We start from the raw sequence: 72,089 nt of genomic DNA, 5'->3' as shown, positions 1-72,089 counted from the left end.
ATCACTTTCTTATTGACTATAAACCGGATTTGTATTATATCATTCTGGAAGTTTCCAAAGTCGAACAGATTGCTTAGAATATTGTGACCGATGCAATATATATGCCGCTTGAAGTTTACACAAAACGAAATGTGGTTAGCACTGGCTAATGTCACTGTTGTTAATTTATAGTAGAACATCGCTGACAGGTATCTCTTAGTATATGTTTTTAAAAGGGTGGTGTCACTAAATCACAGCGAAATCTATTAAACCAGAAATATATATGAGACGGTTTAAGACAGTGACTTCCGGTATCGCTTATGCAGTTGGAACCTGCGCATAGCGGATGTACACAGACTCCACACCCGACAAGGAAAACAATAGTGCTAGAGTACGCTCCACTAAAAATTATTGCCTGTATGAAGTTTGTTGTTTCATATTTTATGAACCCGAAATTGCAACATGCATATAACATTTTCTGCTAATGTACTCTAACTGTGAATTTACCTTTCAATGTTTTATATACAAAATGCTCATCTGGAGGTCTGATATTATTTTATCCATATTCAACATTTAATAATTAATCCAGCTTCATTGTCTCCCTTTGATCTACGTCTGCGGGATTTAAATTGATATGCCAAGTAACAAAAACAAGAATACATTATATTACTCGCCAAAATAATATGAGAGTCTGAATTGATTTTAACCTAGTACATTTTACAAATAACAAATATTATAATCGTGCCATATCCCCTCCCGTTCAGTGTACAAATTAGACATACTGTTATCGTGCCAAATCCCCTCCCGTTCAGTGTACAAATTAGACATACTGGTATCGCGCCATATCCCCTCCAGTACAGTGTACAAATTAGACATACTGTTATCGTGCCATATCCCCTCCCGTTCAGTGTACAAATTAGACATACTGGTATCGCGCCAAATTCCTTCCCATACAGTGTACAAATTAGACATACTGTTATCGTGCCATATCCCCATCCGTACAGTGTACAAATTAGACATACTGGTCTCGTGCCATATCCCCTCCCGTACAGTGTACAAATTAGGCATACTGTTACCGTGCCATATCCCCTCCCGTACAGTGTACAAATTAGACATACTGGTATCGCGCCATATCCCCTCCCGTACAGTGTACAAATTAGACATACTGTTATCGTGCCATATCCCCACCCGTACAGTGTACAAATTAGACATACTGGTCTCGTGCCATATCCCCTCCCGTACAGTGTACAAATTAGGCATACTGTTACCGTGCCATATCCCCTCCCGTACAGTGTACAAATTAGACATACTGTTATCGCGCCATATCCCCTCCCGTACAGTGTACAAATTAGGCATACTTTTCTCGTGCCATATCCCCTCCCGTACAGTGTACAAATTAGACATACTGTTATCGTGCAATATCCCCTCCCGTTCAGTGTACAAATTAGACATACTGTTATCGTGCCATATCCCCTCCAGTACAGTGTACAAATTAGACATACTGTTCTCGTGCCATCTTCCCATCCGTACAGTGTACAAATTAGACATACTGTTATCGTGCCATATCCCCTCCCGTTCAGTGTACAAATTAGACATACTGTTATCGTGCCATATCCCCTCCAGTACAGTGTACAAATTAGGCATACTTTTCTCGTGCCATATCCCCTCCCGTACAGTGTACAAATTAGACATACTTTTCTCGTGCCATATTCCCTCCCGTACAGTGTACAAATTAGGCATACTTTTCTCGTGCCATATCCCCTCCCGTACAGTGTACAAATTAGGCATACTTTTCTCGTGCCATATCCCCTCCCGTACAGTGTACAAATTAGACATACTTTTCTCGTGCCATATCCCCTCCCGTACAGTGTACAAATTAGACATACTGTTATCGTGCCATATCCCCTCCCGTTCAGTGTACAAATTAGACATACTGTTATCGTGCCATATCCCCTCCAGTACAGTGTACAAATTAGGCATACTTTTCTCGTGCCATATCCCCTCCCGTACAGTGTACAAATTAGGCATACTGTTACCGTGCCATATCCCCTCCCGTACAGTGTACAAATTAGACATACTGTTATCGCGCCATATCCCCTCCCGTACAGTGTACAAATTAGGCATACTTTTCTCGTGCCATATCCCCTCCCGTACAGTGTACAAATTAGACATACTGTTATCGTGCCATATCCCCTCCCGTACAGTGTACAAATTAGACATACTGTTATCGTGCCATATCCCCTCTCGTTCAGTGTACAAATTAGACATACTGTTATCGTGCCATATCCCCTCCCGTACAGTGTACATATTAGACATACTGTTATCGCGCCATATCACCTCCCGTACAGTGTACAAATTAGACATACTGTTATCGTGCCATATCCCCTCCCGTTCAGTGTACAAATTAGACATACTGTTATCGTGCCATATCCCCTCCCGTACAGTGTACATATTAGACATACTTTTATCGTGCCATATCCCCTCCCGTACAGTGTACATATTAGACATACTGTTATCGCGCCATATCCCCTCCACCTTCATTGTTCACATGCAAGTTTACTATCTTGATACAAAAACTTAGATATATAGTCTATATTCTGTGAAATACGATACTGTAGATCTGCGTTTTAAAATAACTTTTATGTTGAGCAATATTCCAAGAACAAAGTCTACTAGAAACGCAACATTTTTTTACTATCCAGAATATTAACAACAAAAAAAAAAACATACAGTTAAAAGACGTCGATTAGATGGCGTATGTGGGAGTGTGGGATTTTACCGATTAAATCATGAAACAAAAACGAAAGTGAAAGTACGATTCAAAAGCATTTCAAAATAACTTAATCAAATAATTATTTACAGTAGAGCATATCTTGTTTACATTCCTAACTAAAGTGAATACGTTAATAAATCATTGGACACTAATTAATAGGAAGGCGTGCACGTGGTGAATAACAATCTGGCTAGAAACCAAACAACAGAAACTCAAAGAATATTTATGCCACGTCACATTAATTGTTTACATAATTAAAATCATTTTAGTAAAATCAGGTACATCATGTACATGTGTATTATTAGCATTGAAATCAATACTAAAGGCATACCTACTCTTAAAAGACCGAACCGACAGAAATCAGGACGTGTTTGTAGTTCTCTGTAGCGAGGAAGACTATGTCAAGTGGCGTGCTAGTTAACACTCCTGTTCTGGGAAACGAAAGTGAAAGTGAAGACTAATCATTTACAAAAAGTATCTTCCCTGCCGAAATATTGCTAACGAACGAAAGCAACAGTGGTAGTCATGTTTAAAAAATTATGAATCATAATTTTATGCATTCGTTGTTTTCCATGTTTAAAGCAAGTGTTTAAGCAATTTAACTAGCAAGGAAACCTCAAGCAACACCTACATTGCAAGTAAAATGTGGTAAAAGGCGATTACTTAAGGATGTACTCCTCTGAGAAGGCAAACATTTATTGTATTAAACTTTTCTTCTCATATAAATTTTTGGATATAGGAGTTCATACCATAAAAGAAAAAGGTAGAAAAAAACATATGTCCGCGTGCTCGTTTTTGAGCTATTGTCACTCAAAAGCTATTATCACTCAAAAGTTATGGGAATTTTGCCGTTTTCACCATATAGACGAGAGATTAAAACGATAATTTCCTAATGAGGTGTTTGAATTTATTTTCCAGTAGTCTTCTTTAAAATATATCAGTTTTGATTATGAGACTAACATTTGTTCTCATAATTTTGAGCTACAAAATGCACCATTTTCAGCCATTTTTGCTAAACTTTAACCCTTTATAGAAAAATTTCTGACTTATGTTAGTATTTTGCATATCAACGGGGAAAGTGTTGCTCTTACGAAATCAGGCAGAAAAAAGGGGGAGGGGGAGTCCGTGTGCTTAATATTTTGCCCTATTTGAATATTTGTTATCTTTCAGTATTTAGAGAAAAAAAAAATAAAATAAAATTGCCATTAAATGAAAAATAAAGTGACAAAAGCGTATCACTTCACACATTAATGATCAATATTTTAATTACCATGAACCCAGTAAAGATTTATAGCAAAAATTAGCTCGATATAGCTAAATACTGCAGCAGTGATGATTTAAGTAAAAACAATTTCAGTAAAAAATGGTAAAACTGTGGCTCTACTCAAAGCGAAAAAAGACACAATTTTAAAATGGCCGCCAAATAGGCTATTTCTTAAAATCCCTGTATAAAAAATCTACCAAAAATAGAAATGTAATTTTTGACAAAATTTGCAACTGGCAACTTGCTACAGATATTGATAGATTTTATTTGAAAATCTCATAACTTCTTTGATCTATGTCGAAACGAGACACGGGATTGAAACCTCAGAAGAATACATCTTTAAATCTGTGATCTCCGTTCTTGAGGTTACATGTACCTATATCAAAATATGTTAGATTTTGTCTCAAACACTATTCAGATTTCTTTCTCAGGAAGACTTTCCGGTCACTGCAAACGAGTTCTTTTCAAAATAACACTCTCTCGCAGTGGGCAATTGATGGTACATGATATTGTTTGCAAGAGCCACGAGATAAAGGTTCAATATTTAGTCAACGTTTATGATCATGCAGTATGGCAGCAGTCACAATTCTAACATCTGCCTTCAGTGGAGGGGTTGCTTGAGATTAATAATCTTACATGGGTCCGTCAAGTGGACAGGGATTTCTCAATCCGAGTGAAAGATGATCACAGGAACGTCGTTATGCGTCAAAATTGATGACGTCATCGACAATGCATACCTTCGGTAAAAGTTCTGTAAAATTTGTTCTGGGCAAAGTCTGCATGTGTCACCGCGCCGATAATACAATAAGATGTTATTATTCACATATATCAACACTAACCTATTCACAACCCCATCACAATAAGTTCAATCCCATGTCATTTTGAAAGTTTGCAGATTTCGCGGCCACTTTGTTTTGTTCCCGAATCCATGAGCTGACGTCCTTAAAACATGATTGGGTCTGAAAGTACTAAACTGAGCTTTTTGGATTAAAATATTCATATAACTGTGACATTTATACTCATTCCTATAAAACACACAATGACATCAGACATACCACGAATGTTTTCATTTTTAAACCCATTCATTTTCCGTTCATGTCAGAGTCCGGCCCAATCAGTTCTATAGGATGTTCTATTTTTAGTGCTCTCCCTTGTTTAAAACTTTAAAATGTTTATCAAAAATATCTTTTTAATTCACGAAAAAATGTATACGATATGTAACAAGCATAGATATTTTATAAGTAACAAATAGCTGAAGAGTTTACAGTTAAATAATTGGATTTGATAAAAATAATTAAATTTCGTTTTTGCAGTCTATCAGCATATCGGATCCACTCGGAGAAATTTCCGGTAATCTCCGGAAATATAATATTTTCGAAGATTCACGGAAATTACTCCGAGATGTCGCGCTGTGAAGAGTTTGACGTACCGTGACGCTATATATAACGTTTCGGGGCACGAGTAAAGATAGGAAATGGAGTAGGAAGAGCAAAGTATATAGAGAAAGCATAGAGTGAGGAGTCGTCTGCTATACCTATATATCTATTAATTTGGAAGACGACTCCTAGATCCTAAAGGGTCCTACCATGGCATCGTCTAGCAGTAACTAGCCCTACCCATCAAGGGCAGGGGGAAAGGAAGGAACCTAGCCTATCAATTTGGAATATAGATTCTATAATTTTGAAGCCCTTCTAATTTATCTATGTAAAAATATCTAAACTATATCCTGTACCTATACCTATCCTCTGGGCCGGCGTTATCACACCTACTCTTCATCGAAAGACCGCAGAGAGGTTTTTATCGTGCAAGGCTGGGCATCCTCACACGGGACACCGTCTTTAAGGATGTACTCCTCTGAGAAGTCAAAATTTTCTTGTATTAAACTTTTTTTCTCATATAGATTTTTGGAAATAGGAGTTCATGTTATAAACGAAAATGGAAGAAAAAACATATGTCCGTGTGCTCGTTTTTGAGATATTGTCACTCAAAGATACCTAGTTGACAAAATATTGGATTTTATGGGAATTTTGCGGTTTTGACCATATACACATGAGATAAAAGTCATAATTTCCTATCGAGGTGTTTGATATGTATGGATGTTTGTAGAATTTATTTTCCAGTAGTCTTCTTTAAAAACATACCAGTTTTGATTAATAAGACTAATATTTTTTCTCAGAATAACAACATATGCTACCCCTACCCCTTAATTTTGAGCTAAAAAATGCACCATTTTCAGCCATTTTTGCCAAATTTAACCCTTTATAGAAAAAGTTCTGGTATTTAAACTTTTGTTCATATTTTGCATATCAGCAGGGAAAGGGTTGTTCTTTCTAAATCAGGCAGAAAAATAAGGGGTCCGTGTGCTTACTTTTTTGCCCCATTTGAATATTTGTTATTTTTCAGTATTTTGGAGTAAAAAATAAAAGTGCCCAAAGTACCATTAAATGTCAAAATAAAGTGACAAAAGTGTATCATTTCACACATTAATGCTCAATATTTTAATTACCACGAACCCAGTAACGATTTACAGCAAAAATTAGTTCGATACAGCTAAAGATACTGGCGCAGTGATGATTTAAGTAAAAACAATTTCAGTAAAAAATGGTAAAACTGTGGCGCTATTCAAAGCGAAAAAAGACACAATTTCAAAATGGCCGCCAAATGGACCATTTCTTAAAATCCCCGTATAAAAAAATCTACTAAAAATAGAAATGTAATTTTTTGACAGAATTTGCAACTGGCAACTTGCTAAAGATATTGATAGATTTTATCTTAAAATCTCATAACTTCTTTGATCTATGTCGAAACGAGACTTCAACGGGACTGAAACCTCAGAAGAATACAACCTTAAGTCCTTTCACAACGGAGATGACGTCGTTGTGATATATTTCGATTAAAAGGACGAACTCCAAAGATGCAGAATATTTTTCCAAATATGAATTTATTAAATGTAACTTCCTAGAAGTCGGTAGGCGTTTCCCGGAGTATCCGAAAATCGACCCGTGTCGTCCGAGCTCTAGACCCTAACTAACTCATCACAAAGCATAACACATATGATTATATAACAATATCAAAAACACGGAAGATAAACAGATCTAGATGGCATTTAGAATTCAAGTGTCAGTGGTCTTACAGGTGAATTAATTGTCCAATGTCCTGGGGGATACGTGTCACACCTGGTTGGACCGGTCTCCTTAATACTTCTCGGTTAACACCACACAATAAATAGATATAATTACTACTCAGAATTAAGTCAACAACAATAAATCAAAGAGTTAAGAATAGCAATATAGAAAGTAAATGAATTGATCATAGAATTTCAGTACAATATTATTTACACAATATTAAAATGATTTAGCAAAATTTGGTAATCAAAAGTCTCGAATGATATAATAAACCAAATGTACACAAATGTTCTAATAAGCACTTTTTCCTTATGAAATTTCCCTCCGGCTTCGAAAAATGTCGCGTCCCGCGACTCTTTTAACGATAATATCTGCCAGGTCTGTTATTTCTACTGTGTCCTCTTACTCGGCCGGAATTCCAATTATTACAACAAACACTCGTGGGTGGTTGCGTTGATTGTAGCGTTTCCAGTTGTCTCTTTAGATCATATATTTGCGTTTTTAACGTATTGTTTGATGCTATATAAATTTTGTTTTGAAGGTTAATGTCGTCCAGTTGGTGTGATTTATGCTTTAAATCCATAATTTCATACTTTTGTTTTTGAATTAGGTCCGAAAAGGTTTTCTTATCTTCCTCGCTGTTTCGAACGATGTCCAGCGCTGAGTCCAGCTGTTTGTTTGACTCGGATATTTCTTCCCGTAGTCTCGAATTCTCCATTCGTAATATGGCGAGTTCTTCACTAAATGAGATGCACTCACACTGTTGGGAACATTTCTGCTGTAATCCATCCTTAGAAAGTTTTTCGCACTCTTCTGATAGTTTAGTAACTTGCTGCCGAAGTTTTGCTATTATTTTCTGATCTGCTATTCCATTCCAGTTACATATGTTAGATATTTCATTGTCCGAAATAGTTGAAAATGGTAGCATACCTTGAAGACTTTTCCTCTCTTTGAAAGCTGATATTCTTTCCTTGTCTCTCCTCTTTTTGGCGCGGGATTTACACTTGTTCCTTCTCTGTTTCTCGTGTCGATGCAACATCCCAGACAGTTGCGGATACGTAGCGTCTCTGTTATTTTGAATTCCGGCGTCCCTGCCGTTCTGAATTCCCGTTTGATTCCTCGAATCGATTGTCCTTAGACCATTATGACGCCTACTTGTTTTGAAACGAAACTCACTTGAGAAACAGTTCCTAGAAAAGTGTCCAATTTTTCCACACTTGAAGCACTGGGATAATAAAGCAGGACATACACTAAGATGACCATAACTAAAGGTGAGGCCACAACGGGTACAATTTCTGTTACTCGATAAGGTCCAGCTGCTTCGTCCAGTTCCGGTAGGATTCCAGAATTGCTGAGGAGTGCATCTTTGATAGAAAGTCGTCATCATGGGAATCTCTCGCTTGGCTCTTCATGTACTTGGAAAGCGTACCCAGCTAAAAAGTGGGTACAACCCGGATAGCTCCACCAATCTTTCACAACGGAGATGACGTCGTTGTGATATATTTCGATTAAAAGGACGAACTCCAAAGATGCAGAATATTTTTTCCAAATATGAATTTATTAAATGTAACTTCCTAGAAGTCGGTAGGCGTTTCCCGGAGTATCCGAAAATCGACCCGTGTCGTCCGAGCTCTAGACCCTAACTAACTCATCACAAAGCATAACACATATGATTATATAACAATATCAAAAACACGGAAGATAAACAGATCTAGATGGCATTTAGAATTCAAGTGTCAGTGGTCTTACAGGTGAATTAATTGTCCAATGTCCTGGGGGATACGTGTCACACCTGGTTGGACCGGTCTCCTTAATACTTCTCGGTTAACACCACACAATAAATAGATATAATTACTACTCAGAATTAAGTCAACAACAATAAATCAAAGAGTTAAGAATAGCAATATAGAAAGTAAATGAATTGATCATAGAATTTCAGTACAATATTATTTACACAATATTAAAATGATTTAGCAAAATTTGGTAATCAAAAGTCTCGAATGATATAATAAACCAAATGTACACAAATGTTCTAATAAGCACTTTTTCCTTATGAAAGTCCCATCCGACGGACTAAGTGTTAGTAGTTAGTGGTTGTCGTGCGCATGCTCGTGAATTTTTTATGGTGTCCCTACATTAAAACACAAACCAAGACTGACTTCTTACGAAAACTATTCATCTTGCCAATGTCTCTTCTTTCTGTATAACCATACCTTTCTTTCGACACATAATACTGTACATTCCGCCTTTTTTAACGTATGATTGTGCATATTGTGACATTAGTTTTGTGAGGGAGTAGAGAATTTAAGTAGGACGACTATGGGAAGTTATTATAGAAAGAGGAAGTTGAGCCGAAAGAGCATATATGGATAATTTGGAGAATAAATAGATTAAAAAAAAGAGGCATAAATAATAGATAAATAAATAAATAGATAAATATTTCTACGATAGTGGACAACAGGGTGGGAGATGAAAATAGGAGGACAGGAATGGGGATTGTATATGGGGCTGGAGGGGGGGGGTGGGTGGTTGTCGATGGATAATACTTGGATGTGTGGTGTGTGAACTCCCGATGCCATTTGTTGTGATATTTGTATTATCCCTATATATGTTTTGTGACATGATGTCAATATTGATATACGTTTGTGGAGAAAAGAAATAGAGAAGGTAATGGGGAGGAATTTAGTGCTATGTTCATTATGCGATTGATATGGATCATTCAATGGCTAAATTGTCCCTGACGAGGGAAGAAGCCATACAATCAACATAATTTTCTACCGTATGTGTATGCTTGATGTGATCTATTTGATTATTAGATGTCGCGATTGGGTTGGTGTATATACACGTGCCTAACCCACATAATGCGTAGTTATCCTATAACACTACAGCTTATACGCACTTGATAAAATACAGGTAAACGTTACATAATAGATACATTAAAGTTGTATGGTCTATCACTTTCGCTTTTTTTGTCCTAGTGAAAACTGGTTAAGTGTTATACATATTTTTCTCCGTCTGTTTGAGTTTTAAATTTTCTAATTTTACCACTTTTGATAAAGTTGCAGCACTAGAGGTATTCTTATTTATAAAAGTACAAAATCTTTTTTACGTGTACACGTGAAAAATAGGCTCGAAAGATGCCGAACTCTTCCGAACATCCTCACGACAATCTCGAAGTAACGCGAGAGTTGTGAAACCAAGAGAAAATGTCAACATTTTTTTATAAACAAAACATGTGGTCGACCTCAGCAGACTGGATCTACAAAGAAAATAATGCTCCGCATTACAATATTTGATACACACAATATTTTACGGCAATGTGTAATGTTGATGTTTCAAATACTCATTCTATGGACATTTACCAGCATGATTTGCTCATATTAGCCAGAAGGAAAACGTAAACAAACACATGTGCGCTTACGCTAGTTACCTGGCTCACCACGTGCAGGTCGTGTCGAACTTCAGTCACGTGATCCGACAAAACCCGAAGTCACTGAACATGGCGGTGATTGAAGGCGCTTTATTCAAAACCAGGAATATATGATCCATTAATTTGGCTCTCTTATAGGCCAACATATGCTTTTGGGAAGCTAAATCATCAAGTTACATGTCAATGTTCAAATATCAAATGTTTAAGTGACATGTCGTTGCAGTGAAATTAGTAGCAATACAACTTTAATTACACTACATTACCCACGCCTAAAATATCATGGTCGACCCGACCAAGGTTACAACAACAACAAAAAAAAAAACATCCACATACGAAAAATCCTGGGAAAACATTCACACATTTTTATCCAAGTTCGGGTACCCTCTCTCATTAATCCGCTCCGCACACAAAAATGGAAAATCACAAACATACATAAAAAACTGACAGTTACAGTTAATATATAAACTTATAAATGTATAAAGCATTATAACAAAACAAATCATAAACCCCCTTTTATGTATACCCCCTCTCCTAATGGTGGACGTCCCGTGCAAGCAAATAGAAAATCACAAATGTTCAGTTCATAATAAAGTTCCCGCGTCCCGCGATTGGAACGTCCGCGATTGGCGCGTCCCGCGTGTTGAGTGTCCAGCGTATGTTGTTTCCTTCAGAAGACATCCCGCGCACTAAATAATTCCCGCCAGACGTACTTCTCCCACTCCACAACATGGGAGGATCTGGTTACCACTGTCTCCCCGTCTGGACCTGTGGTGGTTCTTGTGGTTGACCCCTCCCTCCTGTGACGCTTAACATAAAGGCAATACTGGTCTCCAACCTCCGCCACATCTGAAAATGTTGCCGTCCTCTTCTTGCCATTGTTCTCCTTGTCTACTTCTGGTGTATATTCCGTCGATGGTGCTTTTGTTGGAGTGCTTTAATGGTGACATAACCTTCGTTTGCAAAATTATGGATTGCAGAGACACATCGGGATCCGTGCCAATTGACAATTCAGACCTCTGCTCCACGACTGGGTTGACCCCACCTCCGCCGCCGTTGCCTTGCTAGTGCTGGAGGTCGTCGCTTACGACCGTTTTCGTTTCGTTGGTGTCAGTTCCTTTAGCTTCCCTGGGTGGTTGCGGTCGACGGGACGGTGTACATCTGCCTTCCTTGTCAACGTTTGAGGACAATACCTACATGGAAAACGAGGATCATCGGCTCTCTCTGGTTGCGTGCGTCTTTCGTCCGGCCTGGACTGAATGTTCCCTTTAGCACGTTCGCATCCAACAATATGCTCCTGAAGAGCTCTCATCTGCTCGAAGAACGCCCCACACGCCATGCACCGAAATGAATTTGATAGCCGGCTGGTCTATGATCGTGAATAAGGCATTACTGTGGAGTAAAAGAAAAAAAAAATCATTAGACTCCTCATGATAATGCTGTGCGCTTAATATGATTCAAAATCATCATATCAGCGCAGCAACATTCGCATTCGTGTCGGTCTCTGAGTACCACCGTGTGCCCATTGTCTACCCACATTCCACTAATTCCCTAAATCAGAAAACTCTATAACCTCTACATTGTCATCTTCTTTGTCATCTTCTACAAAGTCCTCAGCCTGAGTATCAAGTCCTTCATACCGTACTTTCCGCAATTTTATCCTATCCCGATGCAACACTTGCTTCCCCCCTGCAACAGGCTGCACTTCGTAGGTCACATCCGATATCACGCTCGTGATAACATAAGGTCCATGCGAAAACGTAGCCATCTTGGGGCTTGTACCAGCCTTAACTGTCGGAAAATATACACAGACAATATCTTCAGGTTTCAACTTCTGACTACTTGACCGGAAATCGTGGTACCGCTTCTGGCGTAACATAGCAGATTTCGTAAAAATCCGAACATATTTTGTATGCCTTTTCCAGAGCCGTTTGCGTGTCCTGGACCCACTGACTTGCATTCCATTCTCTCCCATCTGGTGTACTTCCCATCATTATATCTATGGGCATGGCCAGTTCTCTACCCGACATGAGGATGTTTGGCGTGGAATTTGTGGACTCGTGGCCAGAAGACCTGTATGCCATCAACAAATATGACAGATGCCTATCCCAGTCATTCTGGTTTTCGTTAACGAATGATCTGAGCATTTCGTTAAGTGTTCTATTAAATCGCTAAACCATACCATCACTCTGCGGATGGTAAGCAGTGGTTCTAGATTTATGGATAGCAAGCACTCTGCACATTTCAGTAAATAAAACGCTTTCAAACTGCCTTCCTTGGTTGGAGTGAATGGACGTTGGTGTACCAAATCTAGTAACGACCTCTTCTATCAATATGGTTGCGATTGTAAGTGTTTCTTGATTTGGCATCGAGAACGCCTCCGTCCCCTTGGTAAAGTAGTCGGCAACCACTAAAACGTACTGGTTACCGTCTTCACTCTTTGGTCAATAGTGATCCTTTCCATTGGCATGCCGCTCTGGATAACTTGCATTGGCGCAGAACGCTTTCCATACATGTTTTTGCCTCGGTCACATTTTTCACATGCAATGATCCATTGGCGCACATCCTTATGTAATCCAGTCCAATAATATTTTTGACGAATTTTCTTCAATGACTTTCGGACTCCCAGGTGACTTCCCGTTCTGCTGTCGTGTGTTTGTTGCAGTATTGTTTTTCGCATTTCCCTTGGTACCACTATTTGCCATGACGTCTTATCTTGATGGTATCCCTCCATTCTCTTACAATGACACAATCCTTGATCCGACACCGATCCAATTGCGTCCAGAGTGATTTGATTTCGCTTCCAACAGAAGAAATCCCACTGTTTTCTGTTCTTTTCCCTTGTTTTAGCCATTCAAGAAGCTGCTGAATACTATCATCTTTTTTGTGCATCCATTATAGAAGTTTGATGATGTATTTCCTCAGTGTTTGAAACTCAAACATGGCTCCAGTCTTCTTTGTGCTTATAGCATTGATATAGTTGTCGCACGGCGCACGACTCATCCCATCAGCATTCCCGTGTTGTTTTCCCTGACAGTATTGAATTTCAAAATCATACGTTGCCAATGTTTCAATCCAGCGAGCAGTTTGACCCTCTGGTTCCCTCTTTTGCATGAGCCAACGCAAAGCGCTGTGATGAGTTCGTACTAGGACACGTTTCCCTGTGAGATAGTGCCTGAACTATTTGATGAAGTGCACCACTGCTTCCGATTTTGACAGTACCTTGCCTTGTTACCATAAACTATAGCGCGTTCTTTTCGACCCTTAACCTGTGACAAAACAACACCAATGCCTACGTTACACGCATATGTGTCTAAAAATGAATGGCAAGTCGAAATTCGGATGTGCCAATATCGGAGCCGATATTAATTTTGCCTTTAGCTGATCAAATGCCGTCTGGCAACTTTCCGTCCATAGAAATGACTGCTCCCTTGTCATCAACTTTTGGAGTGGCTGTGCAACCTGAGAAAAATCTCCTTGGCAAATAGTGTGCATTTTCGGGGTTTAGTTTAAAACAGCTACCGCTAAACGACCGAATACGCCGTCCAAGCTGTTGAGACAATCACCAAACGTACGGCCATGCACTATTATATCATCTAAATATATGAGACACATCTCCCATTGCAGGCCTGCCAGAACTGTTTCCATTGAACGCTCGAACGTTGCCGGCGCATTAAACAAACCGAACGGTAGCACTGTAAATTAGAAGAGGCCTTTTCTTGTCGCAAACGATTTTTTGGGTTTGTCTGCTGGATCCATGATAATCTGCCAGTAACCAGATGAGAGATGAAGTATAGAAAACCATTTGTACCACCTAACTTGTCTAAAGAGTCATCGAGTCTGGGTAGCGTGTATGCATCCTTAACCGTGGCGTTGTTTAAATGTCGGTAGTCTTCGCAAAATCGCAGACTCCCATCCTTCTTGCGTAAAAGAACGATTCCAGACGCCCATGGATAGGATGATGGCTCAATGATCCCTCTCTCTAACATTTCCTCGACCTGTTTGTCTGCTTCCTCTAGGGAATGGTGGGGGAGTCGCCGCGGTGGCTGTTTAATCGGTCGTTTGTTCCCTGTATCAATCTGATGTTTCACAATGCTTGTCTGACCAAGATCCTGATCGTTTTTCGAAAACTAATCCCCATATTTTGCCAGTAGACGTTTCACAGCTTTAACTTCAGCCGTGCTCAATTTGCTAGCAGTTTGATTTGTACAGTAAATGCTTAGGAACTTCATTTGATTTAGAAGTCACGATTGCCTTTTCTACCACCCCAACTACAGGTTCAAATCTTCCGACTGTCGTGTCTTTGTATTACACATGAGGCTCATCTAATGCATTCAGTAATCGGACAGGTATCGTCCCTGTCGCATAAGCTAAAGTTCGCCCAATGATAGTGTTTCTGGCTTTTCCATCGCCTTGAGGTTCTATCAAACCAAACGCCTCCTCTAGAGTAGCGGTAACAGCTTAAACGCACTTGATACAAATACAGGTAAACGTTACATAATAGATACATTAAATATACTACAATGGGAACACCAGAAGATGCTCGGTGATCAGATTATACCATTCATAAAAGTTATGTATGTGACCCAGCAAATGTGACAGTAGGATGTAATCTACGAACAGTGCTAAACATCAATCTCAAGCCGTCAAATCGTTAAAAAATCCAAAGGACCTCTTTCACGAACAATGGAAATTTGCCCACGAACCAATTTTATTGAAATTATATGTTATATGTAGCAACATAAATGCAAACCCTTGAAATACGTTTAAGAAATTCAAAAGGTCCCAGGGGCCTGTGCTATGGCCAAATTAATGTTGCCCAGTAGAGGTGTATGACAGGGTTCCCTTTTTTATCCAAAATAGTATCAAAATAATGTTTTATGTCATAAAACTGTATTATTTTCTGAAGAGTATAAATAATTACATAATATGATCACAAATATGTAGGCAAAATGTGACAAATAAAATTTTGGCTACATTTTAAAGACAGAAAATATCGAAATTTTGGGTGTTATTTTCGTCCATGTCAATTATTAACAATGGTGATTCACCCACTTCCAGTTTGAGTGCACCAAAAATATTTTCTAAAAAGTTGGCTCATTACCTGAAGTTAATATTGTGAAAATTTCAGAAAAATTGTGGACCGGTAAATTTGTCGTTTAAAGGTATAGTGAGGCAAGGTCTATTTTTAGCAGTATTACACCGTGGTCGCACCACGGCCCTTTTCAATCATAAAATTCAGAAAAACAAAGAAACTAGTTTCTTAATCTTATGTAATACTAATTAGTCACATTAAATGCAAAGTAATATATGATTTATAACCTATATATTGTAGAATAATCAAAATATTGAATCACTATAACAAAGTATTTCGGAATTTTTAGGGCATTATTGTTCACTTTTCAAGCTAGATGATGATTGCAACTGCATTCTCAGAAATATTCTTTTTATTTACAGCTGAAAGGCATATAAAGTAAAATAATAACAAAATCTAGAAATAAAATGGGTGGGAGTAGATTATTATGTAAGAGAAAGTTTTTACCAATTTTCACATATCCAATATATTAGTACATATAAGTATAATGTTGTTGTTTTTCAAAATATTGTGCTTTCAAAGTGCTGGCAATGGCATCAAATCACACCATTACAAGTTGTTTTTTTTAAACATAGACAAATTGATATATGATTTTTTTGGTTCAAAATTGTATTAATTTTACTATTTTAAGTATCGATCTCTTAGCAGTTTAATATTTAGATTGTTCAGAACATTTTGTGATCAATCAATTGAAGTTTGATTTTGAGTTTTGAATTTTCTTCAGTATTTTCATGAATTCCATAAAGGTTAACTAAGATTTTTTTTTTCAGTTAAAAAAATAACAGCATCTTTTATGGTTAATGAAGCATGCAAAAGTTTTTGAGGTCCACAGTTTTCTTTTTCATAATTAGCTTTGTGTATCGTAAACACATCACACTATCAATCAAAATGGCATAAGGTTTATCATTTCAGGTAATAAATTTTGATTTTATAAGAAATTTGGTTATTACAACATGAATTAAACATGTCATGATCAGGGGGATCCAAATAAATTAATTTATACGCGACACAAAGCTAAGTAACATACAGTATATGTAATAAACTGCATTTAAATGATTTCCAGTTTGAGCAGACACTCTCATTTCCTGTTTGACTGTTTCTCCATTATCTCTGTATGATTAATACCATATCTGCCAACTAACATTTTTAGAGATGTTTTTGTCCATAAGGATTACTTCAGAATTACTTATAAAACTCATATAATTCTAAACTCAAAATCAGTTTATATAGTATGGAATAAAACGGTTTCATCGCCACACACTCTTTACCACGGGGATATACACCATGTACATGTACTGTGATCGAAGCCTTTCTTTTGTCTCTAATACTCAGTAAAGCTGTTTAATTTTCTAATTATATAATTATACTAATATGGAATTCAAATATGATTATTGACAATAATGATAAATCAAGTTTTGATGAACTTACAGATAACGTCTATTTTCATGATTAAAACTGCTACATTGAGTTAGTTATTTTGCAAGATTAAAGAAGTATTTGCCATTCATGTATCTAAATCTGAAATGATACATAAATGGGTTACCCGACCAAATTAAACTTAAAATCTAAAACAATATAATATGTAAAAGTGATGAGATTTACATTTGTTAGCATGAATCAACATAAATGTTAATCAGAAGTGTTAGCCCTGCAAATAATTGAACTACTGTAGGTTTGTAACATGACCCGTGTAACCTGGTAACTCTTCCCTCTCAAACAACACAGCTACAGAATCCCATTTTAATCACTCTCTTCACTGTAAATATGCTCTATAATTACAAAATAAATCATTAGAACAGGACATATTAGTGAAGCTACTTCAAATGCAAAACAGCTTATTGTGGTCATAAAACACCCAAATGTTTTGTAATTTTGGTTATGTAAAACTTAATTTTTCTACAAAGTTCTACTAAATAAATAAATTTGAAATCATATCAAGCGTTACAGATGAGTATTGGATTATACATTAATGTTGACACCGTTAGATTCGTGATTAATGATCCAAAATAAGCATATCCATAGCATTATGTAACGTTACTAAAAATATAACTTGCTATATTATAACCTTTAAACGACAAATTTACCGGTCCACAATTTTTCTGAAATTTTCACAATATTAACTTCAAGTAATGAGCCAACTTTTTAGAAAATATTTTTGGTGCACTCAAACTGGAAGTGGGTGAATCACCATTGTTAATAATTGACTTGGCCGAAAATAACACCCAAAATTTCGATATTTTCTGTCTTTAAAATGTAGCCAAAATTTTATTTGTCACATTTTGCCTACATATTTGTGATCATAATATGTAATTATTTATACTCTTCAGAAAATAATACAGTTTTATGACATAAAACATTATTTTGATACCATTTTGGATAAAAAAGGGAACCCTGTCATACACCTCTACTGGGCAACATTAATTTGGCCATAGCACAGGCCCCTGGGACCTTTTGAATTTTTTAAACGTATTTCAAGGGTTTGCATTTATGTTGCTACATAAAACATTTAATTTCAATAAAATTGGTTCGTGGGCAAATTTCCATTGTTCGTGAAAGAGGTCCTTTGTAGCAAAATTATTAACGTTTTAAATGCTAAAATAGACCATGTGCTGAACTAGGTCACTGTGACCTACTTTCTCTTCAGTTTTCTTAACTTAACTTCACAAACCCATGATTTGCATGGAAAAACTGGAAAAAATATATTTATATTCTAATATTTAATTAACAATTGTAATATGAATTGTCACCCTTTGGCCTCTGAATTTGCCATTAGCCCAGAAAAAAATCGGATGTTCTGAATAGCATACAATATGCAGCTGACCCTAAGGTATCTTCATGCAAAATATTTTGTTTATCACTGAGTGGCTGAAAACGGTCCAAAGTGAAACCCCCTACTTTCCTGTGTAGTCTATGTTAACAGTGACGATTCATTTCGTTGTTTTGGCGTCTAGTGCAGTAATAATAACAACTAACGTGCCGTACATGTAAACGGAAGATGGCGAGAAACCTACATTGTTATACGACTTGTGTTATGAAGATTGACATTTTATGTATTTGAATGACCTTGTTCAGAAGTTGATGATAAGTGTAGTATTAAAGTTAAGACTACAAAATCATCAAACTCGTTTTACATTTCCACTTTGAAACTCAAAAGCCGTTTCGGAAAGGTTGTGGGCCTTTAAGTAAAATACAAAAATCAAACAATTGATAAAAGCTCAACCGTTTAATGATAAATGGTTCAAACTAAAATAGGAAAATTGCAATTTCCTTTTAACACGAGTATTGCACATATATTTTACAACAAACGAGATTTTTCTGACACAAAAGAAAAAAAAACTATCTTGCTTCAGACTAAACTTATCAATCCTCTTGTATCTATGTTGAAATCCTAAACGCTGACTGACAGATTTTCTCACATAGTATACATCTATTATACGTCTATTCACCTGTAAACAATGAACCGATATTCAATGAGCAAGTAGAAATTGAAATTCATTTTAAGTATAAAAAGCACCATTACACAAACAATGTAAGTACATGGATACATTGTTGTATGTAGTAAGTCACTTAAGTTTTATTCACTAATGTGAACTCTTTGTATCTGTTGATCCTCTATCTCATCAAGTCTGTTGTACAGAAAGTCATCGACAAAATGAAGGAGCCGTCTGAGACTAAGAAGTGCCAGGATGTTGGTGTTCTGGTCAAGTTCTACCTCAAACTCATAGTTCTTGACAGGCAGTACATGTGACCGGGGTAAACCCATCACCATGGCAACTTTGTCCACACACTCCTTCATCGCTGGACTAAAGTAAACTTTGCTGACGTCATCAGAGATTTCTTCCCATATTTTATCGATTTTGGTCAACAGCACAACCTGGGGTATTCCTACCAAGATAACCAAATGTCTGTAACCGTAAATTCATGCAAAGTAATTGCAAGTTTCTAAAATTGATAATGGATTATTTTGAATAGATATTACATGTTATGGAGATAAAACACCAAAAGTCTGTGTTAATCTAAATAAACACTTCTTTTCCGTTTATGGTGAGAGTACACTTAGATTGCAGTGTTACATCTCGATAACATAAAAAGAATATATTCCAATCAATCTTTCTTATTAAATTTACCAAAGATGATCTCTTCAAAATTCAGAATTCATTTTGTTTCTATGAAATCATTATGCCATTATCACACCCAATCAGAAGTGACATTAATAACGGCGTCGCCATGCATTTTTTCTTTTATAGACTGATGAAATAATTAATAGTTTTTTAAACTAATGAAAATGCTTGTTATAAGCAAATTGAATTATATAAAATTATTGGCACTGAAAATACCAAGCAATACACCCCACCTGGTCACAATATACTAACAATAGCCAAACCAGTCGCCCCACTCCCTTTATGCTGGGCGCAAAGCAGGAGCAGAAACTACCACTTTTATAGACTTTCGTGTGTCTCGGACAGGGGACAGAACCCAGAGGCTACCTCACAGGAGCAAATGCACAACACCAAAGTGAGTTAATCATAACGATCGCTAATTTCAAAGTGAACTAATCTCAAAGTGAGCTAATCATCAGGTGAACAAAGCACAAAATAAACTAATCATACAGTGGTCTAATCATCAGGTGAACAAATCACAAAATAAACTAATCATACAATGGCCTAATTATCAGGTGATCTAATAACAGTGTGAGCTAATCAGAGATTGGTCTAATTGTGAGATGAGCTAATGGCAAAGTGAGCTAATCATACCGTGGTCTATCAAGCAAATTCGTGGAATTTATATCCACCAATGAAAAAGATACCTTCAGTACTTTCTAAGAAATAGCGGTAAAATTCTTCAACTATCAAAAAGATGGTGGTCTGGCGGCCGTGTTGTTGACCGATCGGTCCCAAAATGCAATATGCACAACTAAGGCCCGGGGAAACCTTTATTTTGAATTTGAAACAGATCCCTTCTGTACTTTCTGAAAAATTGCAGTAATAATCTTTAACTATCAAAATTCCATATAGTGGCTTCTCGGCCATCTGGTAAATCTATTGGTCCCAAAATGCAATATACCCAACTTGGGCCCTAGAGAAACTTACATTTGAAAATGGAGAAAGATCCCATAATTACTTTTTATGACATAGTGGTAGTAATCTCTAACTATCAAAATCCATCTGATTATCAAGTGAGCTAATCGCAAAGTGAGCTAATTATGATTTGATCTAATTATTGGGTGAGCTATTCACAAAGTGAGTAAATCATAGAGTGATCTAATTGTGAGGTGAGTTGAATACATTTATACACAGTAAGATAATCATAAAGTGATCTCAATGTCAGGTGAGCCATTCATATGACATAATATGCGTTTGAATTTGAAGGCAATAAATGTAACTTATGTATTATAGTCAATTATGATGAAAAACCACCATATGTTCAAATAAAAACTTTTGATGGATTCTAAGATTCAATATTATTTCATTGGTAGATATATTTGTGGTTGGCTTAGAAAAAACTAAATTTTGCCTTCATGTTCATTGAACCAGAAAAACAATGATAACGACTCTTTCTACATAAAAAAATTCATGTTATTCATTACCTCTTTGATTCATCCTTATCTGCATGGCTTTAATCCTCTCTAAGACTTTCTCTGGGGAAACATCCACAGTACTGCCATCCACAACGAATGCCACACAGTGGATCTTATCAGACAGTGTAGGCTTTTTCACAAATCCCAGAGCATCAGGTGACAGCGGAACAGCAGGGTTAAACTGGTTAACATCAATAAACAGCAGGGTTAACTGGTTAAACATTAATAAACAAAGGGTTAAACTGGTTAACATCAATAAACAGCAGGGTTAACTGGTTAACATCAATAAACAGCAGGGTTAACTAGTTAACATCAATAAACAGCAGAGTTAAACTGGTTAACATCAATAAACAGCAGGGTTAAACTGTTTTTTTTTTTGTTTATTTTTTTGTTTTTTTTTTTTTTTTAAACTGGTTAACATCAATAAACAGCAGGGTTAAACTGGTTAAACATTAATAAACACAGGGTTAAACTGGTTAACATCAATAAACAGCAGGGTTAACTGGTTAACATCAATAAACAGCAGAGTTAAACTGGTTAACATCAATAAACAGCAGGGTTAAACTGGTTAACATCAATAAACAGCAGGGTTAAACTGGTTAACATCAATAAACAGCAGGGTTAACTGGTTAAACATCAATTAACACAGGGTTAAACTGGTTAAACATTAATAAACGCAGGGTTAAACTGGTTAAACATTAATAAACAGCAGAGTTAAACTGATTAAACATCAATAAACAGACAAAGTTAAACTGATTACACATCAATTAATAACAGGGTTAAACTGGTTAAACATCAATAAACGCGGGGTTAAACTGGTTAAACATTTATAAACAACAGAGTTAAACTGGTTAAACATCAATAACAAACAGGGTTAAACTGGTTAAACATCAATAAACGCGGGGTTAAACTGGTTAAACATTTATAAACAACAGAGTTAAACTGGTTAAACATCAATAACAAACAGGGTTAAACTGGTTTAACATTTATAAACAGCAGTGTTAAACTGGTTAAACATCAATAAACAGCAAAATTAAACATAAATAAACAACAGAGTTAAACTGATTAAACATCAATAAATGACAGGGTTAAAATGGTTAAACATTTATAAACAGTATAGTTAAAATGGTTAAACATCAATACACAACATGGTTAAACTGATTTAATAACAATAAACAGCAGGGTTAAACTGGTTAAACATCAATAAAAAGCAGAGTTAAAATGGTCAAACATCAATAAACAGCAGAGTTAAACTGATTAAATAGCAACAAGGACATTGTCATTCAGATCCCCCGCCAATGGAAATATCAAAGCTGAAGTAAGTTTGATTGTGGAGACTTATGTGTATGAAAAAAAAACAGGAAAAAGGAAGTTGAGCTAAAGAAAGATGGAGTATAATTCAAGTAGAGCGGGGCTGCAATTGTTGAATCAGGTATACAGCCTTGACATTTATATTAGACTATATACACACAGATGGGTGGAGTTTTGCACAGTAACATTTACCATTTACCATGATATGATGGTAACGGAAAAAATGCAAAAAATGAAAACCTGAAAATAGCAAAAGGTACTACTAAACCATAAAAAGAATGTGTCTATGAATTTTCGTGGAAATATCTCTGCTGGTTTTAGAGTTATGCTCCGGAAATGAACCTGCTACAAAAATATGATATTTTCAGCAATGTTTCTATAGTTACAGAAAAAAGCACAAAAAGTGAAAACCTAAAAATAGCAAAAGGCACTACTAGACCATAAGAACAATGTGTCTATGAAGTTTCATGGAAATATCTCTGCTGGTTTTAGAGTTGTGCTCCGTAAACGATTCTTACACAAAAATCTGCCATTTTCAGTAATGTTTCCATGGTTACAGAAAAAAGTACAAAAAGTGAAAACCTTAAAATAGCAAAAGGCACTACTAGACCATAAGACTTATGTGCCTATGGAGTTCCGTGCATATATCTCAACCGGTTTTCCAGTTATGCTGCGGAAACGAACCTGGTACAAAAATATGATATTTTCAGCAATGTTTCCATGGTTACGGAAAAATGCAAAAAATGAAAACCTAAAAATAGCAAAAGGCACTACTAGACCATAAGAACAATGTGTCTATGAAGTTTCGTGGAAATATCTCTGCTGATTTTAGAGTTGTGCTCCGGAAACGATTCTTACACAAAAATCTGCCATTTTCAGCAATGTTTCCATGGTTACAGAAAAAAAGTACAAAAAGTGAAAACCTTAAAATAGCAAAAGGCACTACTAGACCATAAGACTTATGTGCCTATGGAGTTCCGTGCATATACCAAAACCAATGTTTGTATGAAGTTTTGTGGAAATATCTCTACCGGTTTTAGAGTTATGCTCCGGAAACCATTCGTAAACCAAACGGACGGACGGAACCCATTTGTATATCCCCCGCCAACTTCGTTGGGCGGGGGATAATAATCAGCAGGGTTAAACATCGATAAACAAAATGGTTAAGCTGGTAAATATCAATACACAGCAGGGTTAAACATCGATAAACAACATGGTTAAGCTGGTTAAATATCAATACACAGCAGGGTTAAACTGGTTGAACATCAATAAACAGCGGGGATAAACTGGGGCTTGTTTTAATTGATTGAATTCTTATTTCCAAAGCCCCTTCCCAGCCACCCCAAAAGAGCTTACAAAATTAGACTGATATGGGGGAGGGAGGAGGTGTAATGTTGACAAAAATTACAGAATGGAAAGGATTAGCTTGTTGCAAAATATTAATGAAGTCAAGCAAATACTTTTTTTTTTATTTTTTTTTTTTATTTTGTTATCACATGAACCCTAGACTATTTAAACATTTTTGCTATCAAACAAAACATACATGAAATGTACACTCATTAAATATACTTGTAATACCATCACCCCCTTGGTCTTTTCTTTTTAATAATTCACATTTCACTGAATAAAATATCACCTCTTTCTACCCAAATCGACCTAATATTCTGTAACATATATATTCCAGTTATTTATAGCAAATCTACTTTGTATCTGTCTGGTACATGGCCGTCCAGTAAGTAGCAAATCTCGTGATCATCAAGCCCCTGATCTTCTTCTACACCACGGGTGTCACAGAGTCGAAAGTTCAGGGGTTTGCCAGCATAACCCTCTCGCACTTGGTATAGCCGATACTACAAACATATAATAAATCTATAACAAGAGCTGTTGGAGAACAGCAAAGCTCGCCTATTCAGAAGAAGCTGATGTTCAAGTATTTACTATTTAAACATGGAAATATGACAAATTAACAGACTCAAAAACCCCCTAAAGGGCCCCAAATTGGTGTATTATCACGTTCAGCATCCATACACATTAGGAAAATAAAATCATAAACATTTATGATGACTTACGTTTAAACAATTGACAAAATAGAAACTTGCTCAAAAACTTTAACTTGGAAATATGACAAATTAACAGACTCAAAAAACCCCTAAAGGCCCCCCAAATTGGTTGTATTATCACGTTCAGCATCCATACACATTAGGAAAATAAAATCATAAACATTTATGATGACTTAAGCTTAAACAATTGACGAAAAAGAAACTTGCTCAAAAACTTTAAACGTGAAATGGGATGCCAACGCTGACGCCGACGCCGACGCTGATGCCAACGCCGACGCTGACGCCGGGGTGAAAACATTAGCTCCCCCTATTCTTCGAATAGGCAAGCTAAAAAGAAAGTACCATTAACCAAAATTAATAAAGGAACCATTTGAATGATGGTAATGAATATGTAATAAAACTTTATTTTCTATCATACTATAATCACAATATACCAGTGTAAAAATGCAAAAATGCTTTAGTTTTATTTTTTACAAGACATGTACTTGGCCTAATTAAGTTATATGCGACGTAATTGTTAAATTCATTAATGAAGAAGATTGAGCTTCTAATATGTTATTCACTACCAAAAAACATGAGCATTGTGAGAATTACAATATTTACAAGAGATTCCAGAGGGATCTTGGCGCCAACCAAAGAATGACCTATGTCGGACAAATGAAAAATTTTCTCTGTTTTTTAAACTTGAAACTTCTTTTCTTTGCTTTTCAAACTTAAAACTATCAAAATCCAAGATGGCGGGCTATCGACGATCTTGTTGACTGAACGGTCCCAAAATGCAATTGGCAAAGCTAAGGCCCTAGAAAAACCAACAGATAAAATTTGAGAAAAATCCTTCCAGTGCTTTCTGAGAAATAGCGGTAACAAACTTTGAACTACCATCTCGCTATATTCTTAACAGATCGGTCCTAAAATGCAATATGCCCAACTAGGGCCTTAGGGAAACGTACATGTAAAATTCAATTATATGTTCAAGTTGTGGTCTACAGTATTTTATTTCACATTTAACAGTGATATCAGTAAGTATAAAGTGACTTATTCCAAAATTTATTCATCTTAACATATATAGTTTAAAAAAAACCAAGAACTATTACGGTACATAAACTCGGTGTTCTAACTTAGGTTTATAAGCCAATCATAAATGTTTGTCCGTGCCTTTGAATGATTTTCACAGCTTCATTTATCAAAACTTATGGTTTGCAATAGGTTACTGAAGTAACAAAAGCAAGTCATAATGTCAATATTGATTTTCTTACCTTTCATTCACATATAGTTGTCTTGCTCACCATGAGATTTTTCAGGGGATTTGTTTCATAAATACTGATAGGCTATAACGCTACTTTCACCAGCTCTCAGAAGAATTGAAGCAAAAATAAATGTTCTTTCATTTCTTAATAAACTACATATTGTAGAATGAAATTCTATATGTGTATATATATACATGTACACCAAAAATAAAATTTATTTTCTCTACAGCACTGAAAATACCAGTCAAGGGTGCATAACTCTTAGTAAATATGCAAAACAACTAAATTTTCTGGAAGGTTATTTTTAATACAAGAGGAAGATAGCTTGTATCACTCACCTGGTTTATTAAGTAATTATTTCCAAAATATATTTTTGGCCTCTTCCCTCAAGACATTGGGGGGTCAGCCCTATGATGTGTATTATTCTGAATCCCCACCATGTGAGGATTCTTATCAATTCAATATAACTATGACTGAAATTCAATGCTTAGTTTTAGAGAAGAAGTTGCCTATATATGGAGATATTCAAATTGACACCTTTGACCCCACCCCTCAAGGCCCCGGGGGCAAACCCCAACATTCATATACCTAATATTGAACTCTCATTTTGAATCCCATTACGGATGCTACCAATACAATATGAGTGCTTTCCATTGCTTAGTTTCAGAGAAGTACTCATTTATATGGAACACTTGGGTTCAGCCCAACCATTTGTACGATTTTGAGTCCGCATCCCATAAGGATACTAACAGTCAATTTGTTTAAAAATTCGCACAAATATTGCACAAGCTCACCTTGGTCCGTTGGACCAAGTAAGCCTAAAAACAGACACAAAAAACAGGAAGAAGAAAATTTGTTGTTATCATTAGAAATCTTATTGAGAAGTTGTTTCCTTATGCAAATAAACAGATTTCTCTACAATGTGAGTTAAAGTCCCACTACCTTTCCAGGGCAAAATATAGAGGTTTCTTTAAAACATTAATAACATCAGAAAAATATACCGATGGCATATAATGAGGTTACAACACCAAACATATGCAAGATTTCCTGTGAAATATATGATAACAGTGGAGAGTCATTTCACTGTTTTGCCATTGGCACTCTGATAATCAACTTACGCGCAGTATTTAGGACGACGTCGGGAAACATAAGATGACCCGCGCTATGAAAACTATCATTTCATTTATCTTAATCAAATTATCCAGAAGGTGATGATACCTGTGTCATTAACGGTATATTAATAATGTTTGCAACTCTACAAAATCTACCTTGTTTTACATACCCAATTTAAAAATTAAAGGCCATTTCAGAAAGGTAGTGGGCCTTTAACTTTAGAATGTTAGTACTGCACAAAGATGCACTTTTTTGTCAAAGAGACATTGATAACATCAAGATACAATAAATTGGTACAAACAACTTACAGCAGTAGTTAAGCTATGTTCTGCACTCCCTGCATTAGCCTGGGCACTAATATGTCCCCTGAAGATGGAGTTGATGGTGTTGAAGTAGCTTGACTTGCCCGCCCCGACCTGTCCCACCAGTAAGATCCTAGCCTGCTGGAGATCTAGGCCTGGTAATGGTTTGTAGGAGGCCACCTTGTCTTTTAGATCCTCCTCCAGCTGAAAAAAACCCCATGAAACTGTCCATTACATATAATGAAGGGTAAACGAAAAGATTTTAAGTAATTATTGATTTTCACATATTATACTACAAATATTGCAATGAGGAATAGCTTCCATCATTATAAATGACTTAAGTTTGTTAGTTTCTGGTAAACTTAACTGTAGGCTTTATCTCCTTGATTAAGTCATTGTTTTGTCAGTGTTATCCAAGGCTGCATTACAAATAGGGCAGCTCTCATCCCTGATATCCAGGGATATTGAGCGACGTATGTGACAGTAACCTCTTTATTGAGGGGCCACCTCCGCACACTTGTTTGTTCCTATAGTGGGCTTAAAGGCCCACTTCCTTTCGGGAGCAAAACATAAAGGTTTCTTAAAGAATTGCTCCACCGCCGACAGAGCAAAAATGGCATTCATCATCAGAACAATAATTGGTGTTCAATCTTTTATATATATATCTAATTAACACAAAAAATAATTTAAGACAATTTATGTTGCCTTTGGTGCAAGCGCAATCAGTACTTCATTTCATATAGGATATAGTGCCAAAATTTTTTTCTGGGATGCAATTAATTATTTTTTATATTTTCAACTTGAAGTAAAATTAGAAGCTCAAACTTTTCAATGGTGGTAATGGTGTAAAGTAAGTAACTTTTGTAACTGAAGAAAAATATGAAATCATCTGCTCCTGTTTTTGATAGCGAAAAAATACCAATTGTCAGCGGTGGAGCATCTTTAAAAATATATAATAGAGTAAGAAAATATATACCGATGGCCTAAGATAAGGTTACAACACCAAACATCTGCAAGATTTTCTGCGTAATTTATGACAACAGTGGAGAGCAATTTCGCTGTTTTGCCGTCTGATGTAGTGATAATCAACTACCGCGCAGTATTTAGGACGACGGCGGGAAACATAAGACGACCCGCGTTATGAAAATTAACATTTTATTTATCTTAATCAAATTTTTCAGAAGGTAATGATATGTGTAGTATAAACGGTAAGTTAATAACTTTCGCGACTTTAGAAAATTATCGATCTCGTTTTATATTCCCATTTTAAAAATTAAAAGCCTTTTCGGAAAGGTAGTGGGCCTTTAAATCATAGATTGTCTAGGCAACTTATTAAACTCTATTTTGTAAATATAAACGTTAAAAATTTCAACAGTACAATGCCTTTCAAAATATTCAATAAAATAAAAATTATTTTACAAAGAAAATCCATAACCTGTTGACTCCACTCAATATCACGAACCCATGGCTTCTGAAATAGCTCCTGCTCTGAAAAAAACCCAAGAAAGGATTTATAAATTTTTAGGATAGATTTTATAAAAAAAATAAGGGTAATGCTCATGGTCAATCTATATAGTGATAATTTGCCTTTAGATTTTTACTACAATGGTGCATTTTAACAGGAGTTTAACTCAATGTCATTCATAATCATTATAACTAAACTGCTCACTTTATATTTATCTTAAGATTGATGTCAAGTATGGATCGTAATTTGGTAAAATGCATTTAATTTTGAAAAAAATGTCAAAACAGTATGTATGTTTCAAGGATAATGCTTTTTTAAATGTCATAGTTCTGATATTATTTAAAGAGGCCCAAAATCTATTCTAACTACTTAACTGGTATATATCATTTTCAAAACTGAAATGCACGCATATTTTTTAACAAACTGCACATCAACCCCAATGCACACACAAAGATACAGCTATGACATCTGATGAAGATTTACCATGATTCTAAACATGTCAATACATTAATAATTATAGTTCTATTTCATTTTGTTGAACTAGCTGACTTACACATCACGTTACCTTCTACACGGTACACCTCCAGGTCCACAACCTGTAGATGGCCGTTCATTACAGAAAAGTAGTTCTCTCCCTTTAAGTCATAAGTATGTCCCAATTTGCTGGCGTTGCCATTTAACGGGAAACTAGTTCCTGATTTATTTACTGAGTCGGTAAAACAACAAAGATCACTCCCATCAGCTCCAAAACTAGGTCCATAACCGGAAGCTCCAAAGATGGCATTAGTTCCATTATTTTTGACGGGAAATATGTTTGGCTGTTCACATCCATTATAGTCCAGCTTAAAAAGAAATGCTTTTGCATCATAGGTTACTTTTGACGAGTTCCAGTTGACAGCAGTGTACCCACCATATACCGAGTTGTCCGTGTTATATAAAACTGTAACAGTTGGTCCTTTGTTGTCACAGAGAGTATGAAAGGTTTTCGAGCTACATCCATCACGGCTGATCTTGTACAGTAATGTAAACTTCAGCATTTTTAGGGAACCAATCCATTTGTATATTTGATTCTTTTGACTTTGTGTAAGAGTCGACATCGCCTTTATATACCTGGAAAAGTATTGTTGTGTCCAATATATTATATGCTGCGTAGAATTATTCTATTTAATGTAAATGTTATACTTTTTCACAATATGCACATGTATTACATGCATAGATACATACATATTTAACATGTAGAAAAAAATTCCAATTAATTTTTTCCTTTTCATTTTCATTTTTATACAGTGTACATGTAGGCCCTAGCCGTTTTTTCATCAGATGTTACTTTGCTGACTGTCAACACGACGTAATGTTTCAAAGTGTCTCGTCGTGCTATACCTCTAATATTGTTTGAGTACGTACTACGCTTACATGCACATATATATACATGTACAATATAAGTTAACCCCCACAGCCTTTCCGAAACAAATTAAAACCACTAACTTGCATATCATATGCAAACTAGAGTATTATGCACTAGGCCTAATAGAAAAAAATGCTTTAAAAATATTTCCCCAAAATATTTGCATAAATCGCGCTATAATATTTAACATAACACAAATGCAAAAATTATGTTTACAGATATATGCATGTCGGAAAGTATTGAAAATAGATGCAATATTTTGAGAAAAGTTCCTAAGTACATGTAACAAATGCACATATTTTAGGAAATTGCATTTTATATTGGCATATATAAATGCGTTTTTTTTTTTTTTTTTTTTGTAAAGTATAGCGATTTAGGCTGTTTTAGTAACAAATGTATTCTCTAATAGGGCTATAATAGGCTAAATCACGTGTGAATGAGGAGACCATCATATATACATGTAGGTCTAAAGCTTTAAATCATAAAATGTGTGCAAGTAATGCAGGCTGAAATCATTTATGATACTGGTACTATACGAGCTACAGACGTAAGTCTCGACAGCATATGGACATGTACAATAACTAGGATCTTTATGAGTAAATTAATCATTCAAGGCATGGCGGTAGTTAACAGAACAGGGCAGGTAGTTACTTACTCGTCTGTAAATAGCCTAAAGGTCCATAGACTGAAGTGTACATGTAGCACGTGTGTCACCGTGTAGTGAAAATGAAAGTTGAGTATTTATAATTACCGACCGAGAAGGATAAGGAGCGACAAGGAAGTTGCAACATTGACGGACAGCAGCTAGCTATATGATAAGTGTGACAATGGAAATTATATAGTACATTCGTATCAATTCGTTTATTCCTATCATTGACAAGTTAATAAGTAAATTTAAAACGGTTTATGTCAAACTTATTAAGCTCTTACTAGTTCGAAATAAGTTGTTACTCATTTTTAACATTTAGACTACAATATTTTTTATAGCCCAAATCTCGATCTTTTCAAAATCGTTTTAATTTCATGACAATGTGTTATTAAAAATGAAAAGATTTGAGATTACTGACAATTATAATATATATATAGTCTTGATTTAAACAACACCAACAAGGTCAGTAATATACATATGTATTCCTAAGAAAATCAAACTACATGTAAATTCAGCCGTTGTTTAAAAAATAAAAACATAAAATTATAATTTCATCATCACCTCTCTGTGTTATACACAGATAAAAGCTTTCGGAATGAAACTTATTATCTTAAAACATTCAAACATGTGTGTTTTTATATCGGCCACTGTTTTGATGGATGCTTGTTTACGGAACTGTAAGAAAAAATCTTCTAACGAAGCTATTACATATATATCAAAAAATAAAAAGGTTATCAAACACTTAGAACACCAGGGCATTTATATTTATGGCCTGAGATCAAGTTACAACATACACACACACACTCTGTACACACACACATACACTCACTCAAACATACACAAAGCTAATTTTTCGAATAAATTAATATATGTTAGAAAAGCGATGCAGGTCCATTTTGCTGTTGGTTAGCCGAATGTCTTAGTCAACTTTTGCGCAGTTATTAGTGTGATAAGTGTAGTATTCAGGGGCGTAGGAAGCGGGGGGGGGGGGGGGGGGGGGGGCAAACATGTCTTTTTGCCCCCCCCCCCCCCATTTTCGCCGACTGAAACGTTATAAAAATGCATATTTCAAAGAAAAAAAAGGGCTCCCCTGCACACACATTTTTCGTACTTCATTATAAAAAAAATTTCCGCTGCACGGCGCATTTCCTAAAACGTTCAAACACACATAATGTTCAAACCTTTACTCGTAGAAATTCAATACACATGAACTGCACTAAAAATATCCATTAAAGGGCCACTACCTTTCCGAAACGGCTTTTAATTTTTAAAATAGGAATGTAAGACGAGATCAATAATTTTGTAGAGTCGCAGAAGTTATTAACTATACGTTTACTAGCACACTTATCATCACCTTCAGAACTGTTTAATTAGAATAAATAAAATGTTAATTTTCATAACGCGGGTCGTTTTATGTTTCCCGCCGTCGTCCTAAATGCCGCGCGGTAGTTGACTATCACTGCGCCAGACGGCAAAACAGTGAAATGAATTTCCACTGTTATCGTACATTGGACAGGAAATCTTGCATATGTTTGGTGTTGCAACCTCATCTTAGGCCATTGGTATATATTTTCTGATGTTATTATTGTGTTTAAGAAACCTTATATTTTGCTCCGGAAAGGTAGTGGCCCTTTAAGGGATTCTACGCACTACATTTGTATTTCAAAAAATGTCTCTTAAAAGATTACTTTGTTTATATAACTTAGCAAGACAATTAATTCATTATTATTTTGAGTTACAAAACAATTAGCCGATGGTGTGAACCGGTATGTTCAGATCGAGCAGGATTGCACAATGATATGACGACACAATTATCACAATTATCATTTCTAAATACAGGTTAATTTAAATCGAAAAATCACCATGGTAAGAACGCTTTAAAATCATTAAAATACATCGTAAAACTCATCTCAGCCATTCTAAATCGTAATTTTTTTCCCGGGGGAGACCCCCGGACCCCCAAACACCAAAATCTCGCGCCTTCGGGCGTTCGAAAAATCATCAAAATACATTGTAAAACTCATCTCAGCCACTCTAAGTCGTAATATTTTCCCGGAGTCGACCCCCAGATCTCGCGCCTTCGCGATCGGCGCTCACACGCTAATTTGGCCAATTTGCCAAAGAAATGTGAACAAGGATTATATTTAATGATATATGAAGAAAGTATATATGATTGTGTGTTGAATTAATCTACTCCTGTAGGTGCAGCGGAGGGGGGGGGGTTTACAAAATACTGAGGACCTTTGCCCCCCATTACGTTTCATCTTCCTACGCCACTGGTATTGGCACTAAACTAATCGATGTTGGGGCTCTACAACAATGACAAACTCTATTAGTATTAATATTTTAAATTGCCATCCCGCCCGCCTCCCGCTCCACTAGTCTAATACCCGATTGTGAACTAGCAAGACCATTGGTACATTGTGTACAAGAATAGTTACAGCTATTACTTACCTTTTCAGTCATTCCAGAAAAAAATGGTTCCATATTTTTCAAAAATTATCACCTGTCGCTTGCCGATTCCACAATTATGTTTTTATGCAATTTGTTGTTCAAAATGTAAGACGACGGCCTACACGGGAAATTAATAGGAATAGGGTTATTTCCGCCAACCATCTATTAATTTTCTCTGTTGCTTAGAATAAGCTTGAAAATATCCTTTTCGATGTCGCTTTGCATACAGGACAGTTACCTAGTACTTTTCAATATTGATATTATGTCGTGGCAAGACTTTCACATATGTACTTGTAATTATAGCATCTACCATTAACTAATTTTATTATGATTTATGTTACATCTAACTCTCAACTTCCGTTACGGATGTTAGAGAGAGATAATTAGGCGTAAATGTTACTCATGTTGAAAATAAGAGACAAAGAAGTACTTCCAACTGTTCGTATCATAATATGTAATCGTGTTCGTTTTGTGTGTCTTGATAAAGGGGCAGATCACCTCGAAAATTTGACATTTTTGTCCACACAGTTTGAATTACTTCTTTGTCCCATATAAACCATTTGAAGTAATTCGTATCCTACAGACTTACGTTTGATTGGATCCTATTACTTCTTTGACCCTCATGTTGAAAAAAGAGATACTAAAATTTCACACGTCGTTATTCTAATTCTGATAGGGATATGTGTGTGAAAATTTTAGAAGTTTATCTAAAGTGGAACCGTTTTCTGGAAATGGCTGTTTTACATTTACCCTGTAAATTGTGAAAAAACAAGCGGGTAGGACATTTTAATATTTTCTCTAAAGTTTGCCGAGATGGGCTAGAATATAAAATCCGGCTAGAGTTTTGAGATCTCGGGTTCGTATACCGGTATGATCACAGGTGCATGCAAATTATAAGGTTGCTTTCAAATATCGGTCATGGGTCTTGATAAATAGCACAAGGTTAAAGTTTGCTAAGCAACGTTACAAACTGCATGCACCCGTGGTCTGGCCGTTACGTCTTCGATCTTCTGCTGCTGAAAACATGGCGCCCAACACGTACAGTCAGGTCCTGGTTTGGTTTTGCTATGTCTTCGAGAGCGATGTCTTTGAGTGCGAAGACTTCATGACGAAGGAGTGTAGCGGAACTGGACTGGGTTGATCATCGGCGACCAATTAACGCAATCAGTGCAGCAACATCCGGCTAAGTTTCGGATGTCCCAGGTTCAAGCCTCGGTCTAGCAGCAACATTTCCTCCTCTCATGTTACAGTAACAAAGCCAGTAAAAGGACCCAAATCGTTATCATAGATCATGTCCTGACACACTTATTGACAGTGTATCATATTATCTGATTTTGTAAAGGAGATAGGGTAGCGCACAGTCGTGTACAACTATGATATCAACTACATTGTATACACAACAACCAATACACATGTATGTGTACATCAATAGTCTACACGAAGATAGCTTCAGGATCCGATTTTACCACAATGCAGAAAAGCGACGTGTTGAGTCGGCATCTGATCAACTTAACTTTGATTTTTCTAATATGTCACACACCGGTACAAGCTGACGAGATCTGCTGTGTTCCTGACCAATTCGAAGGCGTGGGGTTTATTGGATATGGGAATGCCATCATCGATTGGATGAGGAACAGGGATTCATCTCCACATACAGCATTCTCCTACATCAATGGTTCTGTGTGGATATCGTACGACTACACCACTAAACGCTTACTTCTCAACATAAAAGGCACTGAGATGTCTCCTCTGCTACCAAGGCCACTACCCGCGAACACTATATACCTCAGCGATTACGAGAAGGCAAGTATATATCGTTCAAACTGAAAGCATAGTGACATATACAAAACTTGTATAGTAGATGTTAAACGGGATCTCTAATTTGTACACCCATCGCTGCAATCAAGCGGAATATGCTAATAATGCTCAATGTTTTGCTCTATTCTCTCCTTCACACGGTATATGAAATGTTTAGCGCTATTCCCTCCCTCACACAGGTTTTGTTAGTAGGTAGACCAAGGGTTATAAGAGCACTTGACTGTCTGCAACTGTTCTTCTCAGTTTCTTTCTGTTGTGGGATGCTTATTAAGCCAAAACTTCCTTGCTTCTTACAATAGCCTGTCTTCCTTGCAAGTAGCCTAGGGCGTTAGAAATGTACCTGAGACATATTTTGCATCGACCATAATAGGCTACTTTTGGGATCTTTTCTTTTCTTTCTAGCAACCGTTCGTCTTCCTAACGTCTCCCATAAAAGGGAAGAGTTGCACTGTTACAAATAGTCACACCATATATATACTAAAATATCCCTAAACGCCCACATACTACACACACAGCACACCACATACACGGCAAGCCGTCCTTAAATGGCCATTGTTGTTAACATTACGTTTATCTAACCAACCAACAAACTAAACTATAAGTAATGGTATAGTACCATAGTCTTGATTTTATCTTGAAGTAAAATTAGAAGCTCTATGATAGTAGTGACCGATGCTGTTAACAAACTATCAAAATTAATGTATCGTAAGAAAAGGCGAAATTACTATGCATGTACACTTATTTGATTTAGAATGAGAAGAATATGTAAAGTTTGTAATATTTTGTATTCGAACATTAAAGGTACTAATCTGCTCTTTGTATTTTCACAGTTAGCAAGTTCATTATATAAGTTATTATTTGTTTATTTCTGCGATCAATGCGTTGTTGCTTTTAGGGAATCATGTACAATGTTGGTTTGGATGGTTCGTGTGAGAAGTCTAAACTCGATCAAAACATGACGAAACAATGCATTTTATGTAAGTATTGAAGAATGATATTTGTATATAACTTTAGTAAAATATGTATATTTAAGTCGTTTGTTCTTGCCCAAATTAAGGTAGAAAAAATATATATCTCGTTTGCGTTGGGTAGATGAAAAGTGATTTAAATTCGCTTCTGAATATTTGTTTTCCTTTTTTTCGCATAAATGTGTCCTATTTTTGTCCATAACTTTGCGAAAAATAACTGTTATCATACATGACTGAAAATCTCTGGTTTCTTCTATGTAATAATCACACTGGACTATGGATTAAATCACTACTATACATTTAGTTGTACTTCAGTTTACCGGGAGGATTATACAAGCAAAACAATCTTCACTGTTAACATACATAACGCAAGAAATATTGCAAATCCGTTTGATGCTGTTACCTCATCTTAGCCTATCGACATATACGTGTATATACGTATATATGTTCTTAATGATATTTAAACATGCTCCACCGCTGACAAACGGTATTTTTTCTTTATCAAAAACAGGAGCAGACGAATTAGCATTTTTCTCCATTTACAAAAGTTACTTACTTTACAGTAATACCCCTATTTAAAAAATAGAGCTTCTAATTTTACTTCAAGATAAAAATATGCAAATAATTAATTGCACCCCGAAAAAAATCCGTGGCACTATATCCGATATGGAAAGAAATAATTGATTTCGCATGAACCAAATACGGAGGTAATTATTTTGTATAATTTTTGTGTTAATTAGACATATATATACACGTTTAAACACCAATTATTGTTCAAATGATGAATATCATTTATGCTCTGTCGGCGGCGGAGCATCTTTAAAGAAAGTTTAAGGTTTGTTTCGGAAAGGTTCTAGGCCTTTAATAGTATTAATTAAGTATCTGTGTTCAGCTGGAGGATCGCAGGTGGTGTACGGATTCTTAGCTGGCGGAAATGTTGGTGTATCAAACTACATGTTTCAGAGCGGAGGATCGCTCCCCACCAAGATCACAGCCTCCGTCATCAGGGGTAACTCAAATTAGATCTCTTCAACTAATCTGTGTCGACTATCCGGTTGTTGTTCAATGTTCCTGTAGATGATACTAAAACACGTCACACTAAATGAAACAAGTGACAATATTATGAAAATATTATTATGTTAACGGTAATACTGGCAAAACAACAGCATTACACAAACACTTTTATTTTCTCTACCAATTATGTTGGTATCAAAGCCTTGTTGATCTATATATGGCACATTGCTTTCTGTTACTGATTCTACCTCATTTATGTTGAAATAATTACTTTCACAGACGGAAATGACTGCTGGCCCGTTAGAGCCAACTTTATACCTGATACTGGACTACAGAGTAAAGATGGACAGAGTGGCGTCATATATAACTTTGATGTTTTGGATACGTCAAGAGGTATTCGGGACCCATCTGTATTCAACCCTCCGCCCCAGTGTAAAGGGCTGCCATTTACAAAGGTACAGCCTGTTATCCAATAAAAGAGCAGTGTTTTATTGAAACAAAATATCATTGATCCGATGCGTTTTTTTAGATAAAACTTAGCATTATATGCACATATTGTAGTATTTAAAGCCGCATAATCCGTATCTTTCAGGGTCCGTAAATCAACAAAGAAAAATTCGGGTACATATATTATAAAAAGTTATCAACTTTCCCCTAATTACACACCCAAAAAGTCCCGAGTTCAAAAGAAATTAATGATTAAAAATTCGATATCCAGAGTATTTGAATATGCATTTTCAATCGTAGACGATCACGTGACTTTCCAGACCAAACGAAATGGCGTGCCCAGTCAAAAGCGTGTCGTTCATGTTAGCAGGAACTTCTACGGTAGAACTTGTTACTTATCATGAACAAATGAATGTTTTGTTATGTGATGAAGTTAAAGAGTCCTCCAGAACAATATATATACATTATCGTCGTGTAAACAATACTTCCATTCGGTCATTTTGAGTGTTTACAATACGGCGATCGGTTGACTATGCTTTGCCTAATTTCCGGGGGCCACCGGAGGGATTTTTGTGGGGACGGTATTTAACCTTCGTATAAAATATGTGTTGCGATACCACACATCGTACTAGACAAGATAATAAATTGTACAAAAAATGTATCAGATATATAAATAATGGTATTGATAAATAATGAAATAGACAAGACACATCGTACTATATAGAGACGAAAATGGTTATCTACATGTACATGTAAATCTCTGGTGATATTTTTTAAAATAAATAATTCGGACGATATTTGACTTGCCAGTTGGATAACCATATAACTTGTTTTATAAAGGTCCAAATGAAATATAATAATAAATCAAGTAAAGTAAGCACGGAGAGCAAACTTGACATAATATGTATTTTTGTTCAATGTCATATATATATGTATACATGTATACATACATATCTATTAGTTAAAAAATCACCATGTACCGCCATAAACGAGTATAAAATTTAATACGCGTTATTGTATGTATATTTCTGATATTTACGTTGGAAAAGCTCCGTGTTCGTTAAAAACATGATGATAAATTTCTGGTGAAACTATAAACATTTGGTTATATGATTTCAAGGATTACAGAAAATTAAAAAAATAAAATAAAAGAAAAAATGCGGTCGAGGTTGCAATACGGCGGTTTAATGTGTGTTAAAAGTTCTGAATGTCTAACATGCAATTATGTATATATTTTCTGTGTAGATAATGAAGACAGCTCCCTTGGTTATATGTACATGATAGCTTGCCAATGAACCATATAATAGCTACCATATAATATGATGTCCAGCCGTGAATTTGCCTCTGAATCAAATGAATCAGAAACATGTATAATGAAAGACCTAGGTGTTTCTTATACAATCATATTCATGCACAAATAGCACATTCATATACATGGTATAGTGTGCATGTACACATATTATGCATTGAATTTTAAGTCAATAAAAAAATGACTGGAGTTCAAAATAGCATCCAGTAGTAAATAAGCTGACCATTGCATGTGATTCTCGTATCATCAGAGTAATTGCAGTAAAATTCATTTTTTTAGTATTTATTTAGTCTAACCTTGTGGAAAATCCAACTTTATTAGTTGTATTTTGTTAGTTTATCTTTATATATTTAAGCAATCCTAATTCCTTTAGTGTGATCTTGCTCCAAACACTAAGTGAATTTGCTAAGAGCTTGTACATGTAGACCTTCATTGACCTGGACTAATTAAAATTATTGTCAGTCTATTCCTTTCTAATTCAATCAAAACTTTGCAACTTAAAATAGTCTATAATGAATAATGCAATTTAACAACATACATCACAGGCTATTGTCTCTACAGATATATGGATATTCTTATATATATGTGCAATTTGTGTATAACACAACAACAAGATTTTTTTTTATTACACATAGGGATATCTGTATATCTATAGAGCCAAAACCTTGAGATTTGACACTGACTTTTGACCCAAATAACCCTTGATCTAGCTCCAATCTTGTTTGCTATTTATTTTCTGTATTTGAACATTTCTAAAATGAACAATACATAATTTAACAACTCAGACAAATGACATATTATTTTAATTGGTTTTATTGTTCATAAATTGGAATTACTTCCTTGTCCCATATAAATTATTCAAAAGTTATACATACTAGGTATGTAGACATGCAATAATTGTTATTATTCCTTTTTTCATTTGTGTGAAGAAGAAATAAATAATTTGAAAATATCTTGGTGATAATAGTAAAGAATTATGCTAGGTTTGTTCTGTCCTTCCTTCTTGAAAATAATTTCTTTCTGGTTCATAATGGGTACATTACAAACAGACTTTATTTTTTACTGTCAGTTTTGATCTCAGAGATACATGTAGTTGTTTTTCCCTATTATTTTTGGGCGAGCTGCCATCACATCTTGCACTTCTGTCATCTGGTTGAAGGTCCCATACATTCTATAAAGAAAATATGGAGTAAATGTCAGTTATGTACATAGATTAATACTGTATACATGCATGCATATAATCTTTCAGTGTTATCCTGCATGTAAAACAAACTAGTTCCAATTGTTTTCTGTCAAACACAAATTTATAACAATTACACATCTTTTGAACACAAGTTTATCAAAATCAAACCTCACTAGATACTAATTATAAGTTAGTCATTTCTTGAATTACAGGGGGTCTAGGCATTTTCATGTGAAGAATAATGGTACTAATTAGTACCAGAATTTATGTAGCCTAAATATATTGCCATTGGACATAATATATAATACATATTGTAAAAAGTCAATTACTATTCTTTACTTACACCACTTATGATGTATTGGTGTGAATTTTATATAATTATGACCATTAGATAGGATAACGAGTACGTGACTAAGTGACTGTAAGTCTAAAAAAATACAATCTTACACACACGAGCACTGATGAAGTAAGTTTGAAAGTGGCTTCTTTAAAGATGCTCCACCGCCGACGGAGCATAAATGATATTCATTATTTTAACAATAATTGGTGTATTATCGTGTTTATATATGTCTAATTAACACAAAAAATAATATAAAATAATTTATTTTGCCGTTGGTGCATGCGCAATCAGTACATCATTCCATATAGGATATAGTGCTGTGGAATTTTTTCGGGATGCAATTATTTATTTTTCATATTTTTAACTTGAAGTAAAATTAGAAGCTCAAACTTTTCAATGGTGGTAATGGTGTAAAGTAAGTAACTTTTGTAACTGAAGAAAAATACTAAATCGTCTGCTCCTGTTTTTGATAGTGAAAAAAATACCATTTGTCAGCGGTGGAGCATCTTTAATACAGTAATATCCATAGCATACAGTAAAATGATATATATCACTGATATACATAAATACACAAATAGATATCGGAAAAGATATCACACTCCTGACGCTGTAAGCCTGTAACAGTAGCTACATGTATATATATCGTACATATGTACATGTATAACACTAAAGAATGCGATCATCTTTTAAGGAAACGCGTATAATACGACTCTATTAATGCTTCTGTTGTAATCCAAGATTAAATCTGTTATATGTTCCCCGATTTATCAACACTTTTCCTGATTTCTAATCTCTGTTTTACTATGGTACCAATTCCAAAAAGCGACCAAACACTTATAGAATATAGGCCTAACTGTTACCCCCTTCGGGGCCCCACTCACCTTATAGAGACGAAGGGAAATCGGTTTATGTGGTTTTGGTAGATCATTCGCAAATCATAGTTGTTGTCATAGCTCGAATTCGTTTCCATATAATATTCTCAGCAATTCACAACATTTCTTAGTTTAAATAATCTCCTTATTCACTTCGAATCAGCAGTTGATTCTAAGCCGGCGAGCTTTCACTGCAAAGCTCGCTCCATTGCGGTAAACAACTTTTATTTCCGGACATGCGCAAAGTAGCATTTTTAAGATTTGGAGGCGTTAACTTTTGACTTTCTGTCGGACCGCGCATAAGTCTAAAATAAAATTTTGTATATTTATATCTTTGGACCTCTTAACTTTCTAGACTTGTAATTTGGGGAAAGTTCGTAACTTTTTAGGGCTATTACACAATATCTTGTCATTGTTTGTTTTACGGACCCTGAAAGATACGGATTATGCGGCTTTAAATTAATTCGACAGCGTATTTTCCAATTTAATTGATTGAATCAAAGTGAAACATCCTTTAATATGTATTTGCAACGATATTTATAATGAATATCAATATAGAGAGGATGGATCCCATCATTTTAATGTTGTCAACGCGAAAATATATGTATACTTAGAACATCGCTCGATTCCGCATTGGTCTCGGCTCACAAAGAGTTTATTGTGTATTTATTTTATCATATTTTCGTAAAGGGGCGAAATGTTTAAAAACTTCTACAGTATTTTTGTCTACACGGTTATGATTACTTCTTTGCCCCGTAAATGTTCAATGCATGACACTTTAAGACTAAGATATTTGTTTTATTTCCAGACATCTCGCTTAACTACGGACTATTTTCGAATTATTTTGGATCAACTTGGAATTTAAAGAAGCATAACAAACAGAGAGAGCATTATGAATGTTGAAAAGTAAGCAAATAATGCGTCGTTACTGTATTTCTACAAGTGGTTCCACTCAAGCAACATGATTAATGATGATTCATAATAATAACCTACATGTACCCTTTATAGGGAAGCAGCGGTGATTTGTAACCGACCTTCGTCGATGACATCCAATTTAAGTGTGATGGGAGACGCACCGTTCTGTTGATTCACACTTAGCTGGACTTAACCAACTGAAGGATGTATTCTTCTGAGGTTTCAGTCCCGTGGAAGTCTCGTTTCGACATACATTCAAATAAAATCTATCAATATCTGAAGCAAGTTGCCAGTTGCAAATTTTGTCAAACATTACATTTCTATTTTTAGTAGATTTTTTTTATACGGGGATTTTAAGAAATTGCCTATTTGGCGGCCATTTGAAATTGCGTCTTTTTTCGCTTTGATTAGAGCCACAGTTTTACCATTTTTTACTGAAATTCGTTTTACTTAAATCATCACTACGCCAGTAATTTTAGTTGTATCGAGCTAATGTTTGCTGTAAATCTTTTCTGGGTTCGTGTTAATTAAAACATTGAGCATTAATGTGTGAAATAATACACTTTTGTTACGTTTAATGGTAATTTGAGCACTTTTATATTTTAGTCTAAAAACTCTAAAATACTGAAAAATAATAAATATTCAAATTGGGCAAAACGGTAAGCACACGGACCCCCCATTTTTCTGCCTAATTTAGAAAGAACAACCCTTTCCCTGTCGATATGCAAAGTATGAACAACAGTTTAATACCAGAACGTTTTCTATAAAGGGTTAAATTTGGCAAAAATGGCTGAAAATGGTGCATTTTGTAGCTCAAAGTTAAGTGGTAGGGGTAGTATATGTTGTTATTCTGAGAAAAAATATTAGTCTTATTAATCAAAACTGGTATATTTTTAAAAAAGACTACTGGAAAATAAGTTCTACATTCACCCATTCATATCAAACACCTCGTTAGGAAATTGTGGCTTTAAGGATGTATTCTTCTGTGGTTTCAGTCCCGTTAAAGTCTCGTTTCGACATAGATCAAAAACGTTATGATATTTTCAAATACGATTTATCAATATCTCTAGCATGTGGTCTGTAGCAAATTTTGTCAAAAAATTACATTTCTATTTTTAGTAGATTTTTTTACACAGCGATTTTAAGAAATGGACCATTTGGCGGCCATTTTGAAATTGTGTCTTTTTTGGCTTTGAGTAGAGCCACCGTTTTCCCATTTTTTACTTAAATTGCTTTTACTTAAATCATCATCGCGTCAGCATTTTTAGCTATATCGAGTTAATTTTTGCAGTAAATCTTCACTGGGTTCATGTTAATTAAAATATTGAACATTGATGTGTGAAATGATACACTTTTGTCACTTTATTTCTACATTTAATGGTAATTTGAGCACTTTTATTTTTTAGTTAAAAATATTGAAAAATAACAAATATTTAAATGAGGCAAAAAAGTAAGCACACGGACCCCCCATTTTTCTGTCTGATTTAGAAAGAACAACCCTTTCCCTATTGATATGCAAACTATTGACAAAAGTTTAATACCAGAACTTTTTCTTTAAAGGGTTAAATTTGACAAAAATGGCTGAAAATGGTGCATTTTGGAGCTCAAAATTAAGGGGTAGGGGTAGGGGTAGCCTATGTTGTTATTTTGAAAAAAAAGTATGACTCTTATTAATCATAACTGGTATATCCTTAATGAAGACTACTTGAAAATAAATTCTACAAACATCCATACATATTAAACACCTCATTAGGGAATTGTGGCTTTAAAGTCTAGTGTATGTGGTCAAAACGGCTAAATTTCAATAAAATCTACTATTTTGTCATTTTGGTATCTTTGAGTGACAATAGCTCAAAAATGAGCACACGGACATATGTTTTTTCTTCCATTTTCTTTCATGTTATGAACTCCTATTTCCAAAAATCTATATGAGAAAAAAAGTTTAATACAAGAAAATTTTGACTTTCTCAGAGGAGTACATCCTTAATCTCTTGTGTATATGGTCAAAACGGCAAAATTCCCATAAAATCCAATATTTTTGTCTACAAGGTATCTTTGAGTGACAATAGCTCAAAAAACGAGCACACGGACATATGTTTTTTCTTCCGTTTTCTTTTTTGGTATGAACTAACAAGAAAATTTTGACTTTTCATAGGAGTACATCCGTAAAGTAGGTGACGATTGTGGCACTATACAATTTCCGTTTAATATGGAGGAGTTATTTGTTAGGTTCTTGATCCACAATACATGTATATACAAAGTACTGGCTATAATTGACTGATTCGATGTACCAGCGATACCAGTATGACATTATTATAGTATTTAGTGATTATATCAACTTTAACAGAATATGGATATTTTTTTTTCGTTTTGGTGAGTTAATTGCCTATGGATTCCGGAATGAAAAGAATATTGTATTGTAGAAAATAGAAAAGAAAACATTCTCAGCAGAACTGCATAACGTTTTATTTGGTATCATACGCATAATTTAATGAAAACGTTACAGTTACTCATTACGACGAATTCTTTTGAAATATGGAACATACATACGAGTGGACTAAAACAAAGTTTAAATTGACTATCGTGTTGTCAAGGTAGGTATAACATTGAATATTATAGTCGAAGTGTGAACGTTAACATTATTTTAAAAAAAGTACTCAAAATAATTCTTTATATTTCGTCGAGTCTTCACACAACTGGTTGATTTTGTATGAAAAAAATATCGTTCTTCTTTAAATTAACAAATCTTATCGAACTTACATTTTCGTAAAATTGAAACAGGGGTATATAAATGTATAGATAAAACGATAGAAAATAAAAAAAATTGAATGTGATATATACATAGATCAAACTATTCAAAAAATGAAATACATGTTGAAAGTGAATAATTTTTTAGCAATCTTGTCGTTGTGTCCTAAGCTGTTTTAGACCAAAAGAATAAAATCATGTGTTTTCGATATGTTCTTTACGGTCGTTAAATGATAACTTTGTCATGGTAACAACTCTTTTTTAAAAACAGAGATTGAATCAGAACGAAAGATATCCCAACAAATTATCATATAACTGACTCGTCCTGCCAAGTTATACGGCTATGTCATTAATAAGGTAAGACACATACATGTATGTAATAACACTATTATCACATAACTGACCCGTCCAGCCATGTCACATGGCCATGTAATAAATATCATAAAACACATGTGTAAAAACACTATTATGACGTCACATGTAGTTTTGACGTCATAATATATATGACGTCGCATGATTTGTGTCAGATGACAGAAACGTCACATCCGAGCAGGATTTCTACTGTTTTATATAGAGACGTATTTTAAAGTTTTACATATATTTCTATTAATAAAAGTTATGTGATAAATACACGATGTAGTATCTTACACTCGTAACTATGTGATACGAAATTTATCAAACTCGTTAAATACTTTTATATGCCATCGCCTAAAGGCTCTTGGCATATCAAATTATTGAATTTGTTTGATAAATTTCATAGCCACTCATGTAAGTTCCTCTATTTATGCAATGAGAGACTTCGAGGAATGAAACCCAAAACTTTGGTGTCCGAATTAGAAACAAATAACTCATAAATATTCTACATGTAATATTTGATGTTTTAAATCAGCCGCATACTATATGTTTTCAAAGGGTTCCGCCATTTTCTCAATCCATAGGTCAATTATACGAGCTTTTTCATTGGCTGCTTATTACGTAAATAGAAGGGGCGCAACTGTACTAATCCAGCAGGTGGCGTAGTGCAGCAACTTCAATTTTGACGTGAGAACTGCCAAGGGTTAAGAGAGAGCATCGAACTGAATATCCTTGGCTTGCCTGATGTTACCCATCAAGCATATGATAATGACATTAACGAAATCTAAACACGTCTAAACCCTGACGCTTTTATCACTTATCCAGTGATGTTGTGTATACAATGATAATTCGCTATAATATCGAACTAATTGGATTTCTGAGAAGCCTTGCTACATAATACACGTAACAAACAACCCGTACAGAACCGGATCTTTTTCCGTGATTTACAATATAAGGGTCAAGGAAGAACCAATCAGCACAATTATGGAAATCAACATACGAAATGACTCGTCGACATAGGGTTATCAGTCCACAATTTATTTTACATCCTAATTAAATATATATTTTGTTAGTTGACTTACATGTGGCTCTGCCATTGAACAAAGCATAACTGATCCAGTCATACTTAGTACAAAGGAAGGTAAATCTTGCTGACTTCTGAGAGGAATAGGTAAATGGTTTAATATAGTCCTGAGGTGTATCATGATTTTTTAATTGTTGAGTTATTTCTTTAAGATTATCTTTTGAATCCAGTGCATATATTTTAAGACATTTGTGTAAATTCCGAATTTTCCCTTTTCTCCACACCCTTCGCCATAGCTAGTGACACCATTTACATACCATTTACTTTCATTATTTGTTGAAACAAAAGGGCAAAGAAGCGGTCCGCCACTGTCGCCAATACAAGAATCTATTCCTCCTCGTTTGTATCCAGCACACAGCTGGGAACGCGTGATTGTAAAATCAAACGCCTTTTGACATTTTCTTTTCTTGACTATTGGCACGTCTGCCTCTTTTAATACGTCACTTCCCGTCAAACTCTTACTCTGAGTCCGTCCCCAGCCAATAGTTTTGCAAACAGTCCTGCTTGAAAGTCGTTTGGGTTTTACCGGCAGACATGCATATCCGGTTATATTTGAAATTTTAACAGGTATATTTAATTTTAATAGTGCTATATCATTCATCACAGCCTTATAACTGAACAATGGGTGGGGGAAATATTTCGATACTGAATAGTCCTTTTCTGTCTTTTCTAGTTTTGTGACGTCATGCTCGCCCACCCGCACTATAATCTTCCGAGTTTTGCCTCGTTTTCGTATGCAGTGAGCCGCTGTTAGAACCCAATAAGGTGCAATCAACGTCCCTCCACAAAAATGCTTCTTTCGTTTGTTCAACAGCTCAACCTTCAAAGAAACAGAAATTAAAAAAAAATCATCAGAATTAATTTCTTTATATTTCATTATAATAAGGAGCAAATCATTTATCTTGACACTCATTAAAATATAATGACGAGGAACTTAAAAGGGGTTCAAAACCGTCATATTGTTACATGTACAAAACATTGGAAGATGAAAGATAGTAAGCAAGGTACATGATTATACGCTCTCTCATTACGATTGTTTATTCCATATTTGACAAAATGCCTCCGTAAATATATTACTACGTGTAGGCTACGAATTGCCTGATGCAAGTACAATGCAAATACAAACGAAAAGATAAGCTATTGCTCAAAACAAATTTCACTTGTACAGACAACTCCAGCATTTTGTAAACGTGGATATTTTCGCGAGTGCCTGATTTCGCGATTTGCATGCAAACAACTTCAGACTTTTAACAACAAAGTCCATACGCGATCAAGCGACCTTTACGTTATTAACGTAAATTCCCCCTCCCATAAATTAACACGTTTACAGTAATTTATAGCCCGCTTGCAAAAAACATGTTTCCAAGAGAACGTGATCTTTGCCGAGAATACGATGATTCAAAACAATCATAGGAAATTAATAAACGGTCCACCACACCAAATTCAATATTATAGGTGCACGACTGGAGTAGAGAAACCAACGATAAATATAAATACCTGCCAAGGCCAACTGTTTGGAGCGGAAAAGTGCCCTCCAACAATTTTGAACCGACCAGAGGAACCCGTTGGTCGTATACCACAAGAGGACTGGAGACTTTCTAAAGTGATGTTGGGTACAGCAGCTAGATGAAAAATATATGTAAAAACTGTAATCTTTGACACATGTATCACACACTATCATACAAGCCTGTATACCAGTGGTTCCGAGATGAACCACCTTGAGGAAGCGACAGTTGAATCTGAATTTGAAGGGTAAGTTTTCCAAGCTGTCCAACACGAGGCTGAAATTTACATTGTACCATGTCTTACTCTCAAAATGAATTTTTTAAATCATTCAGTTAAGATACAAAATATATAAATTTATTGCTTAAACCACTTCATACTCATCCCGCGAAGATGTTCTACCTATACTAAACAAGATAGCATGCGTGATATAAGTTGCCAGAATCAATGTCATTGCTATTATGGTGTGCGTTATTTGAACGATTTAATGTTCATAAGAATCTAAAAAGCGAAGATTTGTCATAAGACTGTATACCAAAATCACTTGCAAATGGAAAACACTAACCGTGATGTTGGAGAGAAGTGTCTATCGTGTTGGATATCGTATTCAGGGTTATAATATTTTTACCTTCGTCCTGTTGGCTATCATACTTTTTACCTTTGTCCTGTTGGCTATCATACTTTTTACCTTCGTCCTGTTAGCTATCATGCTTCTTACCTTCGTCCTGTTGGCTATCATACTTCTTACCTTCTTCGCGTTGGCTATCATACTTCTTACCTTCGTCGTGTTGGCTATCATACTTCTTACCTTCCTCGTGTTGGCAATCATACTCCTTACCTTCGTCGTGTTGGCTATCACACTTCTTACCTTCGTCGTGTTGGCTATCATACTTCTTACCTTCTTCGCGTTGGCTATCATACTCCTTACCTTCGTCGTGTTGGCTATCATACTCCTTACCTTCGTCGTGTTGGCTATCATACTCCTCAACTTAGTCGTGGTGGCTATTATACTGCTTCAATTCGTCGTGTTGGCTATCATACTCCTTACCTTCGTCGTGTTGGCTATCATACTCCTCAACTTCGTCCTGTTGGCTATTATACTCCTCAACTTAGTCGTGGTGGCTATCATACTGCTTACCTTCGTCGTGTTGGCTATCATACTGCTTACCTTCGTCGTGTTGGCTATCATACTTCTTACTTTCGTCGTGTTGCCTATCATTCTTCTTACCGTCGTCGTGTTGAATATCACACTTCTCATTTCGTCGTGTTGGCTATCATACTTCTTACCGTCGTCTTGTTGGCTATCATACTCCTCAACTTAGTCGTGGTGGCTATTATACTGCTTACCTTCGTCGTGTTGGCTATCATACTTCTTACTTTCGTCGTGTTGGCTATCATACTTCTTACTTTCGTCGTGTTGAATATCACACTTCTCATTTCGTCGTGTTGGCTATCATACTTCTTAACTTCGTCGTGTTGGCTATCATACTCCTTAACCTAGTCGTGTGTTGGCTATTATACTGCTTAACCTTCGTCGTGTTGGCTATCATACTTTTTACCTTAGTCGTGTTGGCTATTATACTTCTTACCTTCGTCGTGTTGGCTATCATACTTCTTACCTTCGTCGTGTTGGCTATCATACTTCTTATTTCGTCGTGTTGGCTATCATACTTCTTACCTTCGTCGTGTTGGCTATCATACTTCTTACCTTCGTCGTGTTGGCTATCATACTTCTTACCTTCGTCGTGTTGGCTATCATACTTCTTACCTTCGTCGTGTTGGCTATCATACTTCTTACCTTCGTCGTGTTGGCTATCATACTCCTTACCTTCGTCGTGTTGGCTATCATACTTTTTACCTTCGTCGTGTTGGCTATCATACTTTTTACCTTCGTCGTGTTGGCTATCATACTTCTTACCTTCGTCGCGTTGGCTATCATACTCCTTGCCTTACTTGTGTTGGCTATCATACTCCTTACCTTCGTCCTGTTGGCTATCATACTCCTTACCTTCGTCGTGTTGGCTATCATACTTTTACCTTCGTCGTGTTGGCTATCATACTTCTTATTCGTCGTGTTGGCTATCATACTCCTTACTTCGTCGTGTTGGCTATCATACTCTTACCTTCGTCGTGTTGGCTATCATACTCCTTACCTTCGTCGTGTTGGCTATCATACTCCTTACCTTCGTCGTGTTGGCTATCATACTTCTTACCTTCGTCGTGTTGGCTATCATACTTCTTACCTTCGTCGTGTTGGCTATCATACTCCTTACCTTCGTCCTGTTGGCTATCATACTTCTTACCTTCGTCGTGTTGGCTATCATACTCTTACCTTCGTCGTGTTGGCTATCATACTCCTTACCTTCGTCGTGTTGGCTATCATACTTCTTACCTTCGTCGTGTTGGCTATCATACTTCTTACCTTCGTCGTGTTGGCTATCATACTCCTTACCTTCGTCGTGTTGGCTATCATACTTCTTACCTTCGTCGTGTTGGCTATCATACTCCTTAGCTTCGTCATGTTGGCTATCATACTTCTTACCTTCGTCGTGTTGGCTATCATACTTCTTACCTTCGTCGTGTTGGCTATCATACTTCTTACCTTCGTCGTGTTGGCTATCATACTTCTTACCTTCGTCGTGTTGGCTATCATACTTCTTACCTTCGTCGTGTTGGCTATCATACTTCTTACCTTCGTCGTGTTGGCTATCATACTTCTTACCTTCGTCGTGTTGGCTATCATACTTCTTACCTTCGTCGTGTTGGCTATCATACTTCTTACCTTCGTCGTGTTGGCTATCATACTTCTTGCCTTCGTCGCGTTGGCTATCATACTTCTAACCTTAGTCGTGTTGGCTATCATACTCCTTACCTTCGTCGTGTTGGCTATCATACTTCTTACCTTCGTCGTGTTGGCTATCATACTTCTAACCTTCGTCGTGTTGGCTATCATACTCCTTACCTTCGTCGTGTTGGCTATCATACTCCTTACCTTCGTCGTGTTGGCTATCATACTCCTTACCTTCGTCGTGTTGGCTATCATACTTCTTACCTTCGTCGTGTTGGCTATCATACTTCTTACCTTCGTCGTGTTGGCTATCATACTTCCTACCTTAGTCGTGTTGGCTATCATACTTCTTACCTTCGTCGTGTTGGCTATCATACTTCTTACCTTCGTCGTGTTGGCTATCATACTCCTCAACTTCGTCGTGTTGGCTATCATACTCCTTACCTTCGTCGTGTTGGCTATCATACTTCTTACCTTCGTCGTGTTGGCTATCATACTTCTTACCTTCGTCGTGTTGGCTATCATACTTCTTACCTTCGTCGTGTTGGCTATCATACTTCTAACCTTCGTCGTGTTGGCTATCATACTTCTTACCTTCGTCGTGTTGGCTATCATACTTCTTACCATCGTCGCGTTAGCTATCATACTCCTTACCTTCGTCGTGTTGGCTATATCATACTTCTTACCTTCGTCGTGTTGGCTATCATACTTCTTACCTTCGTCGTGTTGGCTATCATACTTCTTACTTTCGTCGTGTTTGGCTATCATACTTCTTACTTCGTCGTGTTGGCTATCATACTTTTACCTTCGTCGTGTTGGCTATCATACTCCTTACCTTCGTCGTGTTGGCTATCATACTTCTTACCTTCGTCGTGTTGGCTATCATACTTCCTTACCTTCGTCGTGTTGGCTATCATACTTTACTTCTTCGTCGTGTTGGCTATCATACTTCTTACCTTCGTCGTGTTGGCTATCATACTTCTTACCTTCGTCGTGTTGGCTATCATACTCCTTACCTTCGTCGTGTTGGCTATCATACTTCTTACCTTCGTCGTGTTGGCTATCATACTTCTTACCTTCGTCGTGTTGGCTATCATACTCCTTACCTTCGTCTGTTGGCTATCATACTCCTTACCTTCGTCGTGTTGGCTATCATACTTCTTACCTTCGTCGTGTTGGCTATCATACTTCTTACCTTCGTCGTGTTTGGCTATCATACTTCTTACCTTCGTCGTGTTGGCTATCATACTTCTTACCTTCGTCGTGTTGGCTATCATACTTCTTACCTTCGTCGTGTTGGCTATCATACTTCTTACCTTCGTCGTGTTGGCTATCATACTTCTTACTTTCGTCGTGTTGGCTATCATACTTTTACCTTCGTCGTGTTGGCTATCATACTTCTTACCTTCGTCGTGTTGGCTATCATACTCCTTACCTTCGTCGTGTTGGCTATCATACTTCTTACCTTAGTCGTGTTGGCTATCATACTTCTTACCTTCGTCGTGTTGGCTATCATACTTCTTACCTTCGTCGTGTTGGCTATCATACTCCTTACCTTCGTCGTGTTGGCTATCATACTTCTTACCTTCGTCGTGTTGGCTATCATACTTCTTTACCTTCGTCGTGATGGCTATCATACTGCTTACCTTCGTCGTGTTGGCTATCATGCTCCTTACCGTCGACGTGTTGGCTATCATACTTCTTAACTTAGTCGTGTTGGCTATCATACTTCTTACCTTCGTCGTGTTGGCTATCATACTTCTTACCTTCGTCGTGTTGGCTATCATACTTCTTACCTTCGTCGTGTTGGCTATCATACTTCTTACCTTCGTCGTGTTGGCTATCATACTTCTTACCTTCGTCGTGTTGGCTATCATACTTCTTACCTTCGTCGTGTTGGCTATCATACTTCTCAACTTAGTCGTGTTGGCTATCATACTTCTTACCTTCGTCGTGTTGGCTATCATACTTCTTACCTTCGTCGTGTTGGCTATCATACTTCTTACCTTCGTCGTGTTGGCTATCATACTTCTTACCTTCGTCGTGTTGGCTATCATACTTCTTACCTTCGTCGTGTTGGCTATCATCATACTTCTTACCTTCGTCGCGTTGGCTATCATACTCCTTACCTTCGTCGTGTTGGCTATCATACTTCTTACCTTCGTCGCGTTGGCTATCATACTCCTTACCTTCGTCGTGTTGGCTATCATACTTCTTACCTTCGTCGTGTTGGCTATCATACTCCTTACCTTCGTCGTGTTGGCTATTATACTCCTTACCTTCGTCGTGTTGGCTATCATACTTCTTACCTTCGTCGTGTTGGCTATCATACTCCTTACCTTCGTCGTGTTGGCTATCATACTTCTTACCTTCGTCGTGTTGGCTATCATACTTCTTACCTTCTTACCTTCGTCGTGTTGGCTATCATACTCCTTACCTTCGTCCTGTTGGCTATCATACTTCTTACCTTCGTCGTGTTGGCTATCATACTTCTTAGCTTCGTCCTGTTGGCTATATACATACCTTCGTCTGTTGGCTATCATCTTCTTACGTGTTGGCTATCATACTTCTTACCTTCGTCGTGTTGGCTATCATACTTCTTACCTTCGTCGTGTTGGCTATCATACTTCCTTACCTTCGTCGTGTTGGCTATCATACTTCTTACCTTCGTCGTGTTGGCTATCATACTTCTTACCTTCGTCGTGTTGGCTATCATACTTCTTACCTTCGTCGTGTTGGCTATCATACTTCTTACCTTCGTCGTGTTGGCTATCATACTTCTTACCTTCGTCGTGTTGGCTATCATACTTTACCTTCTGTTGCTATCATACTCTACTGTCGTGTTGGCTATCATTCTACTACTTCTTTATACTCTTACCTTCGTCGTGTTGGCTATCATACTTCTTACCTTCGTCGTGTTGGCTATCATACTTCTTACCTTCGTCGTGTTGGCTATCATACTTCTTACCTTCGTCGTGTTGGCTATCATACTTCTTACTTGTCGTGTTGGCTATCATACTCCTTACCTTCGTCGTGTTGGCTATCATACTTCTCACTTTCTTCGTGGTGGCTATCATACTCCTCACCTTCGTCGTGTTGGCTATCATACTTCTAACCTTCGTCGTGTTGGCTATCATACTCCTAACCTTCGTCGCGTTAGCTATCATACTTCTTACCTTAATCGTGTTGGCTATCATATACTTCTTACCTTCGTCGTGTTGGCTATCATACTTCTACCTTCGTCGTGTTGGCTATCATACTCTTACCTTCGTCGTGTTGGCTATCATACTTCTTACCTTCGTCGTGTTGGCTATCATACTCTCTAACCTTCGTCGTGTTGGCTATCATACTCCTTACCTTCGTCGTGTTGGCTATCATAACTTTTTACCTTACCTTCGTCGTTTGGCTATCCTCATCTTCTTGATCTTCTTCGTCGTTTGGCTATCATACTTCTTACCTTCGTCGTGTTGGCTATATACTCTTACTTCGTCTTTGTATCACCTTACCTGTGTTGGCTATCATACTCTTACCTTCGTCGTGTTGGCTATTATACTCCTTACTCGTCGTGTTGGCTATCATACTTCTTACCTTCGTCGTGTTGGCTATCATACTCCTTACCTTCGTCGTGTTGGCTATCATACTTCCTACCTTCGTCGTGTTGGCTATCATACTCCTTACCTTCGTCGTGTTGGCTATCATACTTCTTACCTTCGTCGTGTTGGCTATCATACTCCTTACTAGTCGTGTTGGCTATCATACTTCTTACCTTCGTCGTGTTGGCTATTATACTCCTTTACTTCGTCGTGTTGGCTATCATACTCCTTAACCTCGTCGTGTTGGCTATCATACTCCTTAATATACTTCTTCGTGTTGGCTATCATACTTCCTACCATCGTCGTGTTGGCTATTATACTCCTTAACTTCTTCGTGTTGGCTATCATACTTCCTACCATCGTCGTGTTGGCTATTATACTCCTTAACTTCGTCGTCGTGTTGGCTATCATACTTTCTTACCTTCGTCGTGTTGGCTATCATACTTCTTACCTTCGTCGTGTTGGCTATCATACTTCTTACCTTCGTCGTGTTGGCTATTATACTCCTTACCTTCGTCGTGTTGGCTATCATACTTCTTACCTTCGTCGTGTTGGCTATCATACTCCTTACCTTCGTCGTGTTGGCTATCATACTTCTTACCTTCGTCGTGTTGGCTATCATACTTCTTACTTTCGTTCGCGTTGGCTATCATACTTCTTACCTTCGTCGTGTTGGCTATCATACTTCTTACCTTCGTCGTGTTGGCTATCATACTTCTTACCTTCGTCGTGTTGGCTATTATACTGCTTAACTTTGTCGCGTTGGCTATTATACTCCTCAACTTCGTCGCGTTGGCTATTATACTTCTTAACTTCGTCGTGTTGGCTTTCATACTTCTTAACCTTTCGTCGTGTTGGCTATCATACTTTTTACCTTCGTCGCGTTGGCAATTATACTCCTCAACTTCGTCGCGTTGGCTTTCATACTCCTTACCGTCGTCGTGTTAGCTATTATACTCCTCACCTTCGTCGCGTTGGCTATCATACTCCTTACCTTCGTCGTGTTGGCTTTCATACTTCTTAACTTGGTTGTGTTGGCTATTATACTCCTTAACTTCGTCGTGTTGGCTATCATACTCCTTACCTTCGTCGTGTTGGCTATCATACTGCTCAACTTCGTCGTGTTGGCTATCATACTTCTTACCTTCGTCGTGTTGGCTATCATACTCCTTACTTCGTCGTGTGGCTATTACTCCTACTTCGTCGTGTTGGCTATCATACTCCTTACCTTCGTCGTGTTGGCTATCATACTTCTTACCTTCGTCGTTTGGCTATCATACTTCTTATCTTGTCGTGTTGGCTATCATACTTCTTACCTTGTCGTGTTGGCTATCATACTCCTCAACTTCGTCGCGTTGGCTATCATACTCTCTCAACTTCGTCGCGTTGGCTATCATACTCCTCAACTTCGTCGCGTTGGCTATCATACTCTCAACTTCGTCGGTTGGTTATCATACTTCTTACCTTCGTCGTGTTGGCTATCATACTTCTTACCTTCGTCGTGTTGGCTATCATACTTCTTACCTTCGTCGCGTTGGCTATCAATACTTCTTACTAGTCGTTGGCTATCATACTCCTCAACTTCGTCGCGTTGGCTATCACACTTCTCACTTCGTCGCGTTGGCTATCATACTCCTCAACTTCGTCGGGTTGGTTATCATACTTCTTACCTTAGTCGTGTTGGCTATTATACTCCTCAACTTCGTCGTGTTGGCTATCATACTCCTTACCTTCGTCGTGTTGGCTATCATACTTCTTACCTTCGTCGTGTTGGCTATCATACTTCTTACCTTGTCGTGTTGGCTATTCATACTTCTTACCTTAGTCGTGTTGGCTATCATACTTACCTTCTTTGGTATACGTGTTGGCTATCATACTTCTTACCTTAGTTGTGTTGGCTATCATACTCCTTACATTGGTCGTGTGGGCTATCATACTTCTTACCTTAGCTGTGTTGGCTATCATACTTACCTTAGTCGTGTTGGCTATCATACTTCTTACCTTCGTCGTTAATACCTTGCTCTTATATCATGTCATATTCTACTCTCGGGTTCAGCGTTTAAACACGCCGTTGTAGTTACGTTATAATGCATTGCCAATATTATTTAAATATAGTTTTTTTTTTGGAATAAAATGTTTTTTGAGATTTTCCTCGTTATTTTGTAGCTTAAGTAGCTTCGTCGTCTTGCTACATCAAACTGGTTACCCTGCACTTTATTGGTAATCTCCGTATTCTCTGCCTTACCTTTGTATTTTTGTAGCTTATTTTCTACTCTGTTATTTTTGATAAAAAGTCCATGACTGCCTAGGATGCGCCTTACCTTCAGCTTTTGGTCTTTCCTTATCTGTACCAGGAACCGTGAACCTGTTGGTACTGAGAACGTAGGAACCCTGACATGTATCATTGACCACTCGACAGTATCTCTCTTCCTCGAGATATCCACTCCCGCATACGTCCGTAAACTTACATCGGCGTCGACGCCTCTTCTTGCACGTTCTTGAACACGAGCCCCATGATGACCAGGGCTTGTAGAATAAATCGTACAATAGGTCTTCCTTTTTCCTGTTTGATTTGGTGGATCCTATGACTTTATATGTCACTTCCTTACAAGGGCCACTCTTTCTATTACACGGTCGTTTTTCACGTATCCGCGAGTGACCACAAAATGAAGGGAATCGGCACTTCCTTTTACGAGTTTGTTGACAGTGGCGGTTACATCTAGTCCATGCTGACCAGACGGTGTAGTAATCACAAAAAATATTGTTTTCATCTGTTTCACCAAGCCCATCAGTCAATGGATTTTCATTTTGAGCTGTTGTATTGTCTCTTCTTGTCTTATTTTCGATTCTGTCATTTGATGTTTCTGTCATCTGAAACAAAGATAACAATTGAATGAACTTCAAAATTGAATGAACTGCGAAATTGAATGAACTGCGAAGCAGTTCGTGTTAAATTTGTTTTAAAGGGAGCTCAATGCATCACGCCATGAAATCGACTAAAGCAAGATTCAATCCTTAGATTTCAATTCATTTGTAATTTTAATTTTAACTTCTTTATTAACTAAAATAATTAACGCAAACATCACAATTTCACATACATTTATCTAGAAACAGTTATATTTTCAGAGTAATCCAGATGAAACGATCGCAAAACTGTCGAGTCTGTGTGATACGATTGCCTCCCGTTTCGATTAAAATGGAGAGTCACCGTAATATGATGGGACTGGACCGGCATTGTTCTGATAACACAAGTTTAAACAACTGATTAAAAGGTAAATTAATACTCATTGACTTTTATATAATATTTCTTATCGTCGCTTTGGTTTCATCATTTGATTGTAACGGAGACGTTCTGACGTTATTCTACATAAGGTTACGACATTGCTTCGGACTTCGGTACCGATTTGTTGCTCGGCTCGAACGATAAACATGAGCCAACAAAACAGTAAAAGGATAGAAATTGGTTCGATATACCCAATCAAAGTGTAGCTAAACCTTACAAATATCTATGGTCTGGTAAAGGCCTAATGAATAATCCTACAAGTAGGTCTAGAATATTTTCTTGTGCGAAGACCGATGCTAACATACCAAGTCCATGGCCAAAGGAAACAGGATTTATTAGAAAGTTTTATTGAGTCCAACTTCAATAAGAATTCAAATATAAACCGTTGAAATAGCGAAAAATAGTGAAACAGAAGGCAAACGGACAACGAAGAAAAATCCAAGATACACTGTTTTGACATGGCTCTGTTGAAAGAACAGGAAACGCAATTATCTTATACCCGAATATTTTTAAACAAAGGTATTTGCAATAGGATAATCAAAATTCTGAATAATTCGGTTTTGAACTAATGTCAAGCGGCTATGTGGAAAATGGATGAAAACTTACAACGGAACCATTGTTAATTTAACAGCAAGTGAATATAGCAGCATAAACGTCTTCGCTTGTCGCAATGTTTGTCTTTAAATAGTGTTATAAAGATTTTGGCATGGTATGTGTCCGGTATGAATTTTTTTATTCAAAAATCAAAGAAACATTATGATAGTTGGATTGTTTCAGGCCATGTCAACAACCCAAAGAGCTCTTTCACAAACACAGCGAAAAGGCATAGTTGCGTGTTCTGGCGATGTATATATAAATAATATACTGTAGTAAAATGGACCCTTTAAACGAAAGGTCTTTTGTTTGAGTATGACCCCTTCTGTAAAAAGTTTAAATCAGGACGATTTACGTATGGATATCTTGTAACTTTATGTTATTGCATGTGTGTCAATTTCACTTGGGGCGTGGATCGTACGCTCTGTGCAGAAACAACGATCGTTATGACGAAAGCGGTAACATGAATACGTAAGTCTAACAACTTTTCTTGAATAGGATAAATGCCATACTCTGTATTACATTTAAACGATTATGTCATTGAATAAATATATTTATTGACAAAATAATTACTTTAAATTGAAGGTAAAACCTATCCACAAAACTCGTACTACCGGTATATCACATATACATTCAATGTGAGGACATCTAATGAATTTCAGTGATATCTTGTTACGTGAATGGTGACCTAGTTTGATGTTTCTATGTGTTTTCGCCTCTCTTTTATTATGTATTGGACATCACTCTGTATTACGGATGAGAGAAGAACGTGTATCACCTCTATTTCAGTCATAAACAAAGAATACTAACCTTATGACCTTAACTGTCAGAAATACCTTATCGGGTCTGACTATGTGTGGTACGATACATTGTCCGTCTAATACATAAAGCCCATTTTTTATTTCATTTAGAGGTTGTGTAGACATTTGTATATTAACAATGGTTTAGGCATATTGACATTTGACATGTTGCTATACCTTAATCCCTTCACGTATTAATCGCGTTTCTACATTTCGTTGTCATTAAATTGACTGTATTATACATAATGGAAACAGACTTTATATTTTGATTGAAAAAAAACTAATATCTAATCAAAGATGATGGTCAATGTGTTCTAATTTCATCAATCATATATATATATATGAATTTTATACAGCTTCTTGATAGAATAGTAACGAGTGCAAGATATATTCGCTTAACGTCAACGTTTTGGACAAACAACACACATATTTTCATAGTATCATGGAGGCATATTTTAACCATTCGAATTTATTGTGACAAAAGTTATTTGTTCAAATAAGTGTGTGAAATATTTCAAGACTAAAGTATATTTTCTAATTTCGTAACTAATTTAACTGATCCACCTTTCGACTTCAGATCTGCATTGTGGTCGGTTGATTTCGATGAATGGTACGTATTTCTACGGGTGGAAAACGACATTCCTTTTTTACTACGAAATTAAATATCGAAAGACGATACCACAATAATAGGTAGATTAATGAAGGTGCGTAAAACCAGTATCGATGTTCACCTTCTCGTATCGATTTGAACATGATAATTGATGAAACCATATTTCAAATCTCCTAAAACAAACAGTAAAAGTTCTTAGCGGTGATAAAAACGACGTCTGACAGACCTGTATGACGACGACCGGAATGACTATTCGGGAAAGTGTTTTAGCGCCAAACGTCAATCTGTGATATCACGAATCGTTACGATATAAAATGCGCTTGTGCAGTCGCTTATGCTCTACAAAATTGATGGATTTCAACATTTTTCCTGCATTTAATTCGTCTCCTCATTTGCAAATCGTTTACACGTAAAGGTTTGATTATTGCTTTAAATAAACTGGCTATTTTTCGCACTATTTACGGCGCATTGGTAATTGACCGACTTTTGGTATTTAGTGATACGGTCCGAATCTCAACTGATCGATTGATAGATCATTTGGCAGAAAACTCTGAACGGGAAGAAACAAAGGCAAATATAAGTTATATGGTACATATGATCTGTCCTTCGTTTCCCTTCATATTAGATTTATGATGCTCGTTTCGAATTTTCAATTTTAAAAAGTTCTAAACTGGTATCATAAATCTCATATGAAGAGACACTCATAACAGATGATCTATATATGACATTCGGAATCAGTACGAAGAAGGAAATAGCTCTATGATGTAGCAAGAAACCTAAAGATGCAAGTTATTGCTTTGTATCGTATGGTCAACCCTCAGATGAAAGACATGCCTTCATGCAATACAAAAATAAACATAATATCCTTAGCATTATTTAGTAGAACAGATACACATTGCAGTGATATTCAGAATATCAATGATTAATGTGGCGTTCTTATCTCGCCAATATATAGGCCACTGAACGCGTCACCTCCTAGATGTCGGTCAGACAGTTTCTGCAACTATTGATTCCGGCCACTGTGTCACCAATGACAAAAATGTTCAATTTGTCTAGACACAGGCTTATCGCGATGTTCTGGGAAATGGCAGGACTATCTCTCTCTGGTAATTGAAGAATTCGCATATTTTGGAACTGCACAAACGTAGCAGCCGAAATGAGTTAAACACGAGTGAATTAAAAATCATGCAATGATAATAACCAGACTGAAAGATCATGTAATTGATTTATCCACCAATTAAATTATTCTCACATGACTTTTCTGACAGAGCTTGTCTACGATTTGTATTAGTTAATTAATCGGTGATTAATTACACTTTTCAGTCGTGATCGATGCATTTCTGGTCAGATACTGCTAAATCAACGAGAAAACATAACGTTCAATAGGATGTTTATGTTGATCTTTTTAAACTAAGTAGTAAGGACTCGAAATTACCGTGTCCATACACCGAACAAGACAAACAAGCGTTTATATTGGGTCCATTCCTCAAAATACGTCTAAATTTGACAACTGAAACGAATAACTCTCAAATCAATTTCCATGAATGGAAATCGTGATTCTCAGATACCACAGATATAGTGATTTACAATAACATCCTAATTTCATTGATAAAATTTTATGAATCGTACCGTTACGCTAACACACACGGACTTCCCTTTAATCAATCTCTGCATATGCATGCAGCTGGCTCGTAATCATAACGTTTACATTTTCTGCGCCATTGAAATTTTACGATGCCATTTGATGTTGCTGATAATGCTAGTTTCGAGTTGTCTTTCCATTTATTTCCCCAGTTTTATTATGACCAGACATACACAGATATGGTCGTTCATTTTGCAGCATTATGGGTGCACTACAACGGATTCTTACTCTTTACAATTTCGTGTTTGCTCGATGACTGCTTTGGCTAAATATCTTATCAACAATCGAGGTATTTAAAGACGACCTCCCGTGTATGTATGTGTGATGAACCTGTACGGTTTGGGAGGCTGCGCTATATTCGTGTTATTATTATCGCATTGAAGCAATCTGTCAAGATACCAAGCAGCACACCCCAGCTTGTTATTACAACACATTGTACCATAGGGTAGCAAGTGTCGATCAAATCTGACCAGTTGGTGGTAATTAAGAACGGTATATTTATCGATTGTTAAATGTAACTGTGGTGTTTTAGTGAGAGAACGCTGTAAAATAAACAAAATGGCCTTTCTAAGATAAAATATGAAATTTAAATACGCGTTTTAATAAAGCAATAATCTGTTCATTTTAGTAGAAAGCATAACCGGTAAGGATGAGTTGTTCCAGGTCATTAACTGTATATCTAAGTGAGTTAGCCCTCAACCAAATGGCAACTATTCCAGTACAATGTATTTTAAGGAGACATATTTCAAATATATCGATTGCCTTCCGAAGCACATGTTTTCTCATTTCACATTATAATATTGAATATTAAAACTAGCAAATATTTTGTCAAAGCTATTTAATAACATGTAAGGGATTGATTATAAAACAATGGTTGATTTTAACTTAAGGTTTATGGTAAATGTATTATTACAACTAACTAGCATTGGGATATATGACGTCCGCTGCTATTAACAAAGAACAATATGTTGTCTACCCATGTAGAAAATGAGGTCGTTGTTTCGCCGCCAGGGACAAGATTTTGTTTATATATTTATGGTATTATATTAACGGTTATCCACTTGGGTCTAGGTCACGGTTCGTGTAGCTAAAGCCATTAGTTTCTATCTACCCTTTAATCATAGTAATTGTAGCACCGCAGTGATAATCAGTGTTCAGGCAACAGCAGAGTGAAACGGAATACCGTGAAATGTAATAGTTGTAATTTAGAGAAAAAAATAATAAAACCACCTATGATGTCATTGGCCTCATCTCGTTGCGAATTTATCTTTTGTTTGTTTGATTCAATTAACGTCCTATTAACAGCTATGGTCATGTAAGGACGACCTCCCATGTATGTGATGTGTTGCGTGTATGTTGTGCGAGGTGCGTGTTTTGGGAGACTGCGGTATATCCATGTTGTGTCTTCTTGTATAATGGAACTTTTGCCCTTTTTATAGTGCTATATCAGTGAGACATGCCGCCGAAGACACCAAGCAACACACCCCACCCGGTCACATTATACTGACAACGGGCGAACCAGTCGTCACACTCCCTGTATGTGAGCGCTAAGCAGGAGTAGAGACTACCACTGTTATAGACTTTGGTGTGTGCCGGCCTGGGGACAGAACCCAGAGCCTTCCTCACAGGGGCGAACGTTCAACTCAAGGCCAAAAGTGAGGCGGTGCCAAGGGAGGCATTAGGAAAGATAAAGTCAGTTAGGAAGAAGAGAAAAGATAAGATCCTAAATAGTCGCCTTTTACGATCATGCAAGAGGGGCAGCAGGTACAATTCTAACGCCCTGAATTGTGGTGCAATTTCGACCAACAATTTGATGCAAACAATTTTTTTTTCATTTTAGACATTTTTCATCCTGCACATGTTAATGGCAATGGAAATCGGGTAAAAGGTAAGCCTTTGTTAGCCATATCCCTCCCAGGAAAGTTCTCGTGCACGGTGAGCTTTCGTTTGAACATGCAAGAACAAATATTTATCATCGGATACGCAACAGTTGAAATGCTGTTCATTCACTCGAAATGCGATGTGATGTAAATATAGTTTTGTAAGAACATGTATGTCAGAAATCACCATTATAGCATCATTAAAAATAATATCAAACCTATTGTTCTGTGAAGCTTGTAATTTGACAAGAACGCCCCACCTGCAGGGCTATTGGGGCAGTTGGGTGCAAGTATTTTCCACAGTTAATAGTTGATGTAAGGGGTTTCTCTTCGTTGGCGACCTTGGATTTTGACACAGGATGTCAAATTGGTTTCACTCCAATTCGCTCAAACTACTTAGTGTACCCGTTGCAAGACGCTATGAATTGAAACCAGTACTCCTATCGTCGGTCGTCTGTGTAACAAAGCCTTCGTTTCATTCCATGTTCGTCCACCATTAAGTTAGAAATAACTATCGCGACTCGCGTGATACTGTTAGCTCGGTCATGAGGCTTGCTGTGATGAACCGATCGCCCGTAGAATGAACAATACACTTAGAACGTTGGGTGAGACAACATAGACATATGTAACACACACGTTTTCTATCACCATTAGTGTTTTAGCCTTATTTGTCTTATTGAAAATGTGTTAAAAATGCTCATATATATTTTGTTTTACAGTGTTGAAGAAAGGATTCGAATCGATGAAAGAATTTATAAGATCTTTAGGCTGTTTCAACACTTCTTTAAGGATAGTTAACAAATAAGTAAGATATCCACTGATCTCATGGGTTTTGAAAAACTCACCTCACATAAATAAAACGATATATTCAAAACACGAATGCAAAAACAAACCAATTGTTTGTTACTGTAAATCATCTAAATGTTAAACCACTTATGGTTTTGTTTGAGCATTTTGCTACATTGCAAACTGATACAGTACAAAGCAAACAAATTAATCAAAGAGGTTTTGTAGTAGAAAAACTTTTAGTTTTTTTGTTTTTCTGTTATATCACAATAGGTATATTTTAACCTTTTCTGCTTTACCTGTCTGACATTCTTCTTCCTAGTGTCTCCTTCAGCACTGTTTTTTTTTTATTTGTTTTTGCTTTTTCTTATTTGATGCTCATAGTGTTGGCTATGTTCTCTGATATTGCCTACAGGGATTTCGTAGTATAATGTGACCGGTCGGGGGAGTTATTCAGTGTCTTTCGCAGTGAATTTTGAATGAGTTAAAACAATGAACAGGAAAAAAAGTTATCCCAAGGACGCATATTCCATTCTGTGCGCACATGCGAATGTCTCCTAATATACAATGTATTAACTTCATATATAGATACTGAATACGAAAAAAAAAACAATTTGAAAAAATAAAATTACACGGGAGTGATTGCAAACTCTGTATAGATTTATAATATTAAAGCGTGTCTTAAAGAAAACAGCGCAATATCGAAATTAAAGCAGACCCTTTGATTCAGTATTTAGCGTTCAGTGATTCAAGTGCTGTGAATGGAGTTCATACGGTCGATTTATTTCATTGCAAATCATTACACAACGGGTACACATTATGCATTGTATAAGAATATCACAATCTAGGTCACAATGGACTACAATGCACGGTGACCTCGATCGCGGCCGATCTATATACTGGTACATATATATGTAGTTGAATAACTATAATACAAAACGGCCGCACTTTTCTCTATCGATTTGCCATGAATATATCACGCGGTTCATATATATACGTAAACGATTCTGTATATCTTTCACAAATACGAGGATCGATTGATGTTTTTAATGTTTTGATGTATCAGGCTTTAATTTCCATCGTATTGACATTCAAATGATAAGACAAAATTTCTTTTATTTTTGAATGTATCATTTGTTTATTTTATTTACCTATATCTAAAACTATTGTGAATCTCGGCTACGGATGATATCTTTCAATGAAATTATTCGTGGTATATTGAAACTTGTTGCAAAATGTGTATTTTGTCTTAATTCTTCCGAGCCTTTACACTTTTTATATCCAAACACAGCCAAGGTCATGTAGATATATAGAAAACATACACACATAATGAAGTTCATAAAAATGTACTTACCTGAGCTGTAGACATCAAAGTCAAACACACCTGTACCGCGAGTAGTAGTTCTGCCTTCCGAGGAGTAGGCCTGGGGTGAAACACGGTGATCATTATAAGAAACTTTTATGATATATAAATATCAACAGGTCTGTTTTGTATGGCACAGGTACTCTCGTTCTATCGTGTGTGGTGATAAAACCCCATTCGTAGTAGATTGGTAAGGGCCTATGGGATTGGGTATTTATACCAGCGGATTTTGTAAGCTATTTCATTTATTAACATAAAGGTTGGTTAATAAACGACAGAGGCAGCCATTAGTGCTGTTTCGCGTGCCCTCTACGTCAAACCGATACTCCCGCCTTCAATTGGTCCAACTATCTAATTGTAAATAAGCATATCTATTCATACTCATAAAGTAACCACATCGGAGTGCGTGACTTGATCGGCGTATATCAGAGAAGAATATAACCGATAGCTTGGTACTTTTCTGGCTACTGTTGAGCGTGTCCAGAGAGCCACCGACAGCATAATATAGAGTCTTGCTCCACTTGCAGACAATGCTATAGATCTAGTGTGGAGAGACAATTATTGTAGGTAACTCTGGACACGTGTAACGTAGACACCATTACCACAGAAAAGTGTGTGTAAGATGTGCCAGATACCATCCTAGTTTAAAAAATAATGATGACAGATAGGACTTTAAATAACTAAATATTTCGAAAAGAAACGATCGAGATGCTGATTTCCATAGTTGTAATCGCAGGAATCAACAAACACATTTAATTTAACTTGTCTGTCTATAATCAGTCCCAAGGGAAAAATAAGATCAATTAAATAATTTTAGCTTTTTAGTTAGTGTATTTGAAATAAAACGATTTATCTGTACAGTGAACAACAACACAAAGTCTGACATACAAGCATGAATTAAACTATAACGTAATAGTTGTCAGTAACGTCATTTAATATACAATCTAAAAATAAATTTCCTATTCGATTTCTTAATTTCTCTATTTGGGAGTTATTAACATTTTGGTATTATCATTCATAATACATGGGATAGTAATGACGTATATACCTAGATGCAGCGATATTGGAATACCTGTTCTATTGGATATCAACATACACCGAAATAGGCAATTTACTCGAACATTTGCATCACAATAGAAAGAGAAAACAATAGGAACCAAGAATAGATATATCTACTTATTACCAGCAATGAATACCTTTTTGACATAAGTAATGAGGCATTTTTATTTATACTCAAACCATGATAAAATCTGATTGGACACGAACACTCACGACACGAATCTCATTGAAGAGTTCATTTACACAGCACATCGAAAAAGAAGACATTTTCTCTTGAAAATATACACCAAGCATGTATTTAAAAATGTTCATAATCATTCAAATGAATCAAATGAATGTTATTACATTGTATTACATTATGTACAAAATGAGCAGCCTCAGGTAATTTTCACACTTTTTGCATGAATATTTTTGAGGAAAACCCAAAAGTTGGTGGTACATGAACTGACACAAATGACAAAATTATCATCGGGTCATCGGAACGTAGCATTATCGAAAGTACTAATATTGTTTGCTTAGATATGTCTTGTTAACAGTCATGGCCGTTAAAGAACGTTCAGGGTTTAAAATATAAGGAAAAACCGGGTAATCTGAAGTAAAATCACCGACTTCTACTAGTTCTGTCATTACCTGATTTGGGATTCAAGCTTGAAATCCTGAGGTGGGGGAGTACTAGTGTCAAGATGTCGGAACCCTCTTCTTCCATAGCTAAGGGAAGGAACACCCTAATGACTCGGTCACTGCAACCCCACGGGGTCGGAACACCCTAATGACTCGGCCACCGCAGCCCCATGGGGTCGGAACACCCTAATGACTCGGCCACCAAAGCCCCACGGGGTCGGAACACCATAATGACTGGGTCACCGCAGCCCCGTGGAGTCGGAACACCCTAATGACTCTGTCACCGCAGCCCCATGGTAATAGGATACACATGTGATTTTATATAAATTGTGATAAGATAAAATAGACTTTGATGTGGTAGTAATGAACCTAAAATCCTTGTTCACTCTTCCACTCCCCCGCGAAACTGACAAAGACGCGTACAAATATATATACCCCACACGTTGTTAATTTGAAGAAAAGATATATTAACATATTTGGGCGACATCGAAAACAATGACAGAGTAGGCATTTTATGGAAATAAGCTCCCCTTCTTGTTTGTTATAACATTAAAATACATCTTTTTCACAACGTACTGGCGTAACAATGGGTGAGCAGTGTTAACAGGTCGGTACTGTCGCGATGTCCTCGTCTGATAACTAACCTCTTTATGTCACCTTTATGTACCTATCTGTGAAATATAACACCATCACGCTGTTGATGTTTAAAACTGTTTAGATTAAATATTCCATCAAGTATTATCGTAAGTAGAATCGCCATAGTCAAACGTATCATATAGCCCTACAAGGCCTGATCATAGAGCATACATTGCCGTACCATATACAATTTGATAGATGGTATAATGATTGAATCTAATTCAACACATATCCCTAATGAAAAAGTACTTTGGTATCATTTTGTAATAAAAAACGAATATCGTTGTATCATTTATTCTAAAAATAATTTCATTCATATTTCTTTACCTTTTTTATCTCCATCGATTATCACAATTAAAAAAAATAACATCATAAAATCACCGTAACATCTATTTGATAAATGATTTCATATATCTACCGTACATCGACGTGTGTCTTAGCGGTAATATTATTTTTACACAGTTCGCTTCAGGATTTTTATGCTAAGATATTATAACTTTAATCGGGTGTACTGGAATCGTCCTCCCTGTCTATATGTCGTTCACAAAGCATGTCCCAACATATCATATACTACTGCATCAATAATCATCCACAATCATGTTAAACCACCTGTGAAGATGTACAAGAAGACTTTATTTACTGAAACTTATGGTTTCCATGTTAATCATGCCACTGTACACAGTTTTTGTAAAATGTTGTTTTTTAACTTTTAAATAACCTGTTTTTCAGAGGTTGTGAAATGATAACTCACGCTTAAATGAATTACAATTGCAAAGGCAACTTGTTGGAAACGTTTTAACCTATTACTATCGAGATATTGTGTCCACTGGATTTGCTATACTGTATTTTAAGAATGACAAATACAATCATTGTAGTCTTCAAGATGCTATTTAAATGCCATTGCTACCAGATGAAGCGACAAAGAGAAGATATGAATTTTTGTATGGATCATAGGTGAGCATATTTGGTTCTATTGTCGAATAAATTTCATTGTCTTTGATGATGAGTTGCGGAGATGTTGCTAACAGACTTGGATGCATTTTGTTCATGTTGCTGACAAAGCCATTGATGGTAATGCTCGATTTAATCGTTGATGAACGTGTTCAAAATCATATTGCAACTTAGCAAGGGTACGTCAGTACGTTTATGGTATTTATAACGCATTTATAACAAAATATACATCAAAAAGGGCATTCAATACTTATATCATAATGCAAACATAGATGACAATGAAACATATGGAACTAATTTTGGTTTAAAACAAATGAATTGAGATATTTCACATTTCAAATATGTTAAGTGAGTTGAACAATTTGATGATCTTGAAGGTATGTACGTCTTGCATTTCGTATGATACAACCTATAGGTTTATTGGAATGCAACTAGCATTTATGTTGTTTAAAGTAGACATAATTGTGTTTTAACGATTCAAAGTTCACAAAAATATCCTCAAGTATCATGTTTTGCCATCTGCATCCGCAAACATGAACCATTATCAGACTTTTAAAGTTTGTATATTAAAGAGATTTAGAATGACATCATTAATGGACGTAAAGAGGAAACCATATTCATATAAAGGTAGATAATCCAGTAGTATGTACTATGAATACGATCAGAACGAAAAGGGGAATACATTGGAGACCAGTCAATAACATATAGTTGATGGATATCCCAGTTATGAACGTTGTTTGCTGTCATGAATGGATATCGATGGACACTGTGGACGTGAGTTAGTATCATGCATAAATAAACATCGAGACTCGGGGTCGCGAGGAGGTCATGAGACAAGTTAACAACCCCTTAGTTGACATCGTGCTGGGTTGACACACATACCCGTATGTAAACTGATGTTATAATAAATCTTACCACATGAAATTCCACTCACCAAGGTATTTTAATACAGTTTACTTTGAAATACTTCGATCACATTTCAATCTCTGTGTAATGAAACTATGATGACCATATAAGTTTCGACAGGCTTTATGCAAAGTCAGAGTCATTTATCATAAAGCTATATTGATCGTTAAATGTTTGATGTGCTTTAAAGTAATGTAACATAAATCAACTCCATGTTTTAGCGGAAAGCACGCTTCTTCAATTTCTGTGACTGCATGGGTGTAGTAACACTTTGTTTTAAGCTTATTTTGTTTTTGTGTAAGACATATCAGAAGTGGACATTAAGTAACAGGTGATCTGAAAGGTATTGATTGTATGGTATAAATATTGATCATACAAAAGTTATATGTTCCTTGTCTGTTGACCCTTGGTTCGAAAATTGTGATGATGGTCGAATGCGCCCTGGATAAAAAGGCATAGTGTGCTCCACTAACACAGTCCATATACGATACACAAGTATGAATAACGGAATAGTCCAAATGTTCTTTATAATGATACGATTTAAATTACCTGCATTTTGAGACCCGCCTGTAAGATTCGAACTTCCTGGAAGCAGGGAATAACGACGGAGATGTCTGTTTCTTTTATTCCATTACAATAAATTTATGTTTAAAAATCTACAGCATCAAATGAAAAAGACAACTAACGTACGTGTGAGCAAGATAATTGGTGTCGTATATGAACTTGTTATTATGCAGCATTTGCCATGAATAAAACTGAAAAATCACTGGAGTTCAATATTCCTGGACGTCTAACCGGAAACACTCTTCAATACATTACGTGTAGGTACAGATTGCGATTGTTGCTGACAATCAATATCATTTCTGTATTAAGTTTATACCATGCGTCTCTAAAGATTCAATGTATATTTGGATCCGCAGACTTCTCTCACTCACACGGATTTATGACACGCGTAGCATATTAAATAAGTAACCACTAATGCAACGACGATATATGCTTGCGGCATAAGTCATATTAGGTCCGATAATTCAGTATCTTGGAATCCAATCATCACTAACTAGTCGTTAATTAAAGGAATTTCCATTATAAAAATTAGTTGTCTGTTTGTGTAAGAGTATGAGGACAAGACAAAGAAAGGAAAGAATAAATATGAGTAAATGAGAAGTATTTCAATCGAAACTCTAGAATATTATAACATTAAACGCATTTGATTATGTTCATGGTGACCTATAATGACCTCCTTTGCTTGTCGTCGCCCGTCGTGCACCGTGCATCGCCCATTAACTGTTCATTGCATTGTGAACGCGATAAATGAACTTAACGAAACTAAGCATGTACTGTTGTCTAGCAACATAAAGATCTCGGGCGAGTTCGAAGAACGGACTTATTCGACAGTTATTAAGTTTATGTACTATTTGCATTTTAAAAATTTATTACAAGAGCCTAATAGGTCATTGTATTAAATCAGGCAGTAAGATTTCGAACTAATTCGATAATCGGACTATTGGACGTAACTTTCAGAAATATGTGCACGATTGATCCATATTTTTTTACTGTATAAAAACCAAATATCAGTCAGTTAGATTTTACCCGAAATACAAAATAGGAATCATTAGGCAGCTACTAAAACTTATTGTCATCTCAAGGTATTGACCTCTAGATTGATAGTCTGACGCTCAACCGATCCAGATGAAAAGAAGTCTACCCAAGCCGAAGAGTGTATTGCGTCTAAAATTACAAAAAGAACATGGCTGATCTATTTCTTTCATTCAATATTAAATTTTGATATTTTTTACGTCGATGATTGTAGCGACCATCAACTATTAAGACGCATTTTTTCATAGTTTTGGTTGTCTGGGGCATAGATACAATAACAAAACAAAATTGAAAACGGCGAAGCTTGCCTCTAGCATACTGTATTCACATGAGATTCATAAATTTGTAGATTTATGCTATCTTTGCTTCTTGGAATTTTCAAAATCGCGTTTTCCCCATTACCCATATCCAAAACAATACATTATCATGTGTCAATGTACAGAAAGTAAGAAAAACATTATTTCAATACCTGTATCATAACCTTAACCAAGCACATTTGAGCCCTTTGATGTACTTGGAATTCACAAAGTCTTGCGTTATCATGCCTTACATCGAAGCGCTAAACATTCCTTATAATCCCATATTAAAGATAAAATGTTTATGTTTAACTTAGCTGCTAAGGAAAAAATATTAAATAATGCTGATTAGCGACGATAAAGTGTCTGAAAACATTCTGAAATGTTAACCCGAATTAAAGTCTTACTAAAAAACGACACCATATATTTGTTATTTCAAGTGTTAAATTGTCCTAATAATAAAACCTTCGAACGGTTAAAGATAAGATAATACGAAAGCGAGAACATACGTGATAACCATTAACCAAAAGGATACATGTGCTATCATTATTAAACTTCCGATTTACTTTCATTTTTACAATTTCACAGCAATTCTCTATGCAACAATGTTTAGATAATCTGTTTTTCTTCTTCGTTTTATTTATGGATTGCAAGAAACAAATACAAAGAATAACAAAAACAAAAATAATATTTTTAAGTCTCGTGGCCTCCTGAAATAAGTACCTCGAATTGGCAACAAAAATCTGTTTTCTTTTACATGCTACAGGTAAAACATCGCACTACTTCACAGGAATGAGGTCAGGAGGTCGGTTTTATTGACTATATTGTTGACGTGTTATATACAAGTGGGGAGTAACGCAGATTATCCTATAGCACACGATAA

The 72,089-nt window shown here is 36.3% G+C and overlaps 4 protein-coding genes across 6 annotated transcripts in view; 1 reads left to right on the top strand and 3 right to left on the bottom strand.

Annotated features, from left to right (window-relative positions):
• Positions 1-3,206, bottom strand: part of LOC138322835 (interferon-induced protein 44-like) — an 11,401-nt gene extending 8,195 nt beyond the window's left edge. The window contains exon 1 of the mRNA XM_069266967.1: positions 3,088-3,206. The gene's annotated coding sequence lies outside the window, so the exon portion shown is untranslated. The remainder of the gene's footprint in view (positions 1-3,087) is intronic.
• A 15,684-nt stretch (positions 3,207-18,890) lies between these two features.
• Positions 18,891-31,051, bottom strand: LOC138322828 (interferon-induced protein 44-like). 3 transcript variants are annotated; one of them, XM_069266954.1, is made up of 7 exons: positions 30,800-31,051; positions 29,305-29,849; positions 28,710-28,762; positions 27,281-27,478; positions 24,256-24,402; positions 21,251-21,422; positions 18,891-19,548 (listed from the first exon to the last, which is right to left on the bottom strand). In XM_069266954.1, exons 2-7 carry the CDS (start codon positions 29,834-29,836, stop codon positions 19,238-19,240), a joined length of 1,413 nt encoding a protein of 470 aa, XP_069123055.1. In that variant the 5' UTR covers positions 29,837-29,849; positions 30,800-31,051; the 3' UTR covers positions 18,891-19,237. The 3 variants fall into 3 exon arrangements, with proteins under 3 accessions (XP_069123055.1, XP_069123056.1, XP_069123057.1); XM_069266956.1 differs by having other exon boundaries at positions 19,437-19,568; XM_069266955.1 differs by lacking the exon at positions 24,256-24,402.
• A 3,620-nt stretch (positions 31,052-34,671) lies between these two features.
• LOC138322827 (uncharacterized) lies at positions 34,672-42,673 on the top strand. Its single transcript, XM_069266953.1, has 5 exons — positions 34,672-35,050; positions 35,961-36,042; positions 36,926-37,042; positions 37,327-37,502; positions 42,007-42,673. Exons 1-5 carry the CDS (start codon positions 34,718-34,720, stop codon positions 42,061-42,063), a joined length of 765 nt encoding a protein of 254 aa, XP_069123054.1. The 5' UTR covers positions 34,672-34,717; the 3' UTR covers positions 42,064-42,673.
• A 1,881-nt stretch (positions 42,674-44,554) lies between these two features.
• On the bottom strand, positions 44,555-65,590 carry LOC138322825 (plasminogen-like). Its single transcript, XM_069266952.1, has 4 exons — positions 65,133-65,590; positions 56,505-57,054; positions 47,797-47,921; positions 44,555-47,119 (listed from the first exon to the last, which is right to left on the bottom strand). Exons 1-4 carry the CDS (start codon positions 65,223-65,225, stop codon positions 46,439-46,441), a joined length of 1,449 nt encoding a protein of 482 aa, XP_069123053.1. The 5' UTR covers positions 65,226-65,590; the 3' UTR covers positions 44,555-46,438.
• Positions 65,591-72,089: the final 6,499 nt, after the last annotated feature.

This window comes from Argopecten irradians, chromosome 5 (assembly GCF_041381155.1).
Source record: "Argopecten irradians isolate NY chromosome 5, Ai_NY, whole genome shotgun sequence".
NCBI classification, from domain to species: Eukaryota; Metazoa; Mollusca; class Bivalvia; order Pectinida; family Pectinidae; genus Argopecten; species Argopecten irradians.
This window is presented reverse-complemented; position numbering and strand designations above follow the sequence as displayed.

What these genes read in the sequence shown, in the direction of transcription:
- LOC138322828 (XM_069266954.1), bottom strand. Translation starts at nt 29,836, where the DNA reads ATGTCGACTCTTACACAAAGTCAAAAGAATCAAATATACAAATGGATT. An exon ending in GGAGGTGTACCGTGTAGAAG is followed by an intron (nt 28,763 to 29,304) that starts GTAACGTGATGT and finishes GGTTTTTTTCAG; the next exon opens with AGCAGGAGCTATTTCAGAAG. An exon ending in AACATAGCTTAACTACTGCT is followed by an intron (nt 24,403 to 27,280) that starts GTAAGTTGTTTG and finishes ATATGTTTGTAG; the next exon opens with TATCGGCTATACCAAGTGCG.
- LOC138322827 (XM_069266953.1), top strand. Translation starts at nt 34,718, where the DNA reads ATGCAGAAAAGCGACGTGTTGAGTCGGCATCTGATCAACTTAACTTTG. An exon ending in ACCTCAGCGATTACGAGAAG is followed by an intron (nt 35,051 to 35,960) that starts GCAAGTATATAT and finishes TGTTGCTTTTAG; the next exon opens with GGAATCATGTACAATGTTGG. An exon ending in AAGGGCTGCCATTTACAAAG is followed by an intron (nt 37,503 to 42,006) that starts GTACAGCCTGTT and finishes TTTTATTTCCAG; the next exon opens with ACATCTCGCTTAACTACGGA.
- LOC138322825 (XM_069266952.1), bottom strand. Translation starts at nt 65,225, where the DNA reads ATGATCACCGTGTTTCACCCCAGGCCTACTCCTCGGAAGGCAGAACTA. An exon ending in CTTTGATGTCTACAGCTCAG is followed by an intron (nt 57,055 to 65,132) that starts GTAAGTACATTT and finishes TCTTTGTTTCAG; the next exon opens with ATGACAGAAACATCAAATGA. An exon ending in GGAAAGACCAAAAGCTGAAG is followed by an intron (nt 47,922 to 56,504) that starts GTAAGGCGCATC and finishes TTTTTCATCTAG; the next exon opens with CTGCTGTACCCAACATCACT.